This window comes from Pelophylax lessonae (assembly GCF_965119305.1).
Source record: "Pelophylax lessonae genome assembly, chromosome: 1".
Lineage (NCBI taxonomy): Eukaryota > Metazoa > Chordata > Amphibia > Anura > Ranidae > Pelophylax > Pelophylax lessonae.
In genome coordinates this window covers 501,385,855-501,457,943 of record NC_138768.1, presented here as the reverse complement: position 1 = coordinate 501,457,943, position 72,089 = coordinate 501,385,855, and the positions used below count along the sequence as shown (strand labels likewise).

Below are 72,089 nucleotides of genomic sequence, written 5' to 3'. Positions count from 1 at the left end.
ACATTTGACTCCACCAGTGCGGTCCCCGCTACCACCTTTGGATTTCAACTTGGTGCTCCCTTTGAAATATTTGGGACATTTCCCTGCTCCCGCTATCCCAGAAGATGGCCTTCTTGGTGGTTATTATTTAGCGGCGTTGTCTTGTCGTTCCCCTTATTTGGTGGTCCACAAAGATAAGATGGTTTTTCACTCCTGTCAATCGTTCCTTCCAAAGGTTGTCTCTCTGATTTCCATCTGAATGAGGACATTCCCTGTGTCCCAGGCCAAATCATCCTAAGGAAATTGCATTGCATTCCCTGGATGTGGTTCGGGCTTTTCGGGTGCACCTGGCAGCTACGAAGTCAGACTCCCTATTTGTGCTTACAGATAGGCCCCAAAGGACTATCTGCTTCATCTGTGACCATTTCTATAGGGAGTGCAGAATTATTAGGCAAATGAGTATTTTTGAGGATTAATTTTATTATTGAACAACAACCTTGTTCTCAATGAACCCAAAAAACTCATTAATATCAAAGCTGACTATTTTTGGAAGTAGTTTTTAGTTTGTTTTTAGTTTTAGCTATTTTAGGGGGATATCTGTGTGTGCAGGTGACTATTACTGTGCATAATTATTAGGCAACTTAACAAAAATCAAATATACAGTATACCCATTTCAATTATTTATTTTTACCAGTGAAACCAATATAACATCTCAACATTCACAAATATACATTTCTGACATTCAAAAACAAATCAGTGACCAATATAGCCACCTTTCTTTGCAAGGACACTCAAAAGCCTGCCATCCATGGATTCTGTCAGGGTTTTGATCTGTTCACCATCAACATTGCGTGCAGCAGCAACCACAGCCTCCCAGACACTGTTCAGATAGGTATACTGTTTTCCCTCCTTGTAAATCTCACATTTGATGATGGACCACAGGTTCTCAATGGGGTTCAGATCAGGTGAACAAGGAGGCCATGTCATTAGCTTTTCTTCTTTTATACCCTTTCTTGCCAGCCACGCTGTGGAGTACTTGGACGCGTGTGATGGAGCATTGTCCTGCATGAAAATCATGTTTTTCTTGAAGGATGCAGACTTCTTCCTGTACCACTGCTTGAAGAAGGTGTCTTCCAGAAACTGGCAGTAGGACTGGGAGTTAAGCTTGACTCCATCCTCAACCCGAAAAGGCCCCACAAGCTCATCTTTGATGATACTAGCCCAAACCAGTACTCCACCTCCACCTTGCTGGCCTCTGAGTCGGACTGGAGCTCTCTGCCCTTTACCAATCCAGCCACTGGCCCATCCATCTGGCCCATCAAGACTCGCTCTCATTTCATCAGTCCATAAAACCTTTGAAAAATCAGTCTTGAGATATTTCTTGGCCCATTCTTGACATTTCAGCTTGTGTGTCTTGTTCAGTGGTGGTCGTCTTTCAGCCTCTCTTACCTTGGCCATGTCTCTGAGTATTGCACACCTTGTGCTTTTGGGCACTCCAGTGATGTTGCAGCTCTGAAATATGGCCAAACTGGTGGCAAGTGGCATCTTGGCAGCTGCACGCTTGACTTTTCTCAGTTCATGGGCTGTTATTTTGCGCCTTGGTTTTTCCACACGCTTCTTGCGACCCTGTTGACTATTTTGAATGAAATGCTTTATTGTTCGATGATCACGCTTCAGAAGCTTTGCAATTTTAAGAGTGCTGCATCCCTCTGCAAGATATCTCACTATTTTTGACTTTTCTGAGCCTGTCAAGTCCTTCTTTTGACCCATTTTGCCCAAGGAAAGGAAGTTTCCTAATAATTATGCACACCTGATATAGGGTGTTGATGTCATTAGACCACACCCCTTCTCATTACAGAGATGCACATCACCTAATATGCTTAATTGGTAGTAGGCTTTCGAGCCTATACAGCTTGGAGTAAGACAACATGCATAAAGAGGATGATGTGGTCAAAATACTAATTTGCCTAATAATTCTGCACTCCCTGTAGATGGATCAGACAGATGGTGACTCAGGCCTATTCAAATAGGTGTCAGGTTCCTCCTTTCCCTGGGATGGCCACTTTACACGTGCACTCAGTGCTTCATGGGCCTTTCCGTCATTGGGCGTCGGTAACGCAGGTGTGCAAGGCGGCTACTTGGTCGTCGGTGCACACTTTCACAAAATGTTATAAAGTGGATATATTGGCATCAGTGGATGCTTCTTTTGACCGCAAGGCTTGGCAAGCTGCTGTTTAGGTGGCTTCTTTCCTCTTTGGGGTGTTTCAGGTGGGCTCCAGTTGTTTTGGTTAAGCTCCTGTTACCTGGCTGGTTGGCTACGGTTTAGCCATTGGAATTTTTTTCTTGCTGTTCCCACTCATGTTTGACACGGCTTTTGGGACTTATTCATGGTCAAGAAGATCAGGAGCTGTGTCCTTTAATGAACGAAAGAGAAAATGGGATTTTTGACTTGCCGTAAAATGTATTTCTCTGATGTTCATTGACGGACACAGCAACCACCCCTCTATGGAGTTGTAATACTTCTGACACTGCTTGTAACAAAACTGAGTACCTATAGCAGAGTGGGGGGGGGGTATACCTCCTGGGATTGCCTATAGGCATAGTGAAGTTCTTTTTCTGCCTAGTGTCCTACTCCTGTAGGGGGGCAGTGTAACCCAATGGCCAAGAATATCAGAAGCTGTCTGTGAATTAACATTAGAGAAACAGATTTAACGGGAAGTCAAAAATCAAATTTTTCTATAGGCGACGCTTCAAAAGCCCCCCATAGGTCATCAGTTTAGTGTTATGTAGGAAGTCTTGTGCTCTGCATCTGGCGTGCGTGGCAATATGTAACATGTATCGCAATTTACATTTTCACATGCATGCGCCCCCGATGTGTGTGTTTACGTTCGTGTGTGGAGCTGGGGGCCCTCCAAAACCTTCTTTTTTTTTTTTTTTTTTTTTACATCCGGGACAAACCATCCCCTATGTGACTTTTTTAGGTGACACAGGTTCTCTTTAATGAGACATGCAGGGTCTAAAAAACCCTGCCTGTCTCCTTTTTAGGCTCCACTGAATATATTGAAATGCAGATTGCTTTGCAATACATCCCTTCCCGGCCATGCTAGCTGGGGACACAGAGGCTGACCCGGGACTGATGTCATACACACCCGCCATGTTGGTTCCGGGCCCACCGATGGGCAAGCAGTGCCCCAAATACATGGAGAAGGGGTGCGCCGGTACCGGGGTTGTGTGAAGGCAATTGGGCTGCAGAGCGGTCACCCAAATGCATCCACTTGACAGGCAGGCATCTGCCTGTCAGTTTTGCACACAATCCCGGTGGCTGCAGCCACCAGATTGTGTGTGTGTGTGTGTGTGTGTGTGTGTGTGTGTGTGTGTGTGTGTGTGTGTGTGTGTGTAACCCCCTGCTGTCAGGTCCATGTGACATACAGACCTGGCAGCGAAAGGGTTAAAGCAGTATTTAGCCACTTAAGCCCCGGAAGATTTTACCCCCATTCCGACCAGGGGGTATTTTGCGATTCGGCACTGCGTGACTTTAACGGAGAATTGCGCGGTCGTGCGACGCTGTACCTAAACGAATTTGGCGTCCTTTTTTTCCCACAAACAGAGCTTTCTTTTGGCGGTATTTGATCACCTGTGCGATTTTTTGATCACGCGCTATAAACAAAAAAAGAGCGTCCATTTTGCAAAAATAGCAATATTTTTCCCTTTTTTTTATATGAAATTCCCCCCAAAAAAAATGTAAAAATCAAATTTTTTTAAAATTTTCGGCCAATTTGTTTTATGCTACCTATGTTTGGTAAAAAAAATCGCAAAAAGCGTATTTTGATTGGTTTGCGCAAAAGTTATTGTGTTTACTAACTAAGGGAAAGATTTTTGTCATTTTTGTTGTTTTTTTTTTTTAACGCGTAATGGCGGCGATCTGCGATTTTTTTTTTTGCGGTACTGCGACATTGCGGCGGACAGATCGGACCCTTGACTGACATTTTTGACACTTTTGGGGTTACCAGTGACATTTCTACAGTAATCAGTGCTATATATATGCACTGTTACTGTAAAAATACACTGGTAGTGAAGGGGTTAACTTTATTTGAGAGGGAGGGGCTGTGTGTGTCCCTAGGGGCGTGATTCTAACTGTGATTGGCTGGGGCTATAGCTGTATGCAGACTGATCAACGGATCTACATAGTAGATCCAGATGATCAGCTCTCATACAGCGAGGAGAATGACAGGCAGCTTGTTTACACAAGCTGCCTGACATTCTCCCTCTCCCCCGCCGATCGCAGAGTGGCCGGCGGACATCGGGTCCGCCGGTCACACGCGCGGGGGGGTCCGTGACCACTCGGGAGCGGGAGCGCGCCTCCGGGGGCGCGCGCTCGCTCCCTAGACCCTCACAAGCTAGTGACGTAGCCCTACGTCACTTTGCCTGTGAGGGGCTGACCGCCGACGTAGATAGTCGTGCGGCGGTCGGCAAGTGGTTAACTAACTAAACTTAACTAAAGGCAAAACCTTTTTTCTTTAGTTTTGGATAGAGTGTACAGGGATTAGAACACCTTTCAGGTTTTTTCCTCTCTCTCTGTGCTCCCATTAGGGAGATTAACCCTCTCTATTTGTCCTGTTTTACTGTTACTGAAACAGAAGGTAAAAGAAAATCCTAAAGTTTAGGTTGTCCCCCAAAAAAGTAATAGAGGGAAAATCTTCCAATCCTCTCCCTTCCTCTTTTGGCTATGGGACAGGAAGTGTAGGTAATTCTCCCCAATGGGACACGCAGAGCAAAACTTAAACTGACCAGGGTTCTGACCCTCCCGTACTATATAAAAAGAGAACTTAACCACTTTACCACCGGAGGATTTTCCTGCTAAAAGACCAGGGGTTATTTTGCGATTTTTTTTTTTTTTTTTTTACTGCGTGACTTTAACGGGCAATCGCGCGGTCGTGCGACGCTGTACCTAAACGAATTTCACGTCCTTTTTTTCCCACAAACAGAGCTTTCTTTTGGTGGTATTTGATCACCTGTGCGATTTTTTGATCACGCGCTATAAACAAAAAAAGAGCGTAATTTTTGCAAAAACAACAATATTTTTCACTTTTTTTTATATGAAATTCCCCCAAAAAAAAATGTAAAAATCAAAATTTTTTAAAATTTTCGGCCAATTTGTTTTACGCTACCTATGTTTGGTAAAAAAAATCGCAAAAAGCGTATTTTGATTGGTTTGCGCAAAAGTTATCGCGTTTACTAACAAAGGGAAAGATTTTTGTCATTTTTGGTGTTTTTTTTTTTTAACGAGTAATGGCGGCGATCTGCGATTTTTTTTTTTTTTTGCGGTACTGCGACATTGCGGCGGACAGATCGGACCCTTGACTGACATTTTTGACACTTTTGGGGGTACCAGTGACATTACTGCAGTAATCAGTGCTATATATATGCACTGTTACTGCAAAAATGACACTGGCAGGGAAGGGGTTAACAGTATTGGACAGGGAGGGGTTAAGTGTGTCCTAGGGGCGTGATTCTAACTGTGCAGGGACAGGTCTACTAGTGTAAAAACAAAGATCAACAGTTCTACATAGTAGAACTGTTTGATCTTCACTTTTACACAGGGAGAACTGACAGGTGGCTTGTTTACACAAGCCGCTCTGTCTTTCTCCCGCTGTACCGGCGATCGTAGTGTGACCAGCGGACATCGGGTCCGCCAGTCACACTCCCGCACTCCTCCGTGAACGAGCCTCGGCGGGCGCGCGCCTCAGCGGGCGCGCGCCCGCCCGCTATTGGCTCTGGAAGGAGTGACAGGCGAGCGACGTAGACCTACGTCACTCTGCCTGGCCGGGGCCGACTGCCGCAGTAAATATACTGTGCGCAGTCGGCAAGCGGTTAAAGCAGTATTAACCCAAAAGAAATATATGTATTATATTGCAGCTTACCAATTCTTAGATGCGATGGCTATAATTTAGTTTTCTTTTTGGGCTTTCTTTTCTTTATTTTAATCTGGTGACCCAGCCATCAAGTCTGTTGTATTTCTCAAGTTCTCCAGCAGAATGTTCTCCAGCAGAATGTATCAGTTTACATGGATGAGACAAACCATTTACTACCGGCAGGAGTGTATAAATTGATTCTTTTATGTAAAACCTTTATCACAAAAGGGGGAAAAAAATGTCTCCTGTAATTGATTATAAAGTGTTAACTGGGGTTCGGCTTCATCTTGTTACTGTACCTAAATCTACTAATACATTTAATGCTACCTTCCCCCAGACTGATAATGCTGCTGTCTGCCGTGCCTCTTGTTCTCCTTCATCCAGAGTGGGGGTACTGCAAGACATGAGGTGTGTTGCTGGCCAGATCGCCAGGTGAAAACAGAGGGAAAGAAAACTAATGCAGACATTAAATGATTGGTAAGCTGCAATGTAGTACATTTTTGGTTTCAAAGCAATATTGAAGGCAGGCAATTAAAAAATAAATAAAATAAAAAAATAACAAACATGTCATATTTACCCACTATGTGCAGTGGTTTTGCACAGAGAGCCCTGATCCTCCTCGCGTCCCCCTCCAACACTCCTGGCCCTACCTTCCTGTCAAGTGTCTCCAGAGCAAGCAGCTTGCAATGAAGGCACGCTCCCAAATTGCTACTGTGTGTCCATTCAGACACGGAGCAGCGGCTTGCCCTGCCCCCTCTCTCTCTCCCCTTTGGCTTTGACAGCAGCAAGAGCCATTGGCTCAGCCAATAAGGAGGTTTAGTCCAACAGCTAATGCTCTTCTGCACATCGTTCGATCAAGAAGGAGCTGAGGTAAGTATAAGGGGGGGATGGGGGTGCTGCTGCACACAGGTGTTTTACCTTCATGCAAGCCCTCAACCTTTAGAACCCCTTTAAATTATCAAAAACTGTCAATACATGCTGTTCATACTCCCTTATCCACTAAAGCATTTGTGTTCTGTAGATTGCAAAAATCCTGGTTGATCCTGCTGTTTATTGTCCGTCCCTCCCTCTGTCTGTGTCCTCGCTACAGCCTGAGATTGTGTAGACCACAGCCATTGCAACATCTACTGAGCATTCGCCAGTTTCAGTTCTCTTTTAACCACTTAAGCCCCGGAGGATTTGGCTGCTAAACGACCAGGGGGTATTTTGCAATTCGGCACTGCGTGACTTTAACGTACAATTGCGCGGTCGTGCGACGCTGTACCTAAATGAATTTGGCGTCCTTTTTTTCCCACAAACAGAGCTTTCTTTTGGCGGTATTTGATCACCTGTGCGTTTTTTTTTTTTTTTTTTTTTTTTTTTTTGCGGTACTGCGACATTGCGGGGACAGATCGGACCCTTGACTGACATTTTTGACACTTTTGGGGTTACCAGTGACATTTCTACAGTAATCAGTGCTATATATATGCACTGTTACTGTAAAAATACACTGGTAGTGAAGGGGTTAACTTTATTTGAGAGGGAGGGGCTGTGTGTGTCCCTAGGGGCATGATTCTACCTGTGATTGGCTGTGGCTTCAGCTGTATGCAGAGTGATCAACGAAACTACATAGTAGATCCATATGATCATCTCTCATACAGAGGGGAGAATGACAGGCAGCTTGTTTACACAAGCTGCCTGACTTTCTCCCTCTCCCCCGCCGATCGCAGAGTGGCCGGCGGACATCAGGTCCGCCGGTCACACGCGCGGGGGGGGTCCGTGACCATGCGGGAGCGCGCCTCCGGCTGCGCGCGCTCGCTCCCTAGACCCTCAGAAGCTAGTGACGTAGCCCTACGTCACTTTGCCTGTGAGGGGCTGACCGCCGCCGTAGATAGGCGGCGCAGGTTAAGGCAGGCCTTAGATGATGCAATATTCTTTCCTGCAATGGGTTGCAGGAAAGAAAATCGCTAATTTTCTCTTGCGTCCTCTGACAGTCGCCGCCCAATGGTATTAGCCTTTACTAATGGGTAATGGCGCACTCTGCAGGAGCAGGCTAGGCAGATAATTATCAGGTTAATACAAAAAAACTTTTGTACCTCAGCACGCCATTAGGGGGGCCATCCCTCAGCCATTACCAGAACCCAATCTGATATTACTTCAGTTTCATTCTGCCTAGCTTCAGGAGCAGAGCTTAGGTCTTCCCGGCTAAGACCTAGCGTCTTGGCTTTCTTATACTGTATTTGTTTCTGAATTTAAGTGTTTTCTCTTTACACACTAGATTTTGTTTCTTCTCACTATCACTAGTTAGTCAGGGATTCCTTTCCTGGAGGACTACAAGTGACCGCAGAGCGGGGCGTCAGACTGGGTAATATAGATCCTTATGGAGTCCCAGCCTGCCAACGAGCGTCGCAGGTTACTGGTACGCCCAGGCCTTGCAACGACAGTGCCCCTCCATATGGGGACAAGCCGGCGGAGCTGCGCTTCGCAGAGGATGTCTCAACCCAGATCGCCCGCATGTTGCCAGCGTCTCTCCATGGCTGACGGCACCCCCACTTAGGGTGGGGAGGTCTCCCGTCTTTTTGAGCGGTGCCCGCTGCTGGACTGGGGAGTACTGAACCCCCTTGTCCCTGGGGACATTTGGGGAGTTGTGGGCCCACTCCTAGGGGATAGCAAAGCTGGCGGTCTCTGGAGGATCCCTCTTCTGGCCAGGTTGGGGTTTTCCCTCCCCTCCCTGCCCCCGCTGGGGGCGCTGCATGGGAATGCTGTGGGGGTCTCCCTGGGGTCCCTGCTAATAGCCAGAAATGTGTTTGGTGCATTTATTTTGCAGCCGTTTGGAGCAGCTGCCACGTTAGTGGTTTGCAGATTCTAAGCTCTGTGTAATACAGCAGCCATGTGAGAATTCTGCTCTGGCTCCCGGTTGGGCGCCATCTTGGATGTGGGCAACATGCCTAGTAAGGGCAAGCGGCCATTTTCCCTGTGACTTTTGTCATTGACTTTCAATAGGCACCTTTTCTCTTGGCTCGAGGGCTGGCCTCTAGCGATGTGAGGTCACTTCCGCCTTCTCCATTTTTATCATGTGTAACATGGGCTGACAGGCTGGGGATTTCTGCTTATATCTCGGCCATTATTAGACCAAATCAAATTCTTTTTTTTTGCTAGTGTGTTTTCTCAAGGGGTTCTTTCAGTCTGTGCAGATTGCGGGGGGGACCGATGATTTAAAGGGCCAGCGTCCATTTTTTTCATTTAAGGCAAAAATGGTCTCCCGTGATAATCCCCCGCAGACCTGGTGGGGACTTTGGGTACACCTGAATCCTCTCACCCTGGCACCCATATCTGCTGCTCTGGCAACGTTGGCGTCCAAGGTGAATCTGCTGATGTCGGCACGCTCCACCATAAAAAAAACGGCCTGTGCCCTCCCAGTCCTCTGACTCTGAGCCCGAATTTGTTGCGGGAGGGAGATTAGGAGGGGGAATCTTCCTCCTCAGTAGGGCAGGAATGCGCTACGATGGATGCTCTTATGGGCGTCATAACAAACTCTATCTTAACGATGAGCCAGCTCAGTCAAGTGAGCGGTCCCTTTTGCTCGGGTTCCGCAGACCCCAGACTGTCGGGTCAGGCATTTTTCCTGCCCGGTGGATTTTCACGAGATTGTGAATGGCCAGTGGCGGCGCATGTTGGTGGTGCCTAAGCGTTTTTCCACCCGCTCTCCTTTTTTTGGAGGCGTTAGACGAACGTTGGTTGGTGTCCCCAAGCAGGGGATCACACTGTGTCTAGAGGCTGAATAAGTCCACCTTACTGCCGGTAGGGGATTCCCGGTATTCAGGGATCCGGCTGATACACATGTGGAAGCGCTTGCCCACCACATTTTTCTAGTGGGTCACCAAGGAAGAGCTCCCTCGTACGCGGAGGGGGGCCCCCTTCAAGACTCAACATAATTGCCTTCGTGCCTTTGGGATGCAGGAGAAGGGTAAACCCTTCCGCCTTCTCGTGGCCACGAGGAGCCATGGTTGGGTAAGCCAAATGTCGGTCAGTCTGGTTCCACGGCCCAATCCACCTCTCCCTAAAAGGGAAGCCCTCCCCGTTGTCGGGTGGGGGGACGTCTGCTTTCCTTTTAGGAACCCTGGTTGTCCGGGTATTCAGGACAGGTGGGTTCACGAACCAATTCGTTCAGACCACAAGATTGAGTTGATCTCGCCCCGCAGATAGGTTCCTCCCGTCCATTCTTCAGCTGCCCCCTGATCGTCTCAGATCTCATGGGGGCTGTGCACGGTTTGCTTGCACACGGAGTCATTGTAATTGTTCTTTTTCGGAGAAAGTTGTGTGTAACTCTGGCAGGCGGACTATCTACGTCGCCAGACTTTGGACCGAGGGGGAATGGTCCCTACATCCAGAGGTGGTTCACCTCCTGTGCGCCTGGTAGGGGACCCCGGGCGTGAATTTGTTCGCGTCTCGTCTCCACAAAGTGATGGTAAGGTTCGTGGCCAGGGTTCGCGATCCTCTGGCAGACGACGCGGAAGCAGTCTGATTCTCTATTTGTCCTTCCTGAGGGACCTCGGAAGGGATCGGCCGCCTGCGCGGGGACCATTTCTAAATGGATCAGACAGGCGATTGTTCAGGCCTATTTCATCAAGGGTCAGGTTCCTCCTTTCCCGGTAAAGGCTCATTCTATTCGAGCCGTTAGTGCCTTTCGGGTTTTTTTGCCATCGGGCGTCTGCGGCTCAGGTGTGCAAGACGGCGACATGGTCGTCAGTGCACACTTTCACAAAGTTTTTTTTTTACAAACTTTTTGACATCTTCGGATGCTTGTTTTGAGTGCGGCAGTTGTTTGAGGGGACATTGTCTTTCCTTGTTGGGGTGTTTTTTCTGGGTTTGTTCCAGTTTTTTTATTGTGGGCTCAGGTTGTTACTTGCCCGGTTATTTGCGTTACCTTCTTATCTGGTTGCGTTGCTTTCCCACCCCTCATACCTGCACTGCTTTGGGACGTCCCATTAGTGAAGGCTAATACCATTGGGCGGCGACTGTCAGAGGACGGAAGAGAAAATAGAATTTTTGTAAGAACTTACCATAAAATTCTTTTCTCTGAGTCCTCTGACAGTCGCCGCCCCCACCCCTCTGGTTTTTGGATCTGGGGGTTGTTGCCTTCCGGTACTGCTTGCTACGAAACTGAAGTAATATCAGATTGGGTTCTGGTAATGGCTGAGGGATGGCCCCCTAGTGGCGTACTGAGGTACAAAGTTTTTTTGTATTAACCTGATGATTATCTGCCTAGCCTGCTCCTGCAGAGTGTGCCATTACCCATTAGTGAAGACTAATGCCATCGGGCGGCGACTGTCAGAATACTCAGAGAAAATTATTATTTTACGGTAAGTTCTTACAAAAATTCTATTCCCCCCCCCCCCCCTCCCAAATTAACACAGCCAGTGTTTGTGGGAGAATCCTTCCTGCGGAGCCATTGTGGGGAGGGTGGGGCTGGTGCTGTCAGGACAACACAGTGATTATTGCTAGTGGCTATAGCCTCTGTTAAATAGTAACAACCTTAAAATCCAACATGTTGGTTGTACCCAAGTCGATCTTATTCCGCCTACTCATAGACAGCTTGAATTGTGGCCGCTTCAGCAAGGACCAGCTGAGATTTGAACCATGTTAATTTAGTCCTTTTTTTCTTTTTTGTGCGCATGGCATAAGCACAGTGGTCAATGAACCCCCCCCCCCCCTCCCCCCCCATGCCCTCCATGTCCTCTTGCCAGACACTATGGGGGCAAGATCTAAGTTGATTGATGGAGGCTTCACCTCCCTGTTAGTCCCAGCACATACACACCATAGACCCAGGCAGAAGGGGTGTGACACACCCTGAGATTGGCAGAACCTCCTCCAGATATCTTTGCAGTGTGAGCAATGTGAAAACTATTGTCAATCAACCTAAACTCCGCTTACACCATGTTACTGCAAAAAATTAATAAATATTTACTTTGAAATATACAGTATCTCACAAAAGTGAGTACACCCCTCACATTTTTGTAAATATTTTATTATATCTTTTCATGTGACAACACTGAAGAAATGACACTTTGCTACAATGTAAACTAGTGAGTGTACAGCTTGTATAACAGTGTAAATTTGCTGCCCCCTCAAAATAGCTCAACACACAGCCATTAATATCTAAACTGCTGGCAACAAAAGTGAGTACCCCGCTAAATGAAAATGTTCAAATTGAGCCCAAAGTGTCAATATTTTGTGTGGCCACCATTATTTTCCAGCATTGCCTTAACCCTCTTGGGCATGGAGTTTACCAGAGTTTCACAGGTTGCCACTGGAGTCCTCATCCACTCCTCTATGAAGACATCATGGAGCTGGTGGATGTTAGAGACCTTGCGCTCCTCCCCCTTCCGTTTCAGGATGCCCCACAGATGCTCAGTGGGGTTTAGGTTTAGAGACATGCTTGGCCAGTCCATCACCTTTAACCCTCAGCTTCTTTAGCAAGGCAGTGGTCGTCTTGGAGGTGTGTTTGGGGTCGTTATCATGTTGGAATACTGTCCTGCGGCCCAGTCTCCAAAGGGAGGGGATCATGTGCTGCTTCAGTATGTCACAGTACATGTTGGCATTCATGGTTCCCTCAATGAACTGTAGTTTCCCAGTGCCGACAGCACTCATGCAGCCCCAATCCATGACACTCCCACCACCATGCTTGACTGTAGGCAAGACACACTTGTCTTTGTACTCCTCACCTGGTTGCCGCCACACACGCTTGACATGATATGAACCAAATGAGTTTATCTTGGTCTCATCAGACCATAGGACAGGGTTTCAGTAATCCATGTCCTTAGTCTGCTTGTCTTCAGCACAGTGTTTGTGGGCATTCTTGTGCATCATCTTTAGAAGAGGCTTCCAGTGGCGTACCAGTGGGGGGCGGTATAACAGTGTAAATTTGCTGTCCCCTCAAAATAACTCAACACACAGCCATTAATGTCTAAACCGCTGGCAACAAAAGTGAGTACACCCCTTAGAGAAAATGTCCAAATTGGGCCCAACGTGTCAATATTTTGTGTGGCCACAATTCTTTTCTAGCACTGCCTCAACCCCTCATGGGCATGGAGTTTAGCAGAGCTTCACAGGTTGCCACTGGAGTCCTCTTCCACCCCTCCATGACGACATCAGTGAGCTGGTGGATGTTAGAGGCCTTGCGCTCTTCCACCTTCCGTTTGAGGATGCCTCACCGATGCTCAATAGGATTTAGGTGTGGAGACATGCTTGGCCAGTCCACCACCTTTACCCTCCTTACCCTTTAAGCTTCTTTAGCAAGGCAGTGGTCATATTGGAGGTGTGTTTGGGATCGTTATCTTGTTGAAATACAAATACAAATCTGTGTCTACACATCAAGTGGCAGCACGTAATGACAGACACTCGTTGATGATGTTGCCACCCACTGGCTTTAGAGTGTGCAATAGAATCTCTGGCCACCTTACTACCTGGGAAATGTTAGTTCAAGCAGAGAGGTTCACATATATGCACCTTAATAGACACAAACTGCTCACAACCACACAGTGGACCTTGAGGGGAAACCATGCTCTGTTGAGGGCATGTGGACCAAATATTATTTGAAAGACCAAAAAAAATGGAAAGAATGTGAGAGATTTTTACCTTTTTTTTTTTTTTTTTTTTTTATTTATATATATATATATATATATATATATATATATGACCTTGTGATTGTATACTAGTCTATGCTGGATTGAATGGTTACACAGGGGGCATTACATGGCACTTTAAGCCAGCTTTTGAGGCACTGCAGCTCCTTGGAGATAGTTTGAATGAGCCTTGAGAGGTAAATACTCTGTTAGGTTATTATTACCATATTTGTCGTCCTTTTCTTGGTGGCAACTGTTTGTTGCAAGGATAAGCAGTAAAGTGTAATCTCCACATCCGGGTTAAGAATAGCCGCTTAAAATTGACAGACATTTTTCCTCCCCTAAAGTCTATCCAAAAAAAAAAAATGGTTGTGGTTGGGCTTTAATGTAAACCTGCCAGTAACCTGAGCAATTCAAACAGAGAACATGGCTAAACAGCAAACTAGGAAGGATACATGGGTTCTGAGATCTTGTCTATAAACTAAGTACTGATGCTATGGTCCTATGCATCCTGTGTGACAGCTGTGGTGCTCAGTGATTGGTAAAGCATTGCCACAAGGGGAGGAAAGACAGTCCTCAGCCCCGTGTAACCTTCATGTAAAGCGATTTGGGAGCTTGCATAGCTTTTCTTTCTTTGACGTTGGCAGCTGAGCAGAGCAGGCAGGGAGCCAAGAAAAGAGAAGTATGTATTGCTTTAAATTATGCCATGTGTGGAAGCTGTATATGCTAAACCTCCTATTTTAATAGTCAATTTTTTATTGCTGACTGTTTTGAGTATTGCAGTCCCCCCCCCCCCCCCTCACTTTCTGTCTAATAATAGTCACCGGATATAGTAAATGGGGCGAAAACTGAGCCTCAGCAATATCAGAAGTTCAGCAGTCTATGCATTAAGGTAAAAAACCTTTGCATGCCGCTACCCCAGCTCCCCTTTATACTTACCTGAGCCTGATCTTGGTCCAACACTGTGCACAAGAGTAGAGGGTCTCTCCGAGTTCTCACTCATAGGCTCAGAGACAGCAGCAGGGGCCATTGGCCAGCCATACATGGATTGAAATTTGGCCTGTTCAACAGGGACTGGCCAGATTTTGATCCATGTATAGGCTTGCTAGTTGTACAGAAGGCAATCTACTGATCGACCTCTGAACAATGAGCTTTTTTTTTTTTTTTTCCTCTGATAAATCAGCATTACCAGCTATAGCTGACAGCACTGATTTGTGTATTCTGGCCAAATACAATAGGTGGGAGCAATTGGTTGAACGAAAAAAAAAGCATATATGGGTTGTCTTACTACCTTGGAATGGCTTAAGTGGGACTGATTAAAGGATTTGCTCCTGAGGTTTCTGGAGGCCCCTTCACCAGTAATGCAGGAAGCCATTCTAAGGCTCGGTTCACATTAGTGCGATGGCAGACATCACATGTGATTCGGAGTGCACTGCTCTGAAAATCACATGTGATGTCTGTGCGATGCAAATTCAGCCATACAGATAGTATGGCAGAACTCTCATCTGATTCGGCACAAACACGCACAGGACCCTTTATTGGGTCCGCACCAGAATCGGATCGCATGGTGGTTCACACTTATGCGATCCGATTCATGTCCGAATGTCAGTTCGCACAGCGATATGTGAACTGATCTGGGGTTGTCATTACCTTTTTGAATTGACACCCCCAGCGATTTGCATATGGCAGTTGTAACTGCCTGCGTTGGGAATGCGATGCGGGAACCCGCAGTTGATTCGCAGGGTTCCTGCATCGCATAAGTGTGAACCGGGACTAAGAGGTAGTGTGTTAGCCCAGGTGTTGAGGCCCTCTGTTCAGTGCAGGTTAAATGTATGGGGCACTGTGGGTGCAGTGTCGGGGCACACAATTAAGATCCTGTGTGTCGGACGTCATTTTTTTTTAATTTTTTATTTTTTTTTTTTTTTTATTTTGTAGGTCTTCTGCTATGCACTGGGCATGAAACTGGAGCAGCAGCAAGTGACAGATGGTTGGGACACCACTCGTTTCCAGGTATGAAGTGTGTTTATGAACCTGGGTTTGGGTAGGTTATAGGTTTTTTTTTTTTTTTTTTTTTTTAAGACTGTTAACGCATGTGGCCATACACGCATGTATTTTACAGGTGTATTACAAAAGGAGTGTTGGCAGGCTGAAGAAAAACCCATCACTTGCCCGTTCAGGAGAGGAGATTTTTTGGCGGAACAAAAACTGTTTAGCGCTTGAGTGAGTTCCTTCCAAAATAATTCTAGCTTGTGGAAATCATGAGCGCCCAAATGCTTGACATGCCTAAACGTGTGTGCAAAACGCAGCTTTAGGCTCTTCTTTTTTTTATCTTTTTTTTTTTTTTTTTTTTTTAAGCGTTTTTTTCTTATGTCAGGAGAAAAGGCGTTTAGGGGAGTTGAGCAAATGCTCAGTGTGCATGGGACCTTATTCTGTGTAGAACGCATCCTCTGCATCAGACCTATAGCTCAGCAATGCCCATGCTCTTGATGATTGAATAGTTCTAGCTCAACAGGGAGCGTGCTGAACCTCCTCAGAGACACTACTGCTTCCACATAGCAGGGGTCCCTTTCTTCTCCATTTTAGTAGGAACAGACTTTTTTACTCAGGATGTGGCTGCTTTCTAAAGAAAACAAATTGTAAGGCATTGCACAGCTTTTGTGCTTTTAAGTTGTAGTGGGTTTTCTTTCCCTACGTGTGCTTCTCTTTTGCCTTCTGTTTTTGGAGGTTTATAAAACTTCCCTGAGCTGTTGTCCTTTGTGGGTTTTTTTTTTTTTTTTTTTAGGTCAAAGCACACCTGACCTTGGTCATAGATTAGTCATTTTTTTCCCATCAACCAGCAGGTTGAAGGAATAAAACTGACTCCATTACCTCATCCACCCACTTGTTGTGGATGCGGGGAATATTCCCATTGAGCTATTGTATTTTGAGAACAGGGAGACTTCCCCGCTGTCACAATACACTACTGATCAGCACTGTTGGCTATTAACCTACGGCAATGATCGAGAGGAGAAAATCCGATAGGACGGTTGTACAGAAATCGACTCGTAGAACCTCCCTGCCTGCACATGTACTTTACAAAATTTGTCCAGTCCCTACTGAACACTCTGGATTTAAATACATTTATGGCTGAGATAAGCCTCTGCTTCCAGGTCTGCACATCTACTTAAAGCAGTTGTCTGGGCAAAAAAAATTGAAAGTCAACGGCTACAAATCCTGTAGCTGCTGACTTTTAACATAAGAAAACGTACCTGTCCAGGGATTTAGCGCCATGCTCACCCGGGCTAGTCCTTCACTAGCTTTTGGGCTCCTGGCACCGGCATCCTAACTGTGGGCAGCCGACTATGCTGCTTTCAAGTGGCGATGCGCTTGTGAATGGTCCCGCAGTCTTCTGTGACATGTCGCAGAAGAGTGCGGGGGTGAGCGGAAGGAGAACTGGGAGCAACAGAAGTGGGTACCTGTCCAAAACCAGGTACCCACCCCCCAAAAAAATTACCTGCCAAATATGGGGGGGGGGGGTAGAAGGACTTAAATCGGAACTCCCCCTTTTGGATGGAGTTCCGCTTCAAGCCTCTAAAACTGGGTTTCCCCTATCTCTATTTAATTTGTGAAAAATGTAACAGCAGCAGTGGAAAAACTTCACAACGAATGTGGAATTCCCACAAGATATAAGACAACAGGGAAACACCACCTTTTGGACTCATATAAAACAGATTTCACTCTGGAGCCTGACCCCACTTTTTGTAAATTTGTATTAATTTTTTTATTCGTTTTTCAAAAAGTATAACCAAACAATAGGAACGATTAATGGCATTCCTTTTCATAGGAACATCTCAGCATGTGACAAAAGAAGGAAAAATCATTTTCATGAATCCAAACATCAAGGTCACAAATCGTCATAGCAATACAGCAAAAAGCATAAATCATTGTAACTGATCTTAACTTAGGCATAGCTGAAGATCGCACCCAATAAGAAGCAGCATTATAACTAAGAGTATTACATCCAAGAAATATTATTAATATTAGAAACTAAACCTAAACAGAACATTTTAGTCTAAAACAGCTATGCTCTTAAACGGGTTGTAAAGTCAGAATGTTTTTTATGCTATTGCATCCTATGCATTAGGATAAACAAAAAAAAAACCTTCTGTTTTTCAGCACTTACCTGAGCCCCCTCTCTATCGATGTCCACGAGTGCCTCAGTCACCCGGAACTCTCTCTCCTGATTGGCTAAGGCTCGGCAGTGGCACCATTGGCTCCAGCTTCTGTTAATCAAAGTCAGCCAATCAGGAGAGAGAGAAGGCAGGGCCGAACCGCAGCTCCATGTCTGAATGGACACACAGATCTGCAGCTTGACTCGGGTGCCCCCATAGCAAGCTGCTTGCTGTGGGGGCACTAAACGGGAGGGAGAGGCCAAGAGCTCCAGCCAGGGACCCAAGAAGAGGAGGATCCAGGGCGCCCTGTGCAAAACCACTACACAGAGGAAGGAGAGGTAAGTATGACATGTTTTGTTATTTTAATAGGAAAAAAAAAGGAGACTTTACAATCACTTGAATAGCAAATTATGAGTCGGGCTCCCAAAATAGTGCAATAGCATGTGTGTTGTAATGGACAAATTACAGTACAATCTTAGTAAAAACTTTTTTCAAAGTCTCTAATCATTTTAAAGTTATTTTATAAAATAAAGACTATCTTATTTTATTTGTGGGCTTTAACTAGAAGACTTTAATATAGTATTTCATCAAGTAAAATTTATATTTAAATTTTTTTTTTTTTTTTTTTTTTTTTTTTTTTTTATGCTAACAATTATATTTTCTTCATAGTATGTTTAGGAACACAAAGAAGATAATGGAAATTGCATTACCTTCATGTAAGTTATTTTATATTATATGTGACATTTTCTGTTAAGCTGTGACATTCACTTTCAATGCATTCTTATGTAATGTTACCTGGACATTTTGAGTGCCATGGGATTTTATTGTTGCAATATCTCACAAAAGTACACACCTCACATTTTTGTAAATATATCTTTTCTTGTGACCACACTGAAGAAATGACACTTTACTACAATATAAAGAAGTGAGTGTACAGCTTGTATTACAGTGTAAATTTGCTGTCCCCTCAAAATAACTCAACACACAGCAATGTCTAAACCGCTGGCAACAAAAGTGAGTACACCCCCTAACTCAAAATGTCCAAATTGGGCCCGGAGTTTCAATATTTTGTGTGGTCACCATTCTTTTCCAGCACTGCCTTAACCCTTATGGGTTTGTAGTTCACTAGAACTTCATGTTGCCACTCCTCCATAAGGACATCACGGAGCTGGTGGATGTTGAGACCTTGCACTCCTCCACCGTCTGTTTGAAGATTCTCCACAGATGCTCAATAGGGTTTAGGTCTAAAGACATGCTTGGCCAGTCCATCACCTTCACCCTCAGCTTCTTTAGCAAGGCATTGGTTGTCTTGGAGGTGTGTTTGGGGTCGTTATCATGTTGAAATACTGCCTTTCGGCCCACTCTCCGAAGGGAGGGGATCATGCTCTGCTTCAGTATGTCACAGTACATGTTGGCATTCATGGTTCCCTTAATGAATTGTAGCTCTCCAGTGCTGGCAGCACTCATGCAACCCCAGACAGGGACACTCCCACCACCATGCTTGACTGTAGGCAAGACACACTTGTCTTTGTACTCCTCACCTGGTTGCTGCCACACATTTGACACCATCTGAACCAAATAATTATCTTGGTCTCATCAGACCACAGGACAGGAGGTTCCAGTAATCCATGTCCTTAGTCTGCTTGTCTTCAGCAAACTGTTTGCGGGTTTTCTTGTGCATCATCATTAGAAGAGGCTTCCTTTTGGGATGACAGCCATGCAGACCAATTTGATGCAGTGTGTGACGTATGGTCTGAGCACTGACAGGCTTACCCCCCCCCCCCCTTCAACCTCTGCAGCAATGCTGGTAGCACTCGTACGTCTATTTCCCAAAGAGAACCTCTGGATATGACGCTGAGCACATGCACTCAACTCCTTTGGTCAACCATGGTGAGGCCTGTTCTGAGTGGAACCCGTCCTGTTAAACCGCTGTATGGTCTTGGCCACTGTGCTACAGCTCAGTTTTAGGGTCTTGGCAATTTTCTTTTAGCCTAGGCCATCTTCACGTAGAGCAAGATTTTTTTTTTTTTTTCAGATCCTTGGAGTTCTTTGCCGTGAGGTACCATGTTGTTGTTCCAGTGACCAGTATGAGAGAGTGAGGGCGATTAACACCAAATTTAACTCACCTGCTCCCCATTCACACCTAAGAACACTTGTAATACTCAAATTGGACATGTTCACTTAGGGTTGTACTCACCTTTGTTGCCAGAGGTTTAGACATTCATGGCTGTATGTTGAGTTATTTTGAGGGGTCATCCAATTTACACTGTTATACAAGCTGTACACTCACTACTTTACATTGTAGCAAAGTATAATTTCTTCAGTGTAGTCATATGAAAAGATAGAATAAAATATTTACAAAAAAATGTGAGGGGTGTATTCACTTTTGTGAGATACTGTATGTTTGCTTGGACTTTGTAGCATCCATGTTATGCATTGGTTTATTATACTGACTTAATTATATTTTTATTCAAAGATATTAATGGGGAAAAAAATGAAGTATAATTATCTTAACTCTCCTCCTATAAGTTTTAACATGTAATATATCTTAAGACTTGTTTCACACTGGTGTGATTTCACATACGACTTGGGTCGTACAGAATCACACAACATTGGAAATTACATGAATTTCAGTGGTGTCTGTTCATATCAATAGAATGCAATTACAATGCAGCTATGGGGAATGTACCTGTAGTACTTTGGTGCAGTGCTTTTTTTCTTTTTTTTTTTTTTGTGCCCTATTGACTTCAATAGATAGTCTGAATCGCATGTATTTATTTTTGATGAGGTTCCGGCACGTTTTGTTTTTTCCTCCCAACTTTTCTTACACCCCCGCCCCCCAACATGTAATCTTGTCAAGCTGAAAACATTGTGGAGGGAAGAAGCAAGAAGCCTAACCTTGACAATGAAGAGCTGGTCTGTGACCATCCTTATTTCTACAACACCCGGGACTCAATGCATAAGGTCCACTGCAAGAAGTAGAGAGCATTGCTGGATATTGTTCGCATTCACTTCGAAGATTGGGACACCTTTTCAGCTTCAGTTCAGAAAAAAAAAAAAAAAAAATTAAGCTTCTTGTCTTTTTTTTTTTTTTTTTGCCTTGATATGCTTATGTATGCTAAGTGTTCGTAAATCGGCAGTCCCCAAACCTTTTTGACATCGGGGACAGGCTGTGTGGAAGTAAATTATGCCAAGGCCCCTGGGGGGGGGGCTTGTGTAGTAAATGTGCATTTTTCAAGGGCAATTTGTCAGGGCAATAGCTGGTGTTGATGCTTCAATCCTCAAGGCACCATGATTGATATGGTGTCAGGATAATTAAGGCGCATTATTTATATTATTACATTGTAATATAAAATGAAATGGTTCAACTCACCAGAATAAAGAATTAGTGGGAGCCCTGAGCATGTCACTTGCCACCGTCGCCTGCCACCAGATGCACCTTGTCACCTGCCTTTTAGATGCAGCTTGTCACATCACCTGCCTCCAATCAAAAATGGAGAAAGATCTGGGAGTCTTGGTTGATGATAGACTAGGCAATAGCATGCAATGTCAAGCGGCAGCTGCCAAAGCCAGCAGAATATTAGCATGCATAAAGAAAGGGATGTATTCCAGAGATAAGACTATAATCCTTCCACTTTATAAAACTCTGGTCCGACCGCATCTGGAGTATTCTGTCCAGTTCTGGTCGCCAGTCCTCAGGAGGGATGTGTTGGAGCTAGAGAGAGTCCAGAGAAGGGCAACTAAACTAATTAGGGGATTGGAGGACCTTTTTAATTATGAAGAGCATCTGCAATCGCTTGATTTATTCTCCCTGGAGAAGAGACGCCTGAGGGGGGGCATGATAGCAATTTTTAAATATCTCAATGGGGATCTCAGCTTAGAAAAAAAGCTGTTCAGTCGAAGGGATTGCATGAGGACTCGAGGGCATACAATGCGATTAGAGGAGAAGAGTTTTAACCTCAGGCAACGTGGGGGGGTTCTTTACTGTTAGGGCTACAAGATTGTGGAATTCTCAACCATAAGAGGTGGTTTCTGCGGGAAGTATGGTGGCTTTCAAAAGACTCTTAGACGTACATCTCAAGGATCAGAACATTCAGGGCTATGTGAGATGATTACAGCCACACAAACCCTACACAGGTTGAACTGGATGGACTATTGTCTTTATTCAACCTCACCTACTATGTAACTATGTAACCAGATGCGGATTGGCGTGTCACCTGCCACTTGGCACTTGCCAGTGGCTGTGTCCCAGAGTGAGGGCGGGCAGTGAAAGATGATGTAATCTCTCTGCTGTCCGTGGCTGCACAGTGAGGGTGGAACTGCGGTGATGCAGTGCGGACGGTGAGAGATGTCCTCTCTGCTCACCCGCCGGCTCAACTGCAGAGAGGCCACGCCCAATACTGGGCCATGACCTGGTGGTTGGGTACCCTTGTTGTAGCTGTACCCAGACGTGGGGTCAGGGAGAATGTACTGCATTGCTGAGACCAGCTATTCAGCAACTATCGTGGTATCCCTTTTTGCAACAAGTTTCTTCTTAGCTCTGATAATAGCCCAAAATGATATTCTCATCTGTGTATGGGTGATATTTTAACCATGTGTATTGGTTGCTTCAAAATTTAGGCTATCATGATATTTCAACCTTGTACAGTGTTTTCTGCTCCAAATATGTGTATTAAACCTAAAACGAAAAAATATAATATTTTGCAGCTTACCAATCATTAGATGTGGCGGCTGTATCAGTTTTTTTTTTCTTTTTATGCTTTTTTTTTTTTTTTTTTTTCACCTGGTGATCTGGCCAGTAACACACCTCCCCTTGTATTAGAGTGCCCCCACTCTGGACGAAGGAGCACAGAGGCCATAGCAGACAGCAGCATTGTCAGTCTGGTGGTAGGGGGAGAGTTAGATGGACTAGCAGAGTTAAAAACGCCAACAAATTGAAGCTGCAGCTTGCAGCTCCCACTGCAGTTACATAAATATTTATAACAATTTTTTTTTTTTTTTGTACTTTTGGGATGAAGGTTTTAATGAATAAAAGGCTGATTATTTGTAAGAACCCCTGTCAGTGGTAAATGGTTTGTCTCATCCCTCTAAATTTGATACATTTGCAGAGAGCTTGTCCTGTTGAGGAACAACAGACTAACTGAATGGATCGCCATATGGAAATCAAGTAAAAAAATCTTTAAAAAGAAACCAAATTCAGCCACCACATGTAAGAATTAGTAAGCAGTGTGGTTTCATATTTCAGCCCCCTATAGTGGTTGCGCCACAAAAAAAAAAATTGTATATAGCAACATCAGCCGTTTTATAATGGACAAAAAGCAAAGAAAAAAAATACCAATTATGTCACTGTTGGAATATTTTTTTTATTAGGAAACACAAATAACATGCTGGATAGTTATTGATCTCTTAAGTTTGTTTTCCAGATACATTATGCAATGGCATCAAGCTGCCATGGCACCTGACCAGAAGGATGTAAAATGGTCATGATTGTAAGCACCATTACTTTTGCCCCTAGTTAAGGATCATTGTGCCCTTTCCATGTCATGTTAGGGAGTCCTCAAAAAGGTAGCCATCGCACTGACAAAGTTGTGGAGCGCACATGCTGCCTTATTAGCAGAGATGGCATTCTTCAGGGTCAAACTGATGAGTATGCAGAAAATGCCGCTTGTGTACAGAAATAACAAAGGCGCACTCCAGAACTCTTTGTTCCCTGGTGAGGTAATAATTGAAAATTATTTTTTTCTGCTCAGTGAGTGATTTGAATAGTCTTAGCAGGTGCTCACTCGGGGCAAAGGCCTCATTCCCCAGAAACCAAAAGGTAAAGGAGGATCTCATGCTCCTGGCAGTGTACAGTTCTGGGAGGTGAAGTCCATCGTCATGCAGCATTCAACCAAATGTAGAATGGGCAAAAATACTGGAGTCAGAGCTGCTTCCATAGGACCCAATGTTAATGTAGGTAAAACTAAAATTTGCATCAGCCACTGCTAGTAGTACAAAAGAGAAAACCTTTTTGTAGTTAAAGAATTTGCTGCCTGCTACTGGCTTGATGATCTGGATGTGTTTCGCATCAATCGCTCCCACACAACTGGGGAAATTGCAGCACTCCCAGAAAACTTCCGCTATATTGGACTATTCTTCCTTAGTTGGTTTCTTCATTATAACCTCCTTCAGCACATCCTATATGGCTGGTGTCATGGATATTATAGCTCACTGGTTATTTCCCCACTGGAAACCCCTATTGCAGACTAACAAAGGAATGACCCATCGCTAGGTACCTGAAAGGAAATGGGAGTATAAGTCGTGTTTTCTATGTTTTGCAGTTACAGCCTTATGTACGCACTGTAAAGGTATGAGGGATTGTTGCAATAACCTAAAAAAAAAAAAAAAAAAAAACTCAGGTGAGGAGTGGAGCTGCTGCAAGTTAACACCCTCCCATATGTGTATACACAGGAACTGAAGTTCTTAAAGCTGAGCTGCACGCAAAAGGGGAAGCTCAGCTGTATATACATTTTCAAATAACTTGATACATGTCAGTTTAACTGTATTTTATTGCTATTGTGCTCACATTTTGTTGAAATTTGTTACTGTAACACACATTCGTTAATAAAAAGTGTAAAAAAAAAAAAGGGTGGGGGGAACTCTGCATTTTGCTCCCACTTCTAGGTAAGATCACCATGGCGATCTGCTTATGTCCGGCCCCTCCTCCTGAAGGCATCCCAGCCAGTTTCCCTTAGTAAAGATGCCGTCGCTTGCACCTGAAGCCAATTGAAGAATCGTCTTGGTGCTGACATCGCTGGATCCCTGGACAGATATGTCCTTATATTAAAAGTCAGCAGCTACAGTATTTGTAGCTGCTGACTTTTAATTTGATTTTAGGGGAGACTGGAGCTCCTTTTTAAGGCTATAACAAGACATGCAAAGGTAAGCTAGCTTATATATATATATATATATATATATATATATATATATATATATATATATATATATATATATATATATATATATATATATATATACTATAGCATATTATTGCAATGATAGACAAAAAAACTGTTTGAATTTGCAGTACGCAATCAAGTTGGGGAGGACCTTCAGAGTGACATAGAGGAAGAACCTGCTAGTTATGCACGTGAGGCTGCTGGGGACACAGATTCATCCACACCACAACCGCTCTGCATTCCATTACACTATTACCAGAGGAGGAATCTGAAGTGGGTTACAGTCCTGCTGTTGGGTCTAGAGCAATGGCAATACAACCCAGATGGCCTGCAAGAGGAAGAAGTGGCCCCAAAAATTCTTAATGACTGCTGCACATTTTCAGTGTAATTTCTGACGAGCTTGACTCTCACAACTGTAAGCTAAACCACTTTTGCCCTGATTCTGGTGAGCTTACTGAAGCAGGAGCCCCCGGAATGGTGTTATGAGATGAAAAGGGCTGTGCAGGAGTGCATTCATTCCTTAATTACCCTTTCTCCCTCATCTGGCCCTACAGCTTTACCAACATCGATCAGATGCTGCATCTGTCCCCCGCCGGCACTGCACTGAGGACTAAGCGATCAAACAGCGCTGATTGCTGCTCAGTTCTCCCCCTCTGCTCTGAGCAGAGAACCGTGTTGGTCAATCAGCAACTCTCTGCTCTCCCCTTCAATGCTTACTGGAGTGCTGGGCTGTGGAGGGGATAGGAAGGGCTGGCTTAGGCTCTCAGCGGATCGCTGAGAGGCTGAACCAGGTGCTGGTCCAGGCACCTGAGTGGATCGTGACCATATGATCAGGATCTTTCTTGAGCCTGGACCGGCTGAGTGACGTCAGCAGACAGTAAATTTTAGCCTGCTGTCAGCTGAAAACTAGTCACAGGAGTGCATAACGAACTGCACTCCTGGGATCCATAGAAAAAAGCTTTGGCCATACTTCTTTTTTAATGTGAATATTAATCTTTCAACAAGCTGAAGGCTATTTCAGAAGGATGTGTTCAGATGCTCTAGTTGGCTGGAGAGTAATCCCAGCAATGTGTCAAAACTGGAAATACAAACCTATGGTGATTTGCCGCACTGGCTTAAGTACAGTTTTCTTCCCTCTTCTTTTTAATTTTCTATTCTTTTTTTTTATATAAAAATTGCTTGTACAAGCAACATGATTTGAGTTTTACTTTCCATTTTGTTAACTGATAAAAATAAACTACTAATCCTATCTCTGAAAGCATTCTTAGTTTACAGCTTTTTTTTTTTTTTTTTTCATGCCTGCGTAAACTTTTGCACGGTAGGGTTTGTCGCAACAGATGTGTGCACCATTGGTCAAAATGGGAATCGCAGCAGTATGAAAATCACGTAAAAAGAATGCCCCAAATCGCATTGCGGTTGCACTACATAATCGCGTTGGAAATTGGTTGCAAATACAACTAATAATACAGTTGCACCAGTGTGAACCAGGCCCAATGCAATTTCATTAGCAATTTTTAAATGTGCAGCTCTCCTGATGATGATCTCGTAACAGTCCTTGTTTATGCACTTCCTGTTAGAGTGACAAAAACCTTTTCATGTTCCCCGTGTTCTCCTGCGTTGTCACACTGCCACACACTCTTGCAGTGAAGAAAAGATGCTGTGCCAGCATAAATTAGTAAAGCACATCTACTGTGTAATGTCTGTGCAAACAAAACCTCTTTCAGTTAGGCTTTACATTTACAGTAGTGCTATTCACTGGGATTGCATTTTCCATTTGTCATTGTTTATCCTCACCTGTTCTGTCTTCTGAGTATAAATACATTGTGACTTGTTTTGACTAAAAAGCTAGAGCTTAACCACCACAAGACTGGACACTTTCACCCCCTTCCAGTCCAGGCCATTTTTCAGCTTTCAGTGCCATCACACTTTGACTATTGCTATACCATGCAACATTGTACCCAAATTAATTTTCAATTTTTTTCAAACTGCTGGTTTATCCAGCTATATTTACTCAATGCAACTTACATCCAAGTGAAAGATATAACACCAACATGTCAGAAAGAAAGAAAAATAATTCATAAACAGAATCACTCAGTTGGAAAAAGGATCACCCTCCTAAAAATGACTTGTAAACTCAATAAGGTGTAGCTAATCCTCTTCTCAATGGCGCACACACAGGCATTTTACGTTCAACTGTGATCAGCTGTGGTCCTTTCTTATTAGCTTAGCATGAAAACCGCTTTCCTGGAACATTCCAGTCCCTGGCAGTGCAATTGAAACAGACAATTTAACTATGGGTTGCAAGACACTGTCAAAAGATCTCTGAGATAAAGTTGTGGACAGGTACAAGTCAGGAGATGGATACAAAACAAGTCAAAGGCTTTATCAATGCTGCACAGTGAAGTGGAAGCTGAGAAGGACAGTGAAGTGGAAGGTATTTGGTACAACTCGGACCCTCCCTGGATCACTCCAAACTGTGAAAGAGCCAGGTGAAACCGGTCAGAGGCTACCAAGAGGCCTACAGCAACTCTGAAGCAGTTGCAGGAATTTATGACAAAGTGTGGTCATTGTGTGCATGTGACAACAATATCACAAATTTGCCACTTATGTGGCTAGTATTGGAGGCTTCCAAGGAAAGCCACTCCTCAAAGGCCACAAGCGGTCATGACTGAGCTTTGACAAAACGCACCTTCATGATTCCGAGGCCACATGAGACTAAAATTGAATTATTTGGCCTTAACACCAAACGATATGTCTAGCGGAAATCCAATACAGCTCACCATCCAAAAAACACCATTTCTACAGTAAAGCATGGAGGTGGTAATATCCTGTTATAGGGGTGCTTCTCTGCAACAGGGACTGGAGCACTGGTCAGGATAAAAGGAAAAATGGATGGGGCAAAATACTAGCTCATTCTTGAGGAAAATATTCTGCCCTCTGCCAGAAAGTTGTCAATGGGAAGAAGGTTTACCTTCCAACATGAAAATAACCCAAAGCACACAGCAAAAATGACCACACAGTGGTTGAAGGCGAAAAAGGTGAATGTCCTTGCATGGGTTAGTCAGAGCCCAGACTTAAATCCCATTGAAAATCTGTGGAATGACTTGAAGACTGCAGTCCACAAACGGTCACCATCAAATCTAACTGAACTGTAAAGAAGAGGTGAGAAAATATTGCAAATTCTAGATGTGCAAAGCTAGTTAAGACCTTTCCCAACAGACTTTTTTTTTTTTTCTCTCTTTTTTTTTCCTCCCCCCCCCCCCCCCCCCCAAACCAAGCAAGCCTAGTTTGCTATACAGTACCTTTTTAAAAAGGATTCATACCCCTTGACATTTTCCACATTTTGTCATGTTACAACCAAAAACATAAATGTATTTTATTGGGATTTTATGTGATAAAGCAAAAAAGATTACAAACATCTGAAAAGTTACGTGCATTTGTATTCCGCCCCTCCTGAGTCAATGCTTTGTAAAATCCTCTTTCACTGCAATTACAGCTGCACATCTTTTTGGCTATGTCTCTACCAGCTTTGCACATCTAGAGTGACATTTTTGCCCATTCTTCTTTGCAAAATAGCTCAAGCTCTTGTCAGATTGGATGGAGAGCGTCTGTTAACAATAATTTCCAAGTCTTGCCACAGATTCTCAGTTGGATTTAAGTCTGAACTTTTGAATGGGCCATTCTAACACATGAATATGCTTTGATCTAAACCATTCCATTGTAGCTCTGGCTGTATGTTTAGGTTTGTTGTCCTGCTGGAAGGTGAATCTCTGCCCCAGTGTCAAGTCTTGCAGACTCTTAACAGGTTTTCTTCTAAGATTGCCTTGTATTTGGCTCCATCCATCTTCCCAGCAACCCTGACCAGCTTCCCTGTCCCTGCTGAATAAAAGCATCCCCGCATGATGCTGCCACCACCATGTTTCACGGTCAGGATGATGTGTTCAGGGTGAGGTGCAGTGTTTTCCACCACACACTGTTTTTTGCTTTTAGGCCAAAAAGTTCAATTTTGATCTCATCTGACCAGAGCACCTTTTATTCATATGTTTGCTGTGCCCCCACATGGCTTCTCGCGAACTGCAAATGGGACTTCTTATGGCTTTTTTTCAACAATGGCTTTCTTCCTGCCACTCTTCCATTAAGGCCAGATCTGTGGAGTGCAAGACTAGTAGTTGTCCTTTGGACAGATTCTCCCACCTGAACTGTGGATCTCTGCAGCTCCTCGATAGTTTCCATGGGCCCCTTGGCTACTTCTCTGATTTAAAGTTCTCCTTACCCGGCCTGTCAGTTTAGGTGGACGGCCATGTCTTGGTAGGTTGGCAGTTGTGCCATATTCAATCCATCATCCGAAAATGGAAAGAACAGTGCTCTGTGAGATGTTCAAAGCTTGGAATATTTTTTTAAAACCAAACCTGCTTTAAACTTCCCCACAACTTTATCCCTTACCTGTCTGGTGTGTTCCTTGGCCTTCATGATGCCGTTTGTTCACTAAGGTTCTCTAACAAACCTCTGAGGGCTTCAGAGAACAGCTGTATTTTAAACTAAATTACACACAGTTGGACTCCATTTACTAAGTAGGTGACTTCTGAAGGCAGTTGGTTCCACTAGATATTAGTTAGGGGTATCTGATTAAAGGGGGGCTGAATGCAAATGCATGTCACACTTTTCAGATCTTAAGCTGTAAAGTTTTGAAAACCATTTATCATTTTTCCTTCCACTTCACAATTGTATGCCACTTTGTGTTGATCTATCACATAAAATTCCAATAAAGTACATTTACGTTTTGGTTGTAACATGACAAAATGTTGAAAATATCAAGGGCTATGAATACTTATTTATTTTATTTTTTGAAGGCACTGTAACCTTTTTATTGTAAACAAGATCTTCGATCTATCTTGGAACCCTTTTCCCTTGTCAGATCATTTAAATATTTTTTTTATATATAATGCACCCTACATTGAATAGGCTACCTTTAGAAATGATTTATATACATTTAATTTGCTCTTACAGCTGTTACTTTGTTCCCAAGTCTCTCCCTACCACATTTTTTTCCAAAATGAGTCATTTAATGTTTGCAGACAGTGCTTTAACCACAACCTAGGTGCATAGCTTTACATTTCACAGCTTCCCCCTCTCAGTATACCCCATCCCCTGAAGCTGCTCCTTTGTTGCTTAACTGGTCAAAGCTCTTTGGCATTCTCAGATACAATGTGTGACCACCGCTCCTGCATCGTACATGAGAATGACGAAGACCAACCCACATCCCCGAAAAGCAAAGAAGAGCACTGGCTGCTGGGCAAGTGTTTATAAAAGGTAGTTATTACTTCTTATTCTAACACTCCTAGAGTAAACAAGCCTTTCGTTCTTGCTGGAGTGGAGAGTGATGCAGTTCCTGCCAGAAGCTATTGCAAGTGCCATTTTAGCTTTACCTAGAGAGCAGATTTGATATTTCTTTTTACTATATCTTTTGCATGATGTCCCTTTTTTCCCAAAGAACATTAAGATTTAACTCCGCACAAATAAATTCTCTTGCAGTGGGGATGCGCCTATACTGCAATGGTTAATAGCTCATTTTGTCTAGCGGAGAAGAACAAGTTTTACTTGCCTGACTCTCCACTTCCCTGGCAGGTACTCCTACAATCCAGCGGTGGACAGTCCCTCCAGCTTTTTCACATTTAGAACAGGGCTATGGACCCTGCTGTGGTTTTGATGGCAGAACCATAGAGCATGGGCACACAGAAGCTGCAGGGGCCAGTCTAGCTGTGCGGAGGATCAGGTAAATAGATCTCCCCCCGACAGAAGACTAGCAGTTAGCCCCTTAATATAACAAAATCTGTGCCATATTCTCCAAACAATCAAAATTCCTTTGTAGCTGCAAGCAAAATATCCAGAGACCAGATATACATATATTAAAAGAAAACCGAATACGTATAAATCGCATAATGCATGTATAATTCAATGTACAAATAGTGCTCAATATCCAGAAACTCTCGTGTGAAAAAGTAAAACAAAGGTTTTAAATCAATTTGTGCTCAATTCACTCAATTTGTGGAATGAGTGAGATCCTACAAAGACTTGTTAGATGGGTAATAGGCCAGAATTCCAGTAATTCACCATACACTGTGCTTCAGGGAGGCTTACCAGATAACAACCTTCATATCAAGAGTGGTCAATAGTGTTTTTATGTGTAAATTCACATCGGCAAATGCCTCCTCCAACCTCTGCACCATGCAGCAAGGAATCACTTGGACATCCGCGTTATTTCTGGCTTCCTTGGTCACCACCAACAATGTACAACACACAGGGAACAAAGCAAACCTTATGATTAAAAGCCTTTATTAACAGAATTGCACTTATTCCATATGGACATTAAAAACAGTGCTGTTAATGTTGCAATCTCTGGTAATCCAACATCAAAGATGGTCAACGTCCAGCACGCATGCATGGTGACGTCCGCCTAATTTTTTGAGCACTACTGATTTGATTTAGGATTTTTGTTTTACTTTTTGACATCGGGAGTTCTGAATATTGAGCAGTTAACCCTTGCATAGTGGGCACAGCCCTTACTGCAAGGGATTGTTTTTTGTTTTTTTATTTGCGTGGCGTGGGGCTTCAATAATTCATAATTATGTTTTGTCAGCCGAAATGGAAACCTTACCAGGTATTCCACCTAAAACTAGAAAAAATGACTAAAGAACTGCGCTCAGTAATCTGTCACCTCAAGAGAACCTGTCACTTCGCTCTGTTTGGGCAAGGTGACAATCTCTTTACCTCTATACTCCATGACTTAATAATACAGTAAATATTTAGCTTACACCCAATTTGTTGTGTGGGCTATGCATGCACCATTCAACTTTTCCCTCTGATTTGCACCATAGCTTGGCAGATCTATCAAGATGGTAGCACTGCTGAGCGCATTGGAAGTATCTCTTAAAATGTTAGGGTGAAGACTTTCTAATTTTTAATATTGTATAAGTTTTGCTTCTACTTGTTAACTTGATCCAGAGATTTTACATGGGGAGGCAGGACTTCACATCAGTAAATGAACCCAATGTACTGATGGGCTTGAGAAGAATAAAGATTTCTACCGTTCATTTCACTCAGCATTGCAGAACTGCCACATACACTGAATAAGCAGTGAGTGATTCTTCCAAATAAAATTGAGGTGTTCATACATGGGAGTCACACTAGGAGAGCTGGTAGAATTTTGAAAGCTGTGGGGGGGATGAACAGGGCTTTTTTCTCATTAGATGTTATTCATTGCCCAAATTCCTGGGTCATCTTATTCTCAGATAAGGGTACAGTTTAGGAAAATCACATCGGACTAGTTCTTACTATGGTAAAGCTGTTCTTAGAAATGTGTGACTGTTTTGCCACGAACAAACAACTTACATCCCTCCTCTACATATCCATAAATGAATGACTTATTTATTTTCTGTGCAGTTACCTGAAAAGCTTGCTAATAAACTAATTGTTCTTTTCTTTATTTGAATCTGCTGCTACTGCCTTAGGCTGACCGTGACATCATTCTGTGTTATCTCCAAGAAAGTTGGTCATCACAATGAATCTTGTAGTGGCAAAGCTGCTGTGCCTTCTAGCAGTATTTGTGCTGATGATGCTGGGTTCGCTTCTACCTGTCAAGCTAATTGTGCCAGATATCGAGAGAGCTTCCCATTCACAAAGGATCCTTTCCTTGTGTAACTCATTTGCTGGAGGAGTATTCTTGGCTACATGCTTTAATGCTCTGCTTCCTGCAGTGAGAGAAAAGGTATAAACATGCTTTTGTTTTTATTTTTTACATATAACATTTCATTAGGATGTGTTACTGTTGGTGAGTAAAAATCAGCTGGTAACCCTGGGCTGCACAAAGCTCTCCGGAACTTCTATTCTGACTTTTTTAGCCTCCTATTCCAGGTGTGTGTGTGTGTTTGTGTGTGTGTGTATATGTATATGTATATATATATATATATATATATATATATATATATATATATATATATATATATATATCTGCAATAAAATATTGACAGAGGTTCTAACATTTATCCATTCTACTAGAAACTGTATTTTGTTGTGGTCCCTGTCCCAGACGCAGAGAAATATATTCTCTCTTTCTGTCTGACACCTGAGGACTTGTGGAGGGTCTCCTTTTGCTTTGCTAAACTATTTGTTATCACTATTGGGGTTATTTCTTCTCGCTTTTTGTCAGGAAATCTCTCCAACAAAAAACACATTTGTAATAGAGTGTGAAAGGGTTAGATTTTTTTTCTTTTTATTGCTGTTCATGCCTTCAAGTCCAAGTAATGACCTGTACCACATGCATCACTGGGAGGAAAGCCCTATGTGTTGACTGACCGAAATAAAAGCTGACAAATGTAATTCTTGTTTTCTCTGTCCAAAATTTAAAAAAATGGCTACCTTTTTAAGGTGTTAGAGAAAGTGAAGAAAAATGTACTAAACAGGGATAAAAATGACAAAGGTTGTACCCCCGTCTCAGTGCCTGTTTAGACATAATGCGGTGACAGGCATTATTCTACACTAGAAGAATACCAGTCACCACTAGGGCACATAGAAACAGTTGTTTTCTATTTGCCCAGTTCACACTGCAACACCTGGAGGTGCAGTGCAGTGAGCTTCAATTAAATGCAAACATGCTGCATTTTATCACAGTGCACAGGAAGGCCTCATGTGTCACTTCGCTGACATGCATAAAGGGTCACTTTGTACACTTCAAATAAAGTTGTCAAAGAAAATGGGATGATGCCCTCGCACCACCCCCTACAACCAGTTAACCGCAATCAAAACAGACCGTTGTACACACACTAAACTACTTTGGTTCAGTATGCAGGCAGTGTGAATGAACCCTAAAACTATTTAAAACAATAGTTTGGATTTCTTTTGGCCTTATTTAATAGAGATTGCTAATTCTTAGATGCAGTAATGCAAACCGGCTAATTGGAATGCAATGCTTTTACAAATCGTTCCATAGGAGCACGCTGTAACAGCAACATCAGGCCACTCGCATTCGCTTTGAAGCCCCTGGGACAGTGTGGTTCTAATCCCTGTCCAAGCCTCTCCCTGCAGCAGTAGATCAGTGAAATAATGTTCTATTGCTAGCTGATTTCAACTATTAGAAGTGGTGATCTGTTGCTACACAGCTACCTGAGCGGGTCTGGATATAGTCTCCGCTGACCAGATCCAGTTTCCACGTGTAAAAAAAAAAAAAAAAAGAAGATACACAATTCATTTTATATGTCATAAAATAAAAAATATTACCTCCCTGGGTCCTTACAATTAAGTCAGATGACAAGCCTTCACTGCACCGAAATCAAATGCTGATAAAAGTGAACGCAATGTCATTCAGATTTTTAGCAATTGTAAAAAAGTTACCATCATGCTAATTTATGTTCTCACCAACCCGACCAAATGGGTTTGGTGACGCTCCGCTTTTACCGTCATCTTAATGTTATGCTAACAATCTGCAAAAACTTTTTTTTTTATTGTGCGTTGCAATGTATCGTCAAAAGGTAATAAAGCATCCTTAAAGTAAAATGTATGCATTCCCTTTGAGATTTACCATTCTTCTATGTTACATAAAAGTTCATTATTAGATATAAATTTAATAAACAAGCTTTGATAGTTCTATCTAGTGGTAAATATGAGGGTGCACAAATAATGTAAACATTGGACAGAATTATAGGAAGTTATTTATTTCGAAATTTTTACTATTGGAAAAAAATATATATATCTAAATTTGCTACCAAATGTAAATCCTAAAAAAATATATATAATACGTTGGGGTTGACTGCAAACACCAAAAAACGAACATTATGAACTGAGACGTTGCGAAAAACAAACAATAGGACTCAAAGGAAGTTTAGAGAGAGTGGCTAAGAGGTAAAGCAGAACTATTATTTCCTCCTCTCAGTCCCTTGCCAACACGGACATCTGTTTTTGGGATCTTTTAGGGCTTTTTTGGGCTTTTCTCCGAGGGGCTGCATATTTGGGTATCTGTCTTTGTGCTGGGTGCGCATCCCCAGCACAGAGACCAGGGGCTCACTGAGAGCCCCAGGCCCCGTACACTAACAATTGACCCGGAGCTCTCAATTCTGGGTCACCTGATTGCTGTGATAGCCTCTGATTGGCTATCATAGCGATCAGTCATTGTGAAGCCTGCCCCGTGTTTTCTCTCTCTGAATAGAGGAGAGAGATGCATCGTATATCTCCCTCCCTCTTTGCAAAGAGAGGAAAAAAAAACTCTAAAATAATAAATGCCTAGATCAAGGTTTGATTTAGGTCAGTGCCAGGGTTATTGATTGGGTCAAAGGTCAGGGTCAGTATGTTTTTGGGCCCATACACTGTGATCGTCAGGAGCAGGAGAATATTTTTGGGCTGTTCTTTGGTGAAAGGTTATGGTAGCAAGAATTATACAGCTAAATTTAAAAAAAATATATATAATTTTTTTTTTTTTTATTTTACTATTTTTGGCCAAAAATCAGAGGATATACATTACTATTTATCACCAAATGAAAGCCCAATTTGTCCTGAAAAAAAAAAATCTGTATAATCCACCTGGATGCACAAAGTAGTTGTGGTGATATGTACGGTTTTACTAATACATATCAAAGTTGCAAAATTTTGCTTGGGCATCAACATTTGTTTTGCCCTTAGGTACGAAGGGTTTAAGCTTTGTAAAAAAAAAAAAAAAAAAACCCCTGGAAACTGAAGCTGCACCAGATTTTGCACTCTCCAGTTGTAGTTAATCAACCCCAGTATGTGTGTTCTGCAAGCCTAGCTGTTCTCAAATTTTTTGTTTCTCTGTAAAGTTCAGTTTTAGTGTAGCAGAATTCTTGTAAATATCTGAGCCAAATATAATGCTAAATACTCAATATCCTTCCTAACTTTATCCATACAATTTAGTATTTGGCATTGGGTCTTATTTTGTTGTGCAAAGGGGTGAAAAAGTGTGTGTGTTTTTTATAAAGTTTCATTTTTTTTTTTGTTTTTCAGTTTGTGGAAGTTCTAAAAATGGGCAATGTCAACACAGACTATCCACTGGCAGAGACTGTTATGCTGGTTGGATTTTTCCTCACAGTCTTTGTGGAACAAGTAATCTTGACATTCCGGAAAGAGAAACGTTCATTCTATGATTTGGAAACCTTTAACGTGGGATCCGACGCTGGTAGTGACTCTGAATATGAAAGTCCATTTATATCCAACCAGGACAACAACCAACATGAAAGGGGCCACAGCCACCACACTCATAGCCTAAATATCAGAGAACTCTCCAGGTCCGGTCCCCTTCGACTTGTCAGCTTAGTGTTTGCACTCTCTGCCCATTCAGTTTTTGAAGGTTTGGCACTTGGTTTGCAGGAACAGGGGGATAAGGTGCTAAACCTCTTTATAGGTGTTATAATTCATGAAACATTAATTGCTGTGGCAATGGGGGTGAACATGGCAAAAGCAAAAACTTCAATGAGGGATGCTGTTAAGATGGCTTTTTTAGTGAGTATAATGATTCCTATAGGTATTTCAATTGGATTGGCCATTGAGAGTGCACAGAACATGGCAAGCAGTATAACTTCAGCTCTCTTACAAGGCATTGCAGGGGGGACTTTCCTCTTTGTTACCTTTTTTGAAATTTTGGTGAAAGAACTTGAGGATAAATATGATCGTTTACTGAAAGTACTTTTCTTGGTTCTTGGATATGCTGTTTTAGCAATATTAGTCTTCTTTTAAATGTTAGATAAAAGCAAGTGTATTTATAGATCTTCTAGAATAGTAAATCCATCTTCTTCTTCTTTTTTTTTTTTTTTTTTCCTAGCTTTAGTTACAGGCGTGCTGGTAACAAAGGCACGTTTTTTATTTAAACCCATTTTGAAAAAAATGCATAGCGGGTATAACATTATACCTTTTTTTCGGTGGTAGTGGGGGGAATGGAAGAACTTCAATTACAACTCCCATTCTAAAGCATTTTCTATTGTTAATAGTAGCATATTTTCTTTGACAGAAACTATAATGGTTTTGGTCTGTTTTATTTAATTTTACGTTTATAAGTTTTATAAACTGATGTTTTTGTCTTTTTTTTTACTTCTATTTATTAAAATATTTATTTTACAAATATTTAATACTGGATCACTTATACACTGATGTTACAGGGCATTATCGGGTTTCTAAATAGAAAAACAGTGTAGGATCTCTCCTCTCGCCTCTCTCTCTTTCTCTCCTCCTTTTCCCCCTCTCTCGCACTCTCAACTAAAAAAGGTACACAGCAAAGGTAATTAAGCCCGGAAAGCCGGTGAAATAAGGCAGGGAGAGAGCTTTGGAATTGGAGGGAGGATGTTAGTGGTCATAAAAATGGTAAATAGTGATTTAGGAAGCCAAAATCTACAATTAGACCATTATCTTTTGTGTCAAATAGAATTGTCATTCTTGGGTAAATGTTTACTTTCCTGAGTAGTATTCAAGTTCCCTTTTGAGAACCAAAATATTTAGACTCCCATACTGTGGTCTGGTTATTTGAAATGTCCCAAAGGTGTGCAGAAATCCTCTTCCTTATGCTCTTTAATGGTGTGTCTGTGCAAATGTATTTGTGCTTGTAATTTTTGTCCTTTTCCAGTAATGAAAGATCCTTGGCTACATTTTTTTGCATTGGATGGATGAGATACACAACCCTACTGGAGGTGCAGCTGTATGGCCCTGTGATATTGAAGGTCCCTCTTGTGTGTAACATTTATGATGGATTGATGGCTGCACAGTTTGCAGCGTTTTTCGTTGCAGGGCCTAGTTCCTTTATTTGTGACTTTGTAGTCAAAATGAAGTTTCCTGCTGATTAGTTCCTGTCTGAGGTTGGGGGTTGCCTGATAACCAGTATTGTGGTGTTTTTTTTTTTTTTATATATTTTTTTTCGTAGCTTCATCTGTTTATGATGGGCTGTAAATCCTTAATTTTCTTTCTTATCCCTTCTAGTGCAGTAACTAGTATGTCATAACTAGAAGTACATGGTTATTTTATTTTATTTTATTTTTTTCTCTTTGTATTGGAGGACTTTTCTCTTTGGGTTTTCAGGGCTGTGTTTATGCTGGTATTGATGGTTTTGTCTTTGTACCCTTTCTTATGGAAGGAGTCCGCTAGTGTTCCGAGATGTTTATTTCTGTCTTCTGGGTCTGAGCATATACGGTGGTATCCGATGGTCTGGCTGTGTGTGCTGGGGGTGAAAGCTGGAATTGTTGAGATAATTGCATCTGACAATGGGTTTCCCGTATATTGAGGTGTGCAGCTTGTCATCCCTGATGTGTACTGTGGTGTTTAGGAACTTGACGTTTTTTAAAAAGTCAATTTTTAGTTTCATTGATGGGTGAAATGTGTTAATCGGTGAGTACAATTTTTAGATTTTCTTAATCTTCTGTGCATATGATGAAAATGTCATCAATAGAGAAATAGTATCGATATGGCATTTTGTGTGCTTTTAAAGAATCTGTCCTCCAGGTCAGCCATAAATAGGTTTGCATTTTGGGGTTCCATTTTATGCTACCAAGCCACCTACAAGGACATAACCCTAAACTGGACACCTATATTAACAGCTTCAGACTGCGAGTTACATCCCTGATATCAACCCAACAAAAGAACATTTTATACAATCTGTCACCAGTGGAGCAAAAAGCTCCACACCATTTAGGCAACAATCGGGCCATCAAACCAGCAGACAAAGGGGCCGCAGTTATTGTGAAAGATATATAAATACATACAAGACAGCCAGAGACAACTGGCAAATGCCACCCACTATAAACACCTGGATTATGATCTGACCCACAATTTTTCTTTTTTCTTCCTTCCAACATTTACTTCATTGGTTTGAAATGTACAGCCTTGACCCACCTGTAGGACTATTTCAGGCTACCCCCTGGTCAGCAAAACTAAGCTGATTTTACTAAAGGATTTGAGAATGTTCAAACAATGAACCGTGTTCCTTCTAAAAAAAAAAAATTCAGCTCAATTGAGTCACTGCAGTATCAATAGCACTTAAAGTATTCATACTCTAATCTACCAGTTTTGGCAACTGGTAACTTCATTCATAATTACCAGAACAACTAAATTCTCCAAAGAGACCCTGTCACATTGTTCAGACTAGGCAAGGTTTTTATAGTGTCTCAGGGAAGGGCGAACCCTTTATACTCCGCATACCAACAATTCTTCCCTACTCCACAGTTGTGCCAATGCCTGACACTTGTGGCTGTGGAAAAGCATGTGACCTTGAGACAATCTTCAGGTCTATGCCCACTTCTAGGCCTGAACATTGGCACCCAAACGAGGTCACTGCTCCCCAAGACACCAGTACCTCTCAATCTAATGCAGGGTGCAGAAGAGTAGTAAGGGATCGCTGATCGAGTATTTGGGGGTAGAGCCCTTCCCAGAACATGGAAAAGGTGTCCCATGTCTTAAAAAAAAAAAAAAAAAAAAAAACTTGTTTGTTCAGAAACCTGTGAAATTCTTTCCAAGTTTTAACACCCCAAGCAGCATACCATTTTGCTGAAATTAAGTCAATCTGAATATTTCTGATTTTGTATTCTGTAAATAGTGCAAACAGTAAAAAGATAAAGTGCAATTTATAAACAAATTGATAAATTTTTACAGTTAATATAGTGCTGATTTCTACAGTGTTAATATAGTGCTCCTTTAAACAGCACTTGTGCAGTTGCAATTTCTTAGACATTTGCATTTTAAGTTTGTGTCGTAAAAAAAAAAAACCTATAGTGAGGTCAGAGTAACAAAGTGTGCACAAACATTAACTCACAAAGTAAACCAGACTGTAAACATCAAAAACTATGCTTATAATGGCAAAACCCAGCAAAAATTCTCTTGTCTCAGCAACACCCGATTCATCTATCGTAGTGTAGGACTGAGTGTCTTCATGGCTGGCGGTGCAGAAGTATAGATAATTCTTCTTACCAATACATTTGTATCAAACTAATATCCTTTATGTACAAACTTAAGTGCAAACGTTTTTCAATTTGAATACTTTGTTCTTCTGATCTCTGATTCCAGATGGCAAAAGCTTTTCAAGCTCAATGATATCCCCAGTGTCCAGCCTCTTGATCGGTGTATCAAAATATTCTTCTATTTCATGCAGAATGTAAAAGGAACACTTCTCAACTAGTGTAATAGCAATGCCTTCCTTTCCAAATCTTCCAGTGCAACCAATGCAGTGCAGGTATGTCTCAAAATCAACCTTACCCTCCATGTTAACTGGCAGGTGGAAATTTGACGATTGACACCTGTTCCACATCTATTCCTTGAGCGCAGACATTTGTGGTGAGCAAGACCTTCACTTTGCCATCACGGAAGTGCTGTATAGCAAAGGGTCGCTCTGTCACTGTAAGTTTTCCACTCAGCAACTCTACCTTGTGCCCATCCTTCACCATTTCACAGGCAAGCCATTTAGCTGTCTTGCGGGTCCTGCAAAACACTATCGCTTGAGCAATGGTGATTACACCATAAATGTTTCTCAATGCATTCTATTTTTCTTCGTTGCACTCACAGGCATCATACAATTGCAGAATGTTGTCCAAGGTCATTTCTTTCTTAAGCTTTATGATGTTGGGACTAGGCACAAGCCTCTCAGCAAAACACCACACAGTCTCCTCAAAGGTAGCAGAAAACAGGAGCATTTGACACGTCTGTGTACTCTCTTCACACGCAGGCTATGATCAGAATAGCCCTGAACTCCAATCATCACATCGGCTTCATCCAGGACAAAGACACATATTCTCTGGAGTCACAAGCTTCAGCTTTAACTACCAATAATCCGACGATAATCTGTGCCTTTAGCCATGTGTTTCCACGTAGGGCATAGACTATTTGAATATGACAAAATATCCCCATCCGTTCGAACACTTCTCCTGTCTGCAAAGGTAGGGCTGAGACAGATGCACTGTGGGTATTTTTTCAGGGGATCTACTCTGCTGAGCATGGTGAGGACAAAAGCAGCAGTCTTTCCAGTGCCCGACTGGCTCTGGGCAATCAGATTCTGTGGGGAATATGCAAGCATCATAGGCAAAGCAGTTTCTTGTATCTTCGATGGCCTGTTGAATCCCATTGCATACACTCCTTTAAGAAGTTCAGGCTTTAGATGAAGTTTCTCAAAAGATTTCACTGAATATAAAGGCAAGGTGGGATCTCTCTGCAAGGCCTCCACATTTTGAGAGGAGTCCACCAAAGATTTATGGATCAGCTTATTTAGAAGAGATGTGGCTGCCAGCTCCACTGTACCATATTTATCATCTTTATCGTGGCAGTATTTACCTGTTAACTTTGTATTCTTTGGTGCAGCAAAACCAATGATATTATTGTTCTGCAAGTCACTGGGCTCCCTGAACGGTTTCCACTTCTCCATACTGCCCGCCAAGACCACCAGCCTTGTCCTCTGCACAATCCCTCCGCCATCTCCCCCTCCCTGCACTCAAAACACCTGAACCTGAACCTCAATTTCACTCAACAATTAGGTTTCCCTACAAGCGGAGCTTATCGGTGCAGTTCAGGATATTCCTGACTATTTCTTCATAGATCACCGATTACTGGAGTATATGGAAGGGATAGCGATAGGTGCGATTACTTTATCAGACCATGCCCCTCTGACCTTAATAATTAAAATACCTGCTTATCAAAAAAATGTAGGAATATGGAGGTTAAATGAAGATCTAATTCAAGATGAAGAAATAGAATAGAAAAAGAATTAGAATTATACTTCCAAGAGAATGAAACTCCAGAAACATCATCTATGACAGTCTGGGAGGCACATAAAGCCTACATTAGAGGAATATTAATATCTACAGCCTCAAAAAAAAGAGGACCAACCAAATAAGTAAAATAACGGAAATATATGAAATAGAACAAAAGCACAAAAAAGACCTAACAACAAAAGAAACTGAAAAAGATCTCATATCGAAAAGGGATAAATTAAAAGATTTATTAGAAGAAGAAACCAGATGCCATTTTAATAAATTAGCAAGATACAGATATAAATTTGGGAATAAACCAGGAAGATCCTTAGCAAGATTATTAATGAAGAAAAAAATCAAAAAACTACATAGAAAAAGTCAAAAACAGTAGAAACAAAATAGTTAAAGCGGAGTTCCACCCATTTTTAATAGGTTGGATTACATAGATGTATGTAATCCCCTTTTTAAAACGACTTTCCAATGGAAACTTTTTTTTTGCTAGTAAATACCTTCATTTCTGCTTTATTCCTCCTCTCCTCACTTCCGGGTCCATTCGACGATTCGCAGTGTGTGCTGGGATGTATTCCATGCCAGAAATCTCGCAGTATTACCCAGGAGCTGAGCTGTACTGTGTGTATTCAGGCCGTGACCTGCCCCGCCTCCTCTCAGTGAGTTGTGCTGTATGCATTGTATTCAGGATGTGCTCTGCCCCGCCTACTCTCAGTGAGCGAGGACGTGAAAGCATTATATCCTCACTGAGCTCACTGAGAGGAGGCGGGGCAGAGCACGTCCTGAATACAATGCATACAGTACAACTCACTGAGATGAGGCGGGGCAGGTCACGGCCTGAATACACACAGTACAGCTCAGCTCCTGGGTGATACTGCGAGATTTCTGGAATGGAATACATCCCAGCACACACTGCGAATCGCCGAATGACGGCATCGCCGATCGGACCCGGAAGTGAGGAGAGGAGGAATAAAGCAGAAATTAAGGTATTTACTAGCAAAAAAATTTTACCAAGTTTCCATTGGTAAAAGTCGTTTTAAAGGGGATTACATAGATCTAAAGTTGCGAAAATGGGTGGAACTCCACTTTAACTCAACCCCAGAAATAGCTAAAGCTTTCCATGCTTTTTATAATGCTTTATATAACGTTTCAAAGAGAGAAACCCAACAAACAAGACAGGAAAGATTAATAAACATTCAAAAATATAATTCTAAAATATATTAAAGAGGCAAATTTACCTAAAATATCAGAAGATAAATTAGAATCCCTAGAATCTCTGATTGCTGAAAACGAGATAAGAGATGTGTTAAAAACAATTCAAAACTGGAAAAGTCCGGGTCCAGACGGGTATACAATAAAGTATTATATTACGTCAAACCACAATATTGAGGTTTTCAAGCAGCTAATAACTGATTTGGAAAGAATCAAACCAATAAGAAATGCCAATCCCAAACATATCCAAGAGGGCATTGAGTCCCTGGAAAATAGAAAGGAGGTAGTTATCCGTCCAGTGGACAAAGGGGGCGGAGTGGTCATTTTAAAGAGAGAATTCTATCATGGGCAACTAATGGATATGCTGAATGATACCACTACCTATAAAAGTTTACCTAAGGACCCCACATTGATGTATAGAAGGGATTTGGTGGAGATGGGTTTTAATGAACGGATTTTAACTATAAAAGAGAAAGTATTTATTTCCTAGTTTTAACCGTGTGCCCACTATATATACGCTCCCGAAGGTCCATAAAAACCAGTCTTGCCCACCAGCAAGACCGATCGTAAACAGCATTGGATCTGTGACTTCAAGAATCGGGGAATATCTGGATGTCTTTCTTCAAAAAAGTGTAGTTGAATTGAAAGCATACCTGAAAGACACGAAAGAGTTTTTAACCTTGTTGGATAATATAATTTTACCTGATGCTCCTGAAATATATCTAGTAACGGCAGATGTTGCATCGCTCTATACTATTATACAGCACGAGGATGCACTTTTGGCCCTGAACTGGGCATTGAGCAAAAGAGATGACATACCCCATACCCAAAAAAAAAGTTCCTAGGAATAGTTATGGATTTCTGTTTAACCCATAACTATTTCTGGTATGGAGGGCAATTCTTTACACAGCAGAAAGGGGTTGCTATGGGCGCAAAGTATGCGCCCAGCCTTGCTAACCTGTTCATGGGGGAATGGGAAGACAAGAGCATTTACGCCCATAGAAAAGACCAGTTGGTCTTTTATAAAAGATATATCGATGATCTATTTTTTATTTGGGCAGGTACTGAGTCATCGCTTGTGGAATTTACAGAGCATCTGAACGCAAAAGTACAAAATATAAAACTGGAATGTGCATGGAGCAGAAAGGAAATCAACTACTTAGACGTGTCTGTGAGGATTGAGAATAAACAAATTATCACTAAGGCTTATTTTAAGCCCACAGATAGAAATGGGTACCTCCCTATACACAGTGGCCACCACCCATGTTGGCTAAGAAACATCCCTAAGGGCCAACTGTTGAGGATCCGGAGGAATTGCACCCTTGAGGAAGATTTTTTGGCCTCTACTGACAACATTTTATTCCTATTAACTGGATTTATTATTATCATAATTGTATTCCCAATTACTGGATTTATTATTATCTTAATATTGATATTTTAAATTTGACAGGTTAACTCCTCATTTTAATCCATATTTTAATGGTACTATTGGTGCAATAATTTTATTTATTAGGATATTGATGTTAATCATGATATCCAAGGTTTATGTTTGCATCAGAATACATTTTAAGAGTTATATGTGATATAATAATTTTTTTGACCATTATGTGGTCTGTGAATGTAATGGCAAATTCACTGCGTAAGTAGTGCAAGTTCAAGTATAATGGTACCAATAATATGTATGCATCCGGACAGGATAAGGCATGGCATAAACAAGAGTGATAGTTTGGGTTCCACCCTCAAATTATATGTATATAGAGATTTTGTTTATAGCCTGACCATACACAATCAGATCGATAAGCGATGGCTGATCAGATTGAATAAGTTATAAGACCAGGTTTTGGGGTAGCGGTTCCAAGAAAAGTATAGGTTCATACCGGAATTTGGTGTAATGGAGCATACCCATGTGTAATACCTGGCAATAGATTGGATTTGCTCTATCCCCGATTATATATAGATTTAAGATAGCCTTTACTGAGCTTTAGCTATGCCTGGACTCCGCTCGGGCGTGCGATGGGTCCGGCTGTGGCATTGACCTATCAGAGTGAAGGGGAGGGCATCCGGCTGCATACATTAACTCCGACATAGCAACGCACGTAGGTCCTCGGTTGAAGTCCCACGTGACAAAACGCGTCAGAACGCACGGACGGAGGGAGGTGCTCGCCAAAGTTCCGGAACTCGCCGGCTAGCAGCAGGAGCGATGCATCCCGCAGCAGGGAGACGCCAGGGCTCGCGGACGGCGAGCAACGATACCTTCCAGTCTCTATTATTGGCTATATTACATGCGTGCAAAGGGTAATTTTAATGTAAGCATACTGATTGAAGGGTGAGGGAAACACGGTATTTTCAATAAAGTTGTGACAATATTACGCTACGTCCTGCTTCCTGTTTGTTTGCTTACAAATCCAACTGGGGAGATACAAAGCCTGGTGACGATCCCTGGTGCATGGATAAAACTCTGGAGAAGGCTTACCGATTTGAAGCAAGGGCTCATGCAGCTAATGCATAAAGGCTTTTTCTAAATAGCTATTTGGTGAGTGTCCATTGCATAGGGGAGCACAGTCAGTGTGGTGGAGGCTTTTGTGTCCTGGTTGTGGAAATACTGGTGCCTGACATCTGAGGAAGATTTGACAGACTGTTAATGGTTCCTATATATAAGTGGACTTAACAGTCTCTGCGGGTGTTGAACTGCTGCAGAGGCTGATTACCCATACTTGCACATACTAAGGGTGTGTGTAGAAGCGCTGCTGAATGTATAATATATTGGACTGAGACACACGGATTGGGCTATATTTATACGTTGTTTTGTATAGACTTCTTTCACAGCGGCAGCTAGTGTATGAAAAGGATGCACATAATTTTTATATGATTTTATATCCACCGAATTTTATAAGTTTTTATATTCAGTGGGGAAATATTTTAATATTGTGATTTTATTCAACAAACACTGTTTTATTTATCCACAAGCGCCGGGCGGGTGGTTGGGGACTTTTAGCCTTGCTTTTAGCTTCAGACACCTTTTATCCCATATCACGGTAATACCGAAAGAAGGGAAAGATCAAACCCTGTGCTCCAGTTACAGGCCGATTGCTCTGTTAAATGCAGATACAAAGATATTCGCAAAAATTCTAGCAACAAGACTAAAAAGCCTACTGGAACTATGGATCCACCCAGACCAAACCGGATTTGTGCCAGGCAGAGAAGGGAATGATAATGTAATCCGAACTTTGCTACTCTTACAAAAAACATGAAGTCCCCTCCCTCCTATTGTTTGATGCCGAGAAGGCCTTCGATAGGGTGGACTGGGACTTCATGAAGGAGACAATAAAAGAACTAGGAATTGGATTAAAAATGAGGCAATGGATAGAGGCATCGTATAAAAAGCCGACGGCAAACATTAAAATAAATGGAGGCCTGTCAGAGGGATTTGAGATGGGCAATGGGATGAGACAGGGGTGCCCCCCTGTCTCCCCTACTGTTCATATTAACTTTAGAACCATTACTAGCAAAAATTAGACAAAATAAAGACCTAAAAAGGGTGAATCAGGACGAACATAAAACTGCAGCATATGCAGACGATTTATTATTTTTCATTAGGAATCCCAGGATCACACTCCCAAATATCCAAAAAGAATTAAGAGTATGGAAAGCTATCAAATTTTAAAATCCAATAAAATCAGAAATTCTTAACATTAGTTTAAATTAGCAAGAAGAACAAATATTAAAATCATATTTCCCATATACTTGGGCAAAAGCTAAATTAAAATATCTAGGGATATATATAACATCACAAATTGGAAAACTATATCAAGCTAATTTTATACCTTTATTAAATAAAATGTTGACAGAGTGGCATAGTTTGGAGAAACCCCCATTCATGGTAAAATGGGAGAAAGAAATAGGGACACAACCGTAAAACAGGAATTTGATGTAGTACTGAAGCAGTAGGATCCGTAGCCATAGATGTAAGTACAATAGAATTAAACTACAAATGTTTGCTAAGATGGTATATTACACCAGACTTAATAAATACATTTCAAACAGATAAGATAGATAAATGTTGGCGGGAATGTGGCAATACCGGAACAATGTTCCACATGTTCTGGGATTGCCCTAAAATCAGAGAATTTTGGACAAAGGTTCGACAACTCACAGGTGAAATCACAGGAATAACTATCCCAAACGACCCATGGGTTTGCCTATTCCTTAAAACAACAATACCATTAAAAAAATACAAATCAACACTGGTCCCAACATTATTAAACGCAGCAAAGGGATAAATACCAAGGATTGGTGTAATAAGATAAACAATACCTTCAATATGGAATACATTTGTAACTCTCAAGAGGAGACTTCAATGAACATGAAAGAAAAATGGGGAAAATGGATAGACTTTAAAAAATTAACTAAGTATATTGAAATTAATGTTTAAGCATTTCTGTGGCAGGGGAAATAAGAGGAAGAAGGCTATATAGGAAGAGAAAGGAAGAGATATGGGGAGAATATGAGGGCTGGGAGGGGTTGTAAAGGGATGAAAAGTATTATAAGTTTACTGTGTATTGAATATTTTCTATATACTCGAGAAATTTACGTTTTTATGCAAATTCCCTTTGGAATTATATGTAAGATGTTTGTAAATTTTATATGCAAATAAAATAAAAATTTAAATAATAATAAAAAAAAAAGTTCAGGATATTCCAGAAATTGGGACTTCTGCATGCTGCCCATGATCCACAAACCAGGAAGACCCGTCATAATGGGTATGAACACACTTAACAAATGTTAAGAACACACTCTACAAATGGCCTTGTAGAAAAAAAAAAAGTTAAAACCATTAGTCATAAATATTGCTAGTTTTCTGCAACATGCAACTGATTTTCTGAACAAGATCAACAATATACAATAACTACCACCAAATACACTTCTAGTCATCATGGATGTAGAATCTTTGTACAGTGACATCCCTCACATGGATGGAATTTCTGCATGGTACAGATTTTTATCCTCCCCAAACCACACATACAGCACTCAGGATGTTGCACAGCTCTTGGAATTCATTCAACACACCCAAGTACTTCACTTTCAGTAATGACATCTATCTTCAATGTATGGGTACTACTATGAGAGACTTATTTATGGCTGACCTGGAGGACAGATTCTTTAACGGCATACAACAATAACTATATTGATTACATTTTTATAATGTGGAGTGAATATAACAAAATTTTACTTTGAACACGTTTCACACATCAAACTAAAAATGGACTCTTCACAAATGCGTCAAATTTCCTAGACACCACACGTCAGAGATTACAAGCTGCACACCTCAACATACAGGAAACCTACCGACAGATGAAATTTGCATGTCCACATACCCAGCTTACACCCCTAGCACACTAAACGAGCCATCATCACAACCACTGTGTATTCTCAGACCCAGGAGACAGAAATAAACATCTCAGAATGCTAGCAGACTCATTCTAGTCCTTGCAACAAAAAAACGCTGCAAACTGTGCAGCCAAATCAGTCCATCAAAAAGAGTTACGCACAAAAGGGACCTTCAGTATCGCAGGATTGTACAGCCACACCTCTAGTAATATTGTGCATCTCACCCAATACAAAAAATGTAGCCAAGGATCTTGCGTTCGTGAAACAAAACAGAAATTACAAGCACAAATTATTCTGCACATACACACCATTAAAGAGCATAGGAAAGATGATTTCTGCACACCTGTGGGACATAATTTCTCACAACTAGTCCACGATATGGAAGACCTGAATGTTTTGATTCTTCAAGGGAACTTACTCAGGAAAGGGAATACTCTGGAAAGGAAAACTTTTGAACGAAGAATGATAATTCTATTTGACACCACAGATAATGTTCTAAATGTAGACCTCTGCTTTCTAAATCACTATTTACCATTTTTATGACTACTCTAACCTCTGACTCCCAAACCCCCTCCCCCGCCCTCTTTTCCAATTCCATAGCCCTCTCCCTGCCTTATTTTACCAACAATCCAAGCTTAATTACCTTTGCTGTGTATGTTGGTTTTTGTTTTTTTTTTACTTAGAGATTGTCCTATTGACACTTTGCTAAAACTGTTTGCATTAGTACTGCTTGGACCTTGATGAAGGGGGTACGGTCTTGAAAATTGTATGTTCGTGCAAATAAAAATATCACAGACAGCACTCAATTGTTTGTCACAAGTGCACTAATACGGCTACAATCGCCTCTCCCTCTCTCCATAGCCCAGTGTGAACACCTATAATGACAGGGCAGATATTTTTGTTATCTTTTCTTATTATTATTATTATACAGGATTTATATAGCGCCAACAGTTTGCGCAGCGCTTAACAAAATGAGGGCAGACATTACAGTTACACTACAATTTGGAACAAAAGGAATCCGAGGGCCCTGCTCATTAGAGCTTACAATCTTTTCTTCTTGCATTGTCTGCCAGCTACTGTTGCCAAGCTCCTGAATCCCACCTTCATCCTTCTGCTCTTGGCCATCACAGGTAGGTCTTTCTGATACTTGATAACACAGGAGCCATTGTTTTTTCCAAACAGAAATTAAATTGCTAGCTTAGTTTATCAACCAAAGTATCTCGACACCAGTGCAATCAGTCTTGTGATGTATGAATATTCTTTGGCAAGTTAAGGCCAATTCTAGGTATTGATTTTATTGTTTAGTTAAATTTGGTCCAGCTTGCCCCTACAGTACTCCATAAGAGACCCCTTTTTTGGCTTGCAGTCCTGCAGGCACTCTATGCACCTCTCCTTTGTCTCAAAGTTGCATTCATAGGATATCCAGCATCTACCCCCCCCCCCCAGCAAATTTTTGACTGTGCAACTCAAGCCTGTGCTGTCTCCGCTAAAGGGTGACGCAATCGGCTCCCACACTTCCCTACACAGGAGTTTGGGGAAGTGGCAATCTCTCACCTGGAGTTTGGCAGCAGTGGAAGTAAAAAAAAAAAAATTTTGAGTAATTTGGTACAAAGACAGTATTTTAGTATTTCTTTTGTTAGTCACTTATGTAAAAAATCTAGATAATCTGTATGTCCATGTAACACTACCCTCTCCACAATTTGAGAATGCTGCTGCCCAAATGTGACTACGCTGCTCCTCTACAGATGCAGTGCAGTGAGTGTGTCCTAAGACAGGAGGTGAGTTACTGGCTAAATCGCCAAGTAAAAATAAAGGGGGGAAAAAAGACAATGCAGCCACCAAATCTATAGATTGGTAAGCTGCAATGTAATACTTTTTTATTTTGGGGTTTCATTACGCTTTAATTTGAGGTACAAGGAAAATAGTTCTTTCATTGTCCATGTCTGGAACTCCACTCTGATAAACATATTATTTTTTTCTTTGCAGGGAAAGCCTTTTCTTTTATGGAACACAATTGCTTTAATTGTTATGATAGAAGGCCCCAGATGATGTGAGAAATAATGTGGGGCAGGGTATATGTGCCACCTAGGCAAGGCCAAATTTATAGTGCTGTGCAGAGGAGTTAGCAAATGAACACAACAAAAAATCCTTAGGGCTTATATACACCCATTTAGGAAGCACATTGCAGTGCCAATCATTTTAAATGGCATCCCAATAGATTCTACAGGAGCGGCAACATAAACGCATCTCCATGTACAGTGCCTTGTATACATAACACACCGCAGTAGTTTTAGGAGGACTTAATGGGTTAGCTCACCTTTACCAAAAACTGCCTATGCAGGTAAGTGGTGCCTATAGATAAAAAAAAAAAAAACTATGCAGCTTTCAAACTTTTAAAATGCCCATGTTATAGGTGTAGGCCATTTACATACCTCCCGAAGCCTGACCGAAAAATGATGGCATCCCAACCATTATTGCTCACCCCCACCGTTACAGTAGCGAGCTGTCAAACCCCTGCATGTGTGTGGGGTCCATTATTTCCTATATTGCAGCAATGCAAATCCACTGAAACGGGAGAGAGTGTTTGCGAGGGGGTTTGAACCAGCTGGGAGTGTCTTGGCAACATCCTAGCAACAAGGCAGAACACAGGAATGGCATCTCTGAGAGTTTTTGTGGCCAGGCTTCGGCAGATGTGTAAACCCCTTTAGCAATGTTATTATTTATCTTTGGTCAAAGCTGCACAGTTTGGTAAAGGTAAACTAACCCTTTAATATGCTACTTGTTTAGAGACCTCTTTGGTGATCCTGCTGAAACTTAAAAACTGCGTTGATGCTAAACTGTGTAGCTATTCTACTGTAATGTCCCTTTTTAGCTGTTGGTAATTCAACTTGTACTGTCCATTGTATTGGCAACAATGTTGTATGTGGGTGCTCCTCTATAAAGTATCAGCCAACGTGAAGTGATATATCCGTTACATTCAGTCTGTTGTGTAGAGTCATTAAGATTTCAGTGTTTGCTAAACCTTTTACATACAGGTATTGGATGTATGGAATTCTTTTAAGTTCAGAAATGCAAGTACAGTGATACCTCGGTTCACGAACTTAATTCGTGAAGTGACTCTGGTCACGAACCGTGGCACATTTTCCCATAGGGTTCAATGTAAATCCGGTCAATCCGTTCTGACCTTTTTTTTTTTTTGTTTTTGAAGCACAAAAATATGAAACAAATTACAATACACATTAGTACAGTATAGTAATGTATAAAGAGAGAACATTAACCTTGCTTGAGATGACTTCTGGCATGGAGGAAGGCAGGTGGGAGGCTGTGTAATACAATAAGAACAGTATTGTACAGAAGTACTGTACAGTATTGTACAGTACAGTAGTACAGTACTGTATGTGCTAAAAAGCACACCAAAAAGTAAAAAGTGTCTTCACAGTACTCACAGTACTTCTTTCTGTGTCTCTTCTTCTCTCCACGATCTTCCTACAGGAAGTCACAACCATGTGACAGCCTAGAAATAGCATTAAAATGGCTGCGGCTCCTGTTCGTGAACCAAAGCGGAGTTCGTGAACCGGAGCATATTTTTATGAACTTTTCTTTTCGTGAACCGAGTTGTTCGTGAACAGAAACGTTCGTGAACTGAGGTATCACTGTATTCCTTGTGGAGTATAAAAAGTTTCTGTGGTATAAATGTACAACCCTAAACTGAAAAGAGACCACAGAAATGGCAAACCCACGCAAATATTAGCTTATCAAACATATATGAAAAAACCAACCTTAAAATCTCTAATCCATAAAAGCATCTAAAACCAATAATGCCATATTACAACAGGCATCTCATAAAATGACAATAAATGAAAGCCACAATATGGAAACTTGTATTACACTGTGGTCAGCCCAAGTTTCTTGCAAGCTATTACCAATACATAGGTAAGTCCACGGCATTCGGCTATATATAACTTGCAAAATCCCCAGGTTCACTGTGTCACTGCCTACTCCCTATCCTATACTGGCTTTTTTTTTTTTTTTTTTGCCTTTACCGAACCTTGTTGCATTAACTGTTTTATAGAGATGTTACTGGAAGGATTGCTTTTTTTTTTTTTTTTTTTATTGTACATGTTTATGGTTGCATTTTGCAGATTATGGTCTGACCACAGTGCAGTATATTTTTTCTCATGTTGTGGCTCTCCTTTATTGTAATTTTATGAGATGGCTATTGAAACACACTATTTATGGTTTTGGATGCTTTAAGTTATTTTTATTTATTTCATTTCATATCTCTATTTTTTATATGATGAAAACATTTATTTGTGTCTTTCCCACATTTTAAGGCATGGAATGGTGCATTTTTACTTCATATTTATATGTTCTCTGTTCAATGTGTACTATGTTACTCTTTGTCCCCTAACAGTTTGTAATCTTCCATATGTAAAGAGAAGAGGGTTATAATAATAAAAAAAAACTGTTTTTACATTTGGGCCATATGCCACATCTATTTGATGTATTACTACAAAGAAAAAAAAAAGTTTTCCTATTTGTATTTTAAAATAAGTTTATACTTTAAAAAACAAGTGCATGTATGGAGAAGCATAAATAAACCAATAAAGTATATGACTTTTTAGTAAACCAAAGTATAAATTTAAAAATGAGTTCTACAAGTGGGGCTAGAGCTTTTCGCACAAATTCAATTCATTGTCTCTTTTACACCACAATCCCTGCATTCACTGTGCGTTTCTGCATATGTGTTCTCTCGATTTATCTATTTATTTAATACATTTGAGATTGTTTTGCAGTGTGTTCTGGTGCAGAGAAAAAAAAAAATCAGCATGATGTTTTTTTTTTTTTTTATTGTTATGCGCATGAATGCACTGCAATTGTGGAACTAGGCACAGTGAAATACATTCATATTTCTTGCATCTGTGTTTGTACTGCGTTCATACTGTATTTAACCACTGGAGCTCCAGAAAGTTTTACCCCCTTCATGTCCAGGCCATTTTTTGCTATTCAGCACTGCGCTACTTTAACTGGCAATTGCACGGCAACGCAACACTGTATGCAAGTGAAATTTGATATCTATTTTTTTTTTTTTTACACAAATGGTGCTTTCTTTTGGTGTTTGTGGGGTTTTTTTTTTTTTTTCAATCAGAAGAAAGTTTATTTGAACACATTCAAGCATACATGTCCACAGGGCCTTCTTTTATTATTGATTGGACCCTGGGCAAAAATTTTCCTGGGGCCCCCCCGCTAGACTAAAAATTCGTTTTTACTGCAGAAGATCAGGCAGTGATTGTGATTGGCTGCCGGAGGTTACAGCACATCATTACCACTCACTGATTAGTTGCTAGAGGTTATTGCACAGCATTACCACTAACGGACTGGTTTCAAGAGGTTATAGACCATCATTACTGCTCACTAATTTGTTTCTAGAGGTTACTGCAAATCATTATTGCTCACTGATTGGTTGATGGAGGTTACTGCACATCATAAACTCTGCATCAAATTGCGGGTGTGGCCAAACTGCACTAGCACTGAGGGGTATACTATGTACAGGGTGCAGAGTTGAGGGGTGCACTACATAGAGTGCATAGTTGAAAGGTGTGCTACATACAGAGTGGAAGGGTGCACTATATGCAGGGTTCAGGGGTACGCTAGGTACAGAGTGCAGGGGTGTGCTATGTACAGAGTGCAGGGTTGGGGGTTGCGCTTCGTGCAGATTGCAAAGTTAAGGAATGCGCTATGTGCAGAGTGCAGGATTGAGGGGTGCGCTAGGTGCAGAGTGCATGATTGAGGGGTGCGCTAGGTGCAGGGTTCAGGGGTGCGCTAGGTACAGAGTGCAGGGTTCAGGGGTGTGCTACATGCAGGGATGCTCTGTGTGCAGATCGCAGAGGTATGCTAGATGCAGGGGTGTGCTATTTGCACAGTGCAGTGATGCGCTATGTGCACAGCGCAGAGGTAAGCAAGGGGAAAAATGCAAGGGTGAAGTGGGGGGGAGGTAGGTGCAAAGTGCAGGGGTGAGGTAGGTTTAGAGTGCAGGGTTAAGATAGGTGCATGGGTGAGGTAGGTTTAGAGTGCAGGGGCGAGGTAGGTACAGGGGTGAGGTAGGAGCAGAGTGCAGGGCTCTCTTTCTACCACTGGTTCCAGTACAGAGCTCCACTCCCCCCAAGTACAAGGCTCTCCGCTACCCCCCCCCCTCCTAATTCCAGTACAGACTTTTCCTCTCTCCCAAATGTTATGCCCCGTACACACGTGCAGATTATCTGAAGACTTTTGTCTGCAGACTTACCAAAACCATATAATATGGAGGTCAAACCTAAACACTTTCAATTTATATGCAATCCGGCAGGCCCTTGCACTACATAGAAAAGGTAAATCTGAAGACAAAAGTCTTCAGATAATCTGCACGTGTGTACGGGGCATAACTCACAGCATGTTGTCTAATGTCCGTGCAGCCTTCCTGTTCCAGACGCAGCTTCCCTGCCCCCTTCCTCCTCTGCTCTCAAGCCTCTCATAGATCAGTGTGCACTCGAGAGGGATCAGAGCGGCCGCCGCGATGGGAGAGCTGTCACCTGTAAATACAGAAGCAGCGAGCAGCCAGCATGTGACCAGCACCAGAGGTGGCTGAACTTTTTGCAGGCTCAAGGGTTCCCCCAACAAACACTGGGCCCTGGGCAGGTACCCCTTTTGCCCTGCCTTAAAGACGGCCCTGCATGTCCATAAACATTCACAAAAAAAATGCAAAGCTGTAATGTACAAAACAGTAGAAAACAAATAGGCAATTACAGCTTCCAGCTTCATAAAGCTCACTAAAGAGAATATTAGGGCTGCTGAATATAATCGCCGAATCGATGCATCGCGATGCGACCCTTCGCGATTCTGCATCGATTCGGGGTGACTGCAAAATCGATTACTTAATGACGTCATTTCCGGGGGCGGGGTCAGTACAGATTGTCATGGCGGCGCTGGCGCATGATGATAGTGGCGGCGGCGGCCGGGCCTCGCGGGAGAGCAGAGCGGAGCTATCAGTGCTCTGGCCCCAGGAAGGTTTGGGACGGTCGTGGCCTTCCAAGCCGGAGATGTGACGGCGGAAGATGACAAGAACCGGGAGAGCGGCAGAGCCAGGTGAGGGGGCGGATAGGGGAAGCACACTGAGGAAGAGGATCTTATATGCTACTCGTTGTGTGGGTGGGCCGGGGATGCGGCCAGCTTTTGAGATATCACCCGCCTGAACCCCCTGCTGCCCGCTCACGCACCGCCTATCTGGCCACTCGCCTGCCTGTCTGCCCATCCGGCCATCCGCCTGTCTGCCTGCCCGGCCACCCACCTGTCTGCCCGGCCACCCGCCGGCACTCGGAGAGAGCAGCCGACCAGGAGCATGTGATGTGTGTGAGCCTGCGAGGTAAGCTCAGCTTTTCCCTTATTGCCAGTGTGTTCCCTGATGCAGATGGGGGAGTCAGTGTCAGTTCCCCGCATCCCCCACCTTGCACTGTCCGACTCCGCAGTGACATTTTAACCCACCTTCCCCCCTTCTGCATTTGTGGTAATGTAGTATTATTACTCCCTCCCCCCACATTAGGGGGTCATGGAAGGGGTTAATTTTCAATGCCACTGACCACCAATGTGGGAGAGGGGGTTAATAATACACCTGTGCTGGGGGTTATTAATGCAGCCTCTGACACTAATGCTGGGGGGTCTTTAATGCGTCCACTGACACTAATTCTGTGAGAGTGGTGGCGAACCCTGACAGCAGGACATCGCCTCCTCTGTCACCCTCTTCTCGGAGTCTGGCAAAGAACAGGCCCAGGACGGCCTCCCCGCACAGACCTCCACAGTTCCCAGGTATGATTGCTTCTCAGCCCCCCCCCCCTGCCATGATGCCTGCCTCCCAGGGTGTAATGGATCCCTTTGCAGCATTTCCATCAGGGGATCAGCCTGTCTCTGTGTCTCTCATCAAGGACATGCTATATACCCTAAAATCCTCCATGCACGCGGACATGATGTCCTGCATGCATCAATTCAAATCAGAATTACAGTCCCTGGGCTCAAGGGTGGATTGTGTGGACCCTGGGCCCTGGTAAGGAGGAATGCTGTGCTCTGTAGTCCCCCTAGTTGTAGTACAGTAGGCCCTGGTAAGGAGGAATGCTGGGCTCTGTAGCTCTGTACAGAGCCCAGCATTCCTCCTTACCAGAGCCTGTTATACTACAACTAGGGGGACTACAGAGCCCAGCATTCCTCCTTACCAGAGCCTGCTATACTACAACTAGGGGGACTACAGAGCCCAGCATTTCTCCTTACCAGGGCCTACGGTACTACAACTAGCATCAGGTAACTCTTCTAACCTGATGTGGCCTGCTCTAAAGGGGGATCTATGAGGGGACCTGCTCTACTAAAGGGGGATCTATGGGGGGACCTGCTCTACTAAAAGGGGATCTCTGGGGATGCTGGCCTGCTCTAAAGGGGATCCATGGTGACCATGCACTAAAGGGGATCTATTCCATAGATCCCCCTTTAGAGCAGAGTCCCCATAGATCCCCCTTTAGAGCTCAGTTCCCCTGGATCCACTTTAGGGCAGGCCCAGGCTCCCCATAGATCTCCTTTAGAGCAGGGTCCCCATAGATCCCCCTTTAGAGAAGGGTCCCCATAGTTCCCCCTTTAGAGAAGGGTCCCCATAGATCCCCCTTTAGAAAATGGTCCCCATAGTAATCGTGATGCATCGCGGAATCGAATCGTATCGAATCGCGACCCTAATAATCGTAATCGCATCGAATCGTGAAGTAAGTGAAGATGCGCAGCCCTAGAGAATATACTGCCCCGCCTAGTGGCTGAAAATAGAAATGACAGTGCCAATAGAGCATTAATATCGCACACTCCAAAAACAGATTAGTAATACCCAGCACTGAGTAACCAACATCATTCTACCCCAATATCCAATCTGTAATCAGGTCTACTGGGCCCAAGCCTGGTGCATCATTCCAACCTCCCTGAAGCCTTTCAAATTTAGAAGGGCACTCATGCTGCTAGTAAATCTTTTCATGTATTAAAGTAGTACTGATATGGTCTAGCCATTCCTTAAATGATGGAAGGAAAGTGCTTTTCCAGTGGAGGAGAATCATTTTACATGCCTGAAGCAAGGCTCTGGTAACAGCTCCATTAGTAAAGGCATCTAGTAGAATATCATCAAAAACCCCAAGCAGACAGCGCCAGGGTTCAGAAAGGATGTCTGTTTAGAATATTCTATTGACCGTTGCAAGAACAGATGTCCAGTATCTGTGTAACTGGGGGCATCTCCACAGCATGTGGATGAGATCCCCATGATCTCTGCTACATTTTAGACAAACTGGTTCTGACAAAAGCCCCATTTAAACAATTTCATCGGGGTAGAATCAATTTGCAATAAAAAGGTACAATTGCGATAAATGCTGATAATTATTAAGAGAACTAGCTTGCACTGCTTCCAGCACATTTTCCCACTGTTCACTGGACAAGTCTCCTACATCGGACTTTCAAAGATCCACTGCCTTACATGGTTCGGCCTCCAAATAGATATTCAGTAGGGATGCATAACCATTACAAATAAGGCCCTTCTGTATTTTGCTGTGCTGCAATAGCTCAAAAATAGGTGTTGGGGAAAGAGAAAAGCCAGAGGGCAGATTTTGTGCCTGCACTGTATGGGATAGCTGCAAATAGTAAAAATATATGGATTGTGGTAGATTGTGCTAAGTCTGCAACATAGGAAAGGATAGCAATTTTCCAGCTCTAAAGATATGGTTCATGTGTGTAATACCATAAGCACCACATATTATTCCAAATAGGGCTAAATTTTGTAAACCCAGTTACCCCTTGCAGCTGATTGACCTTACCCCAGATTTTATGCATTAACCTACAGGGAGTGTAGAATTATTAGGCAAATGAGTATTTTTGAGGATTAATTTTATTATTGAACAACAATCATGTTCTCAATGAACCCAAAAAACTCATTAATATCAAAGCTGACTATTTTTGGAAGTAGTTTTTAGTTTGTTTTTAGTTTTAGCTATTTTAGGGGGATATCTGTGTGTGCAGGTGACTATTACTGTGCATAATTATTAGGCAACTTAACAAAAATCAAAGATACAGTATACCCATTTCAATTATTTATTTTTACCAGTGAAACCAATATAACATCTCAACATTCACAAATATACATTTCTGACATTCAAAAACAAATCAGTGACCAATATAGCCACCTTTCTTTGCAAGGACACTCAAAAGCCTGCCATCCATGGATTCTGTCAGTGTTTTGATCTGTTCACCATCAACATAGCGTGCAGCAGCAACCACAGCCTCCGAGACACTGTTCAGAGAGGTGTACTGTTTTCCCTCCTTGTAAATCTCACATTTGATGATGGACCACAGGTTCTCAATGGGGTTCAGATCAGGTGAACAAGGAGGCCATGTCATTAGCTTTTCTTCTTTTATACCCTTTCTTGCCAGCCACGCTGTGGAGTACTTGGACGCGTGTGATGGAGCATTGTCCTGCATGAAAATCGTGTTTTTCTTGAAGGATGCAGACTTCTTCCTGTACCACTGATTGAAGAAGGTGTCTTCCAGAAACTGGCAGTAGGACTGGGAGCTGAGCTTGACTCCATCCTCAACCCGAAAAGGCCCCACAAGCTCATCTTTGATGATACCAGCCCAAACCAGTACTCCACCTCCACCTTGCTGGCGTCTGAGTCGGACTGGAGCTCTCTGCCCTTTACCAATCCAGCCACGGGCCCATCCATCTGGCCCATCAAGACTCCCTCTCATTTCATCAGTCCATAAAACCTTTGAAAAATCAGTCTTGAGATATTTCTTGGCCCAGTCTTGACGTTTCAGCTTGTGTGTCTTGTTCAGTGGTGGTCGTCTTTCAGCCTTTCTTACCTTGGCCATATCTCTGAGTATTGCACACCTTGTGCTTTTGGGCACTCCAGTGATGTTGCAGCTCTGAAATATGGCCAAACTGGTGGCAAGTGGCATCTTGGCAGCTGCACGCTTGACTTTTCTCAGTTCATGGGCTGTTATTTTGCGCCTTGGTTTTTCCACACGCTTCTTGCGACCCTGTTGACTATTTTGAATGAAATGCTTTATTGTTCGATGATCACGCTTCAGAAGCTTTGCAATTTTAAGAGTGCTGCATCCCTCTGCAAGATATCTCGCTATTTTTGACTTTTCTGAGCCTGTCAAGTCTTTCTTTTGACCCATTTTGCCCAAGGAAAGGAAGTTGCCTAATAATTATGCACACCTGATATAGGGTGTTGATGTCATTAGACCACACCCCCTTCTCATTACAGAGATGCACATCACCTATTATGCTTAATTGGTAGTAGGCTTTCGAGCCTATACAGCTTGGAGTAAGACAACATGCATAAAGAGGATGATGTGGTCAAAATACTAATTTGCCTAATAATTCTGCACTCCCTGTAGATGTGGGGAAGAGATGATAGGATTTAGCAAACCATTGTGATTATAAACCTTCCGAGAGTGAAGCTGATCTAGTTTGAACAGCCGGCCCTAGTTTAAGCATACCCTCCCACATGTGCTGCAGTTAATTAGCCAAATAGTACACCAATGGGTTTGGGAATGTTGTGCCCCTGTTTCCTTTTGATTTTTGTAATTAATCTAGGTGGATCCTAGGTGAACCTTACTGTAAAAGAAGTCTAAAAATAAAAAGTACAACAAAAGTACATTGTCTTTACTACTAACAATGATCTGTCCTGCATCGCCCACCATCATTAACACTTGAGTTAAGAGACTCTTCAGAGTGGTTGTAGTTATATATCTTTATGGTTGCTGTGGGCAAAATAAAGCAATATCTCCCATGACAAAACAGCGCCAATGTCATCGGATATGTAAAAACTACACAGAGGAAACTTGTAATTATTCACATTCCACTGGACTTGCTCTGTTTTTTAGCTTGTCCAAGCCAATTCAGTTCTGATGAGTGTCAGGAGCATATCCCAGCATTTTAGATCACATGGGTGGCACAGATACTGTAATCAAATCACCATGGGATGTGTCAGGGCAGGTATGGATTGGCTAAGAACAGGATGGGAGGTGTGGAATTTGTGCAGCCACCCTATGCTAGTTGTATAATCCTATTCCTTTTGTTTCCGGGAGTCTGTATTGGTGTTAATCATATATTTACATGACTGAAGGTGTGAGTCGTCAAATCCCTAGGGTGGAAATGTTAAAACATTATATGTGGAATACTGATTGGTTTCAGGATTGGTTGTTCCAGTTTGACATAGTTTGCCTCTTTCACAGCAAACTTCCTGACACCAAAGGATGGAACTATGTAATTCGAACATGGTGGTTCCCCAGGTTTCACACTTCCCATCCTGTTCTTGGACAATCAACCTCTGCCTTTACGTCATCCATATCAATTGAATTCGGGGGAACTGTGCTACCTGTGTAAAAAAAATGTTGGGGTATGTTCCTCATTAGATGTGAAGAAGTAGCTTGGATAGGCTACGCAAAACCTTCAACATTACAAAGCAAGTCCAGTTGAATGCGACTTCCTACTACCAACTGAATCATAACCTTAACAGACTTCTACAAAGGAGACCAAACTCAAAAATGTTTTTATTTATAGATAAGCTTAAATAAAACCTTTACAGTAACTGTGACAATTGAAAAAAAGAATTCTGTACAACTAGGAAAGAGGATCAGGGTGACTAGCTAGCGTGGGATCAGGGCAAGGTCACAGGTTGCCAGCGGGTTAAGAACCTGGAACCAGAATGGGTAGCGGGTTCAGGGAGTTGCAGGTTCAAGTGGTATGCAGGTATACAGGTAAAATATTATGACAAGAAAACGGAATTCATGGTCTTCATGCAGCTTGCCTCAGCTGCTAGTTATTAAAAGTGAATGTAAGCTTTTACCATGAAATATGAACAAAACATATATTTCTAGAGTGTGTACTTATCTCAGTCCAGAGTCTTATAAGTCATTTCTGCCTGATGCCTCTTTCCTCTGCTACCTACATAAGTTCCTTTCTGACAAGTTTTTTCTGACACCAAGAGATAAAAAGGAGAGAAGGCTCCATCACACAGCCTGTGATTGACAGCCTCAGCTCTGTTCCTGTGTGCTATGTGAAGGGTTGTATCTTCAGCTCCCCACTTCCCCTGCTCAGACAAGCGGTATAAATTCTTCACTTTGAACAACTGTAGAGAAGACTGCAAATAAACAGGTACAACTTATGGAGGATTTTTTTCATTTGTTTGTATCAGCTGAGGTTAGTCACTTCACTTTAACGGATATTATACCGGACTCTTTTACCCACTTCCTGCCCTGCCCAGCCCAATTTTCAGCTTTCAGCGCTGACACACTTTGAATGACAATTGTGTGGTCATGCATATGTACCCGTATGAAATTTTGGTGATCATTAATCACAGCTGGGGTTTTTTTATTTTATTTTATGCAAAACTAATGAAAAAAGGCAGAGTATTAAAAAAAAGTTTCTTTGGTGAAAATAACCCAAATCGTATATATTATTTATTCTGTAGAAAAGTTAGAGTCCACAAACTATGGTATATATCTGAAAATTGATCAATCCTGATGTACTGACAACCCATCTCATTTCTTGAGGCCTGAAAATGATAGAACAACGGAAAATTTATATCAAATACTTACCGTAATTTTCCTTTCCTGATGGACTCCATGGCAGCATACGTTTGGGTAGTCCCGCCTCCACTCCTACCCTATAGGACCCCACTCCCATAAATCCTTGCTCCCTTTCAGCATCCGTGTTCTGTAACTAGCCTACTCAGGAACTGGGAGGGGACTCCTGCTGCCATGGAGTCCATCAGGAAAGGAAAATTACGGTAAGTATTTGATATAAATTTTCCGTTTTCCTGACAGACTCCATGGCAGCATACGTTTGGGAAATAACTCGCCAAAACACAATTGGGTGGGCAGATGCTGACAAATTTTAATTAACACCTGCAACAGATAACACTTGAGCACCAAAACCAACAGAAGAAAGAGCCGCCGGCTCAACACAATAATGTGACATAAATGTATGAATGGACGACCAAGACGCTGCTCTGCAGACCACATCCGGAGCGACGTGTCTTGAAGCTGCCCATGAAGTAGCGACACCACGCGTAGAATGTGCAGTCACCGCTTTTGGAGGAACCAAGCCCTTCTCTCTATAAGCCCACTGAATCGCCTCTACTATCCAGGAGGCAACTGATCTTGAAGAGGCACGCATACCTTTGTTCTTCCCAGACAATAGGATAAAGAGATAATCTGTCTTCCGGAAAGAGGCTGTAGCTTCCAAGTACTGTCTGAGCGTGTTGCCCACATCCAGAGGATGGACTTCCGGAGGTTCGGCCGATGAATTGAAAGTAGGGAGAACAATTTCTTGGTTCTCATGGAAAACCGACGTGACTTTAGGCCTTGCTCCCAGCATTGGAATGAGGACAACTCTGTCCGGGAAAAAAGTCAGAAAGGGTTCCTTACTTCCCAGACTTTGGATCTCTGACACCCTTTTTGCAGATGTGATGGCCACCAGAAAGACCGTCTTGAGGGTGAGATGTTTTATAGATATAAGATCTTGAAGACTTGAGCCAACTGAGGATAAGAAATCCAGGACCAAAGGCATGTCCCACTTGGGGAATCTCAACTTTTTCTGTGGCCTTAGCCTTACTGCCCCTTTGAAGAATTGCCTGATCAAAGGATGTGTAGCCCAGGAAATGCCTGTGAAAGCGGATATGGCTGAGACTTGGACTCGTAAGGCGCTCACTGAAAGAGGTAATTCCAAACCTGACTGGAGAAAAGATAGAATATTCTGCACGGAAGGAGATGACCAGGACTTTCCTTTGGACTCTAGGAAAGAAGTAAACCTAGCCCAAATCCTTTCATAGGTTTTATTCGTGCTTTGTCTTCTAGCACTCAAAAGAGTTGGTATGGCTACTTCCGGACATCCTAACGCTTCCAGCCTTCCCCTTTCAAAAACCAGACCCGAAGGTGCAGACGGGCTGGGCATGGGTGAAGGATGGAGCCCTGGGACAGCAGATCTGCCCTGAGAGGAAGAGGGACTGGATCGCGGTAGCTCAGCTGGAATAATAGGGGAAACCACGGTCTGTTGGGCCAGAACGGGATTACTGCAACCACTTTGACTGACTCCATCTGGACTCTCCGCAGAAATTGAAAGATGACTGGCACTGGGGGAAAGGCATAAGCCTTGTGAAACTTCCAGCAATCTGTCAGGGCATCCACCCCGAATGCTCTGGGATCTCTGTTCCTCGAGTAAAACTTCTGCAACTTCCTGTTGTTGAAGGAGGCAAATAGATCCACCTCTGGGATGAACTCCAAGGACAGGATCCAGTTGAACACATCCTCGTGGAGAGACCACTCGTTGTTGTTGAGTTGTGTTCTCGAGAGGAAATCCGCCTGTGTGTTCTGAGCCCCTGGTATGTAAACTGCAGACAGATTGACCAGGTTTTTCTGAGCCCAGGTCATTATTGGCTCTACTTCCCGAAGCAGGGATGCACTGCGAGTTCCACCTTGTCTCCTCACATAGGCTACTGCAGTCGTGTTGTCTAACCTCAGCATGACTGAGGTGCCCCGAATGAGGTGGCTGAAGGCTAGTAACACTTGAAAGGCCGCTCGTAGTTCTAAGATGTTGGACACAGTCTGGCGAGACAAAAAGTCCCATTTCCCTTGGGCCATCTCTGTTCCGCAATGACCGCCCCAGCCGGTGTTGCTGGCGTCTGATGTCACTATCACCCAAGATATGGGGGCTATGGAGTGACAATTGTGCAAATTCTTCAGCTGTAGCCACCAAGGAAGCCAGCTCTTCATGGTTGCTGTTATTACTATTCTCTGAGAATTGCTGACTCCGTTCCATTGCTGAAGAAAACCCCTCTGAAAAGGCCTCATCTTCCAGAGAGCCCACTTCACCATGGGGGCTGTTGACACCATGGTGCCAATTACTCTTAGGCATTGTTTTGCTGTGAGACGGGATGCCGACAAAGCCATAGACACTCTGTCCCTGATTATTGGAATCTTCTCCTCTGGCAGAGAGATGGTACTGTTCTTGGTGTTGAACAGCGCGCCCAAAAAGACCAGGGACTGAGTGGGAATCAGATGGCTCTTTTCTCTGTTCAGGATCCAGCCGAACTTCTCCAGAGACGAGATAACCAGAGCTAGATGTTCCAGGATGACAGACTTGTCTTGGGCCAGAAGAAGGAGGTCGTCCAGGTAGTGATAAAGACGGACCTCTCTCAGTCTTATTAAGGCTACCACCGCTAACAAGACCTTCGAAAAGGTACGAGGCGACGTGGAAAGCCCGAAGGGGAGACATACAAATTGCAGATGACGTTGGCCGACCGAGAACCTCAGATATTGCTGAAACTCTGTTGCCACTGGCACGTGGAAGTATGCATCCTTCAGGTCTACTGAGACCATCCAATCTCCCGGTTGAACGGCTTGCTGAATGGAGAATAGAGTCTCCATCTTGAATTTTTCTCCTTTGATGAAGCGATTCAAGTGCGTCAGATCTATCACTGGTCTCCAGGCGCCGCTCTTTTTGCGCACCATGAAAAGAGGGGAGTACACTCCGAGTCTTCTTTCTGATTCTGGCACTGGAACCACTGCTCCTTGAGTGACTAGCGAGTCTACGTAGGATAAGAGAATCTCTCTCTTGTCTCCTGACCGCGGAAGGGAGGTAGGAACAAATCTGTCTCCGGGAATACTGATGAAGATCCAAGAATGACCTGCAGAGACTGTGTTGACGACCCAAGCATCCCGGATTGAGGCCGCCCAGACCTGCCGAAAGTGAAAGAGACGACCCCCCACCTGACCGGCCTGAGCGGGCCCAATCTCAAAAGGACTTTGAGGTGTCTCTATCCCCAGATGGATTGCTCTTGGGGCCTTTCCGAAAGGAAGACTGCCTGGACTTCCAATTTCTTCCAAACTCCCTTCCTGGCCTATAACTACGTGCCTCCCTGGCACGGTCAGTACTTGGTTTTCTAGGAGGAAGTCTCTTCTGACCAAGAAGACGCCTATCCTGGGGAAGGAAGCCCGACTTACCACCAGTAGCCTTAGAGATGGCGCTATCCAACTTATTCCCAAAGAGGGAAGAACCCTCAAAGGGAATGCGGCACCATACCTGCTTAGAAGCAGGATCAGCCAACCAAGGGCGTAGCCAAAGTGCACGCTTTGCCGTAACTGATGATAGCATCCCTCGAGCTAACAGGCGGATCATATCAATAGACGCCTCCCCCAGGAAGGCTGATGCTAATTTCAACTCCTGGATAGGAGAGCTCTTGGCTGCATCTTCAGAGAAACTTCTGAGGGAGTCATCGACATTGTCCACCCATACTTCCATGGCTTTGGACAGGGATGCCAAGGCTAGGGCCGGCTTGCAAGCAGCACCCACTGAAAGATAGACACGCTTCAGATCCGTGTCAATTTTCCTGTCAAGAGGATCCTTAAAGGAAACCGTATCCTCAAGAGGCAAAGTGACATGTTTCACAAGCCTCATAACAGCCGCATCCACAAGCGGAGGAGATTCCAGGTGTCTGACTTCCTCTTCCTTGAACGGATAAAGTTTAGCCAATTTTGAGACCATGGAGTTCTTTCTCTCCACCTTGCTCCATTCTTCCGTTATGATTTCCCCCAATTCGGGAATAAATGGAAAATTCAGCCGCTCCTTGCTCAGCTGCTTAAAGTATTTTCTCTGCTTTGGGGCGGAGACCGCTGGGTCTTCCCAATTTAAGGTTTCTCTGACGGCCTTTACTAACGGTGGAACCAGATTGAACGAAAATCCTAAGCTAGGCTCGTCTTCATCCGAATCGCTGTCAGACTCAAATACGGAGGGATGGCTAGGCTCAGACGATTCCAGGGCCCGTCCGCCAATGGACTCTCTAACAGGGGAAGCGGATGGATCTGGCGTTGGAGACTGCCGCTTATTAAGATCAGCCAGGGAGTCTTTGACTATGCGTTTGACCATAGATTCAAGATGCTGGTCAGAACCTCCTCTTTCACCCGCTGCCCGGGAATAACAGGAGTCGCATAGCGATTTTCCGTCCAGTAATCGGATACCACAGCCCCAGCACTTTGTCTCGCTGGATTGGCGTGAAGACCTAGGAGGTGACCGGTCTTTACTACGGTATCTGGACTTGGATGAGCCATGTCTGGAGGAAGAGCGATGAGGCTGCGTTTTAGCATGGCGATCTTCCCGCGTGCCCTGAGGTTGTTCGGACCTAGAGGAGGAGCTGCAAAGAGAAACATAGGGAATACAGAATAAGACTGACCAAATGTCCTGCTCCCCCCATTCCAGCCCTGTGCTTACCTAAGAGAGGGCTGGTCACAGGGGAGCGGTGCAGTATCCATTTGGAAATCAGCAGATACACTGGAAGAGATGATGCAAAGCATGCTAACAACTGGCATAATACTATTATATCCACACATAGTAAGCTCCCCTTAATGTAGATCCACATACCTGTTAATAACAGTGAAAAAATGTGGGAACGCCGATCTACAGTCAGTCCCACCGAATGTGGGACTGACAGCTCTTTAAATTTGGCGCCGGCCGTGACGTCACGGCCGCGTCAACTGCGCATGCGCGAATAGCGGCATTTGCCGCTACTGCGCATGCGCGAACCAAGCCTCGTTCCCGGCCGGCCGGCGCGCATGCGCAGAGCGGCCGAGAATCACCGGAGATGGAACGCAGAGCGTTCCACGGCGCCATAGAGCCTCCAGGAAGCATACCGAGAGGAGATTTAGCCGCACACTAAACCACCAGGGAACTGAAAAGACCACTAAGAGCCACCAGGTAAGAAGGGGATAAAATAAGGCAAAGGTACTTACCCCCTCCAGAACGCTTACCACTAGACACCAGGGAAAACATCAGAGTCAGCCACCGGGACACACATACTCCATTGTTGGGGCAAAACAAGACGGCCACCCGCAGCAGCAGGGCTAATTGGCCATGCCATACGGCCTGCTTAGTCAGGCATCAAAGGCTCCTCTTCGGTTTGCCCTCCCCATACCCCGCAGCAGCAAGGGCTTATCGGGGACTCAATCCTGCCGACTCCAGTAACCCTGCGTCTTTTCAAACGATCATCAAGTAGCAAAAATGTAGGAATTCAGCACCAAACAGGTGCAGGAGGAGGACAAAAAAAGAACACGGATGCTGAAAGGGAGCAAGGATTTATGGGAGTGGGGTCCTATAGGGTAGGAGTGGAGGCGGGACTACCCAAACGTATGCTGCCATGGAGTCTGTCAGGAAAGTACAAATATCCCCAAAGACCCCTTTTTGGAAATCAAACAGTTCAAGGTATTTAGTACGTTTTTACCACACTTTTTTGGAAAATGAAGAAATAAAAAAAAAAACATTTTTTTTTTAACCACTTGCCGACTGCCTAACGCCGATCTACGTCGGCAGTCAGCCCCTCACAGGCAAAGTGACGTAGGGCTACGTCACTAGCTTGTGAGGGTCTAGGGAGCGAGCGCGCGCCCCGGAGGCGCACTCCCGCTCCCGCGTGGTCACGGACCCCCCCGCGCGTGTGACCGGCGGACCCGATGTCCGCCGGTCACTCGGCGATCGGCGGGGGAGAGGGAGAATGTCAGGCAGCTTGTGTAAACAAGCCACCTGTCATTCTCCTTGCTGTTAGGATACTGATCACTCGGATCTAGTATGTAGATCCGTTGATCAGTGTCCATACAGCTCAAGCCCCAGCCAATCACAGTAGAAAGCACGCCCCTAGGGATACACACAGCCCCTCCCTCCCAAATAAAGTTAACCCCTTCACTACCAGTGTATTTTTACAGTAACAGTGCATATATATAGCACTGATTACTGTAGAAATGTCACTGGTAACCCCAAAAGTGTCAAAAATGTCAGTCAAGGGTCCGATCTGTCCGCCCCAATGTCGCAGTACCGCAAAAAAAATCGCAGATCGCCGCCATTAAAAAAAAAAAACAACAAAAATGACAAAAATCTTTCCCTTTGTTAGTAAACGCGATAACTTTTGCGCAAACCAATCAAAATACGCTTTTTGCGATTTTTTTTTTACCAAACATAGGTAGCATAAAACAAATTGGCCGAAAAAGTAAAAAAATTTTGATTTTTAAATTTTTTTTTTGGGGAATTTCATATAAAAAAATGGGAAAAATATTGTTATTTTTGCAAAATTGACGCTCTTTTTTTGTTTATAGCGCGTGATCAAAAAATCGCACAGGTGATCAAATACCACCAAAAGAAAGCTCTGTTTGTGGGAAAAAAAGGACGCCAAATTCGTTTAGGTACAGCGTCGCACGACCGCGCAATTGTCCGTTAAAGTCACGCAGTGCCGAATCGCAAAATACCCCCTGGTCGGAATGGGGTTAAACAAAATTCTTTTTATGTTAACATTCACCAACATCATTATGTGACCAGTGTGGTGGTTGATCTAAAAAAAAAAAAATAAAACAAAAATAATGTACTACTCTGGGGAGGTGATCAGGATTTTATTTTTCACTCTATGATGGCTTATAACTGCATTTGTTCATAAGCAACCACTTTTTCTGGATGAAAGCTACTATTGTGATTGGCCCAGTCTAATCACATGGTAAAGATGGGCTGTGATTGGCCCTTTCTGTACCATGTGATGACTGTGACCAATCACAGAGCCCATCACAGTAGTACACAATGAAAGGCATGTAACAAAGCCTTTTATTGTGTATAACTGTCATGTGATCTGCTGTGATTGGCCACAGCGATCATATGGTACCAGCAACAGGCCCTGTACAGTGATCTGTCATCGGCCATGTCTAGTGGACACAGTGGGTGACAGATCACGACGGACCAAGATCCAATCCTGGGAGAACATCCTATGGGCTCACGCCCATCCGTCATTTTAAATAGGCTGGGCTGGAAGAAGTTAAAGGGTAACTCCACTTTCGTAGGGAAAAAATCAGCCAATAAAGAAAAGTCAATATATCTTATACAATTGCGACACAAATCATATCGTAATTGAATGTTGTTAAAAATTAAACACTGACATCCCAGCTGCTTAATTGGTCAGATACTCTCTGTCAACACCCCCTTGATACCAAAGAAAAGTGGACTGCAAACACATTTGCACAGCTCTCGTGTACCATCAAGCCAAGGAACATCTGTCAAGTTGTATTGAGAGTCAATATTTCACCTTGCTCATTGACTGAAGTTTGCTGAAACCAAGACTTGTAAGTGTTTTTCTTGTTATTTTTCTGTTGCATTATTGTTTCCTTGTAACACCCTTTTTCTGCAAATATTTTATTCTGCACCATTTTTTACCTTTTCGTTGTTAAACGTATTTTGGAGATTGTAAAATCTGTCTCTAAATGCGCTAACACATACTCAAAGAATCTCTCTCTTGATACTTTTGCTACTACATGATAAATCTCTGAACATACTTGCCTGTGGTGACAGTGTGTGTACAGACTTTTATTTTAAAATCCGAATTATTATTGCTAATTTTGTGAAAGTTTCTAACTTTTCAGTAAAAGTTGGTGCTGACAGTTTAAAGGGTTAAGTGCTTAGTTAACTTAACTTAACCCAGTGAAAATCTCTCTCAGGCTGCTGGCACCAAGGTTGTGGTCCCACAAGCTGGAGAATCTTTGTGCAGACTAAGGCAGAGTGTCATTGTTTCATATCCGTGACATTGTTGGGTGAGGTGGGCCAGTAATTTATCACAAGTTTGTGGAAAGGGCAGTGGTCTGACACAGCGTTTGTCACACCTCCCCTTCCATAAGGCCAGAAAGCGGAAGCGACAAACATTATGTCACTTTCCATTTGTTTATTTACAAGCCGTTACCTGGCTTATTATATAGCACCTGATCAAACTGATATTGTGCAGCATCAACCATTTTAATCTCTAGGGTCTCTGCTTCAAAGTGTGTGGGTGCTAAGTAATTTTCTAGCAAAAAATACAAATTATTACATGTATGAGAAATGTCAGAATTGGCCTGGACTGGAGTTGGCTAAAATTAACACAATCACTCACTTATGGTCTCTTACCACCACTAGAGGGAGACTTTACCAAATTCTAGCTGGCTGGTCATCCAGGCAGATACAAAATCTTTCATACAATCTAGTGGTCTCTAAGGGTCGTGTAACAGCTGATTTCCACATGTTTCTGAGAATCCCCAAACTATTTTGTGAACTAAAATATTTGGGTGAAAACCTTTTCCACTGCCCAAATGCACATATTCCAGTTTCTGGCACTAAGATCTGCCCTGCTGATGTCATATATATATATAATAACGTGGGCACACTAATCTGCATTCAATCAGATTGGCCATTTTGTTTTCTTTCAGACCCCTGCTCCGATTGCAGAGATCACGAGGGCACAGCCACACAATGCAATCTCGGAGAGAAATGCAATGAGTTTACAACTGAGAATACAAGTATTTGATAATACAATACAAAACTCTTTAAAAGTTTTGAATTTTTTTATGGCAATCACAAAACGGCTTAATAATTTGATATTTTGTATCCCTAGGCAGCTACAAAAAGTTTACAGAAGACGAAAGTGAGAGATCCAAAAGCAAATCGTATTGAAGATGAAAGGCATAAGATTTACAGAAAAAGTATCCGTCCTGATCCTGGGGTTTAGATGAAAGACAAAGACAATACTCCCAACATAGATGATACCCCCTCAGATTTGATTACGGATCTCAGCCTTATCCTTTAGGCTCAGTTCACAGTGCTGCGATGGCAAATTTATACGACTTTGCCCTTCTGACTTGGATGCTATTGATCCTGTACTAGGGCTGAAATCGCACCCAAGTTGGATCAAAGTAATGCAGGAACTTTTTCTAAAGTCAGAGCAATTTGTGTAATATCAGTGAAGACGGCTCTTATAGGGAAACATTGAATAAGACATGTAATACGACTTGGGGTCTCACAAGTTGGATTCCATGTAGCAGCAGTGTGAACTGAGCCATTGAAATGAGTTCCCTTCGCCACCTATCCAGTTAGTTAAAAGAAGTTGGCCGCTGTATCTTACCTAATTAGCACAGGGAGTATTTGGGTGAACAGATTCTTCAAAAACTCATTATCGTGCTGGGTTATGAATTATAGATCCAAAAATGAGAGTAATTGTTTCAGCTGCTATTGTGCTATTCAGTCTGTCTTCTCTTTGTGCAGTTAGGCTTTTGCAGAAAGTTTTATGACTGTGCACTGTACAGGATGGGAGTTATGAGTTCTTTAGACTTTTGAAGATTAGAATACACATATTTGTCTCAAAAGCTCAGTGAGAACTTTTACCTCTAGGCTGTGCTAATTGGGATGCAGCATAGTCTAGTGTCCAGTGAAAATACATTTTGGAGTTAACTAATTAATGTTTCATAGAAAGAAAAAAGATTAAAGCACATTCCTCATTTAGTTTCCATATATCAGTAATGTTTCCAGAATCAGGCGATTTGCTATAGAGACATTTTTATCTTCTTTGCTAAACCAAAGTATGTTGTGTAACTCTATCAAAGATAAATATTAGCCTCATGACGCCCCAAAGAAGCTCTTGTACCTTTTTCGGGCGTCATGCGACCCGCGATTTTGTTTGCGTGATGTTACCGCGATTCGGCAGGCGGAGATCACGGAACATCACACAGCGTTTGGGGTGCCATTGCAAATCAACGGCAACGCACAGGCGTCCCGCGATTTGCAATGATTTCTGGATCGCGGGCAGAACCACGGTGATTCTGCTCGCGGTCCTCTATGCTAACATGTGAACATAGCCTAACTGATGCACGGTACAACATTCTTCTTTTACTATTCAATATGAATTTTAAACAAAAGCTAAAAAAGAAAAAAAATATATGGAACTTTTAAGGCTCCTTAGTAAGGCACCTGTAGCTAGGTTACCATTTTAATCAGAGAAATTAACCCTAACCAAGTTAAATATAATCTTTTCCAATTGTTAAATAATTCCTCTGTCTGTTTCAGAATAGGCTTGAGGTTAAAGTAAAGCAGCAGGCTGGCCTAAAACATAAGTGTATTCCACCCAGCATGCAGAATATAGTGCTTATTTTGTCCAGGGGGATTTAATTGTAAGGTACCTGTTGAAAGGTTTAGTTCAGAGTAGAGCTTTGGGGGATTGAGGCGTTAGCGTAGTCCGGCAGGCCAGGTCAGCAACAAGTCTGGACAGCAAAGTACAAAGTCATAATCCAGAAGCATGGTCGGGGACAG

At 42.8% G+C, this 72,089-nt stretch overlaps 1 protein-coding gene and 1 pseudogene across 2 annotated transcripts; one reads left to right on the top strand and one right to left on the bottom strand.

The window, feature by feature from the left end:
- The first annotated feature begins 18,313 nt into the window (after positions 1 to 18,313).
- On the top strand, positions 18,314 to 36,363 carry SLC39A3 (solute carrier family 39 member 3). The gene is made up of 3 exons (XM_082243945.1): positions 18,314 to 18,362; positions 32,093 to 32,349; positions 35,592 to 36,363. Exons 2-3 carry the CDS (start codon positions 32,143 to 32,145, stop codon positions 36,318 to 36,320), a joined length of 936 nt encoding a protein of 311 aa, XP_082100071.1. The 5' UTR covers positions 18,314 to 18,362; positions 32,093 to 32,142; the 3' UTR covers positions 36,321 to 36,363.
- A 3,207-nt stretch (positions 36,364 to 39,570) lies between these two features.
- LOC309544506 (ATP-dependent RNA helicase DDX25-like) lies at positions 39,571 to 41,024 on the bottom strand (annotated as a pseudogene). The gene has a single exon. The product of its transcript is annotated as an ATP-dependent RNA helicase DDX25-like (transcript).
- Between the last annotated feature and the right edge of the window lie 31,065 nt (positions 41,025 to 72,089).

Coding starts and splice junctions, on each gene's coding strand:
- SLC39A3 (XM_082243945.1), top strand. CDS start 32,143: ATGAATCTTGTAGTGGCAAAGCTGCTGTGCCTTCTAGCAGTATTTGTG. Junction 32,350..35,591: donor TTCCTGCAGTGAGAGAAAAG/GTATAAACATGC, acceptor TTTGTTTTTCAG/TTTGTGGAAGTTCTAAAAAT.